Here is a 63,082-nt window from a genome sequence, read left to right as displayed (position 1 = left end):
ATATATATATATATATATGTATGTATGTGTTATTGAAGGTCATTTATTTTAATGTTTATAGATTTTTTTTTTTTATATATTTAATTTTATTTACATTCTCTGGATCAGCTTGCACGATTACTGTACTGTGCATGTGATATTTATTTTTACAAACCACATGCCACAGATGCTGTGGATAAAGCTTGTTTTGAAGATAATCTTGTTTTGAACCCTGAACATTCCTTTGATTAGCACGATTTCACTGAATTAATAAAAATCCCAGATTATTTTTACTCATTTCATCAGCATGTGACGAATGTGATGTCATTTATAGACGGTAACCTTGAGGCTTGTTTTTGCTCATTCGCAGTCACGCCGGCGACATAATGGAGACGGCAGGTTGGAAAGCGATGATTCAGTCCCATCCTCATTTAGTGGCCGAGGCATTCCGGGCTCTCGCTTCAGCCCAGTGCACCCCTTTCGGTCTGCCTAGGAAACGGCTAAAACAGTCCTGACCTTTGCCCTCACAGACTGCTTAGAACAAAACGCATGAGGAGGCAACTACCCCACCGAGCCCTACTTCTACCCCCTCCCTCTTCACTCGCCCGTCGCCCTTACCAGAGACCGGATAGAGGAGCTAGTTCAAACCACAGTGCTCAAGAAGAAATGGACTTCGCCATGCTGTTTACTCCGGGCGTCATTTGAAAAATGGCCTTAAAGGATTTGCCCCTCCGCTCCTTTGTGTCTCTACGTGTAGCTATGTGCCTGCTGCGACTGATCCCAGACCTGTCTGGATTGCACTAGCTCCCACATAATGCAGTAGTTTTAACATGGTGGTGTTTAGGACCTTATATGTTACATGTTCTCGAGGGGGGAGGGTTGCGTTAGCCCTTCTTGTGAACTTGTGATCTGACGTTTCCAAAAAAACACAAATAACCAAGTATACACTCACTAAACGCATACCCACGCACACGCATCGAGTGCAAAGATCGTCTCCACTGACACTTTTAAAGTGACGTTGCTGGCAGAATGTTGCATTGTATGTTTATCATCATTAAAATTGGCGTAAGTATTAACTGAGGTCGTGCTGTAGAATACTTGGTGAAATGTGATGCGGTTCACATTGTGAGTATTACACGAAAGCGGCTCGAGACGTCGATATTTTGCACCGACTTAAACTAATGGTAAATATGAAGATTTGTTTACCGTGTTGTTTACAGAACTTGTTTTCCCCTTTTTCGCACAGAGTTAGTTCTGACTTTAGTTGAAGTTATTTTCCATGGTTTAACGTACTCTATGGATCAGGAGAGTTCTTTGTGTTTGAAAAAATGTATTGTGGTTCAAAAGAACTTTGATTTATTGCTTTGGAAATAAAACTGAAAAAAAATGTACTGGTCTTATTGTGATTTATTTTTTTCTCCTTTATTAATTGTTTTTGGTGACATTTTACAATAAGGTGCAATTATGACTAACATGAACAATGAATAATACATGTATTGCATTATTGCGCTTTGTTAACGTTAGTTAATAAAATACAGTCGTTCATTGTTTATGTTAATTAAGACATTAAAGTAACAATTCGTGATTGAAATACTTCATTAGTAAATCTAGGAATTAAGATTAATAAATGTTGCAGTATTGAATCGGCTTGATTTTTAACATTTTAAATGCATTAATAATATTTGTGTTATTCAGCTAAATGTTTTGAGAAAAATAGTTCGTAATTTGTAATTCTCCCCTGCATTGAAACCTTTGCAAAATGTGAAACTCTTTAAATAATCTTTTTAAAATATGCCTTTTTTGGCACATTTTTAAAGTCAAAAGCGTTTCTCATGTACTTTAATGCTATTTAAAACCTCAGCCTGTTTTTTTCTATTAACTAAAACTGAAACATTCAAACTGTTATAAAGTCTTTGTCCTCAGTTAGCATTAAGTCAGCAGAGGATCATACATAATTTCAGAACTCAGTTACTGTCCACCACAAATAGGACAAAGTATTTTTTACTTCATTATTGAACTTAAGTACAATTTTAAATTATCTGTACTTTACTACTGTATTTTTATTGTGGTAAATGTTTACATTTAACTACATTCCAAATCATAATAATGTACTTGAGAGCAATTTTAAATGATCTGTACTTTACTACTGTATTTTTATTTTGGTAAACTAAAGTAGTATTTTTAATTTGTTACTGTATTTAAGTACAATTTTAAGTTATTTGTACTTTACTGGTGTATTTTTATTTTGATAAACTAAAGTAGTATTTTTTACTTCATTACAGTACTTATGTTAAATTTTTAATTATCTGTACTTTACTGGTGTATTTTTATTTTGGTAAACTAAGGTAATATATTTACTTTGTTACTATACTTAAATACCATTTTAGGTCATCTGTACTTTACCATAGAATTTTAATTTGGTAAACTTTCCCCTAACTACATTCAAAATCATAATAATGTACTTAAGTACAATTTTAAATAATCTGTATGTTACTGGTGTATTTTTATTTTGGTAAATTAAGGTAGTATTTTTACTTCATTACTGTACTTAAGTAAAATTTTTAATTATCTGTACTTTACTGGTGTATTTTTATTTTGGTAAACTAAAGTAGTATTTTTACTTCATTACTGTGCTTAAGTACAATTTTAAATTATGTGTACCTTACTGGTGTATTTTTATTTTGGTAAACTAAATTATTATAATCGTTACTGTACTTAAGTACAATTTTAAATTATTATCTGTACTTTGCTGGTGTATTTATATTTTGTTAAACTAAAGTAGTATTTTTACTTTGTTACTGTATTTAAGTACAATTTTAAATTGTCTGCTCCTTACTGGTAGTATTTTACTGGTGTATATTTATTTTGGTAAACTTCTACTTTTACTTAACTACATTCCAAATCATAATAATATACTTAAGTACAATTTAAATTCTGTACTTTACTGGTGTATTTTTTATTTTGGTAACCTTTTACTTCACTATATTCCAAATCAAAATGTACTTTTTACTCCACTACATTTAATAAAAAACATGTTGTTCTTTCCTCCATTTGAAACTAGAGAAATCTTCACGCACTACAAGACGTGATTCATGAACAAGCCAATTCTTTTCAATCAGGTGATTTAGATGATTCGAATTTCTGTCTCAAAATGAGCCAAGAGCGTAGGATCCTCTGAGCTTAAGCGCGGGCATGACTGATGCCACGAAAAGTAAGTTACTAATGCCAAAGTTTAGCATTTAATATTTCATATTTAGCTCAATTCTGCCATCGGTGGAACAGGAGAGTAGATTAACATCAGTGGACTTGAACTTGAAAAATGGTGTGTATGGACATCTTTCCGCAGTTGAAACAAGATACCTTCTGATGTTCATTCATGTTTATTTCATGCTATAACTAGTAAAGAGAAAGAAATTTAAATGATCTGTACTTTACTGGTGTATTATTTCTTTGAATTTGTATTAATTCACCTGCCATTTGAACAGAGGCGCTACAGTGATCTGTCATGACACATTAAAGAGCCACAAAATGGTACCTGTTGTTTGAATTTGTTTAAAAAAATTTCTTGTCTGTCAGTGCGTCTTGTCAGTTTTCTCTTTGCTCCGCAATATATTTTTCACTGTGTGAGAACATCATGGCTAGTCGGACATTGCAACAGTAACTAATAAGGGCAGATCTTTGCGATGGGTCAATTGCAACATTTGTAGTTTCAAATTTTTTGATGGCAAGTTTACAATCTTGGAAGTTTCAGTTCAGAGAATATTAGTACCTTTAAAAACCCAAGTCGTGTGGAGCTGTATGATCTTTAACATGCCTCACGGTACATCTCCAGTGAACGCTATTGCAAACGCTTAATATACTTTTTGGTCCGTGGCTTCAAAAATCATTTGAATGAACTTTAATAAATCTCTTCTTTTTCAGTCTTTAAACATCTGGAGACGACTTAAGCTGAGATCAAAGCCAGCGTGCTGCAAATCCTCGAACTCCCTGTTCATCAAGCCAGGAGATTACACAGACTCTCACTGACACTACGTGTACATTTTTCACATCAGAGTTTGCACATATGATCACACCTTTTTGAACGAATCTGGTGTGAAACAATGTCATCCTCTGGTTTTCATATGGCTGAATTTACAGAGGTTAAACTGCCGAAATGGCTGTTCCACAATGAGACTCTCCTCCGGTAGTGCCAGAGGGATACAAGGGATTTTAAGAAGATTTTGTAACAAATGCGATGCAGATTTGACTTCTCAAGCTTTGTCTAAGACACTTTTTCTTTGTTTGCAGCATCTGTGCAAGGATTGCCATCCAATCTGTCTTGGGAGTCAAAGAAGAAAATACACAAGGGAGCATTGTGGAAACTTAAATCTCGTCTTTTCTTTAATAGAAACAAAATACAAAAGAACTGAGGAGCACATTATGGCTTCAACATTAATCTTAGTTACTGACAATGTTTCTGTGAACACAAAAATACGTTGGCATGAAAAGGAGGGTTGCAACATCACAAATGGCTGCAATACAAGATGTTTTACTTTTACTTGTTTTCCAAATCCCAGCTTACACTGATTGGGAAATTTGGATGTTTTAAAACGTCACACTGATGACATCACAAGAGCACTGAGAAAGGGTCAAGGGTCACTGTGGAAACCATAGATGTGTTGGTCTTGTTGAAGCTAAGTGTGAACCATATGAATGAGCCTTCAGGCTTAAGCTTGGGTTCATCCAAAAAATAAAATCCTGTCATTTGTTCACCCTCATGTTGTTCCAAATCAATTTAACAGTTTTGAGTTTCTTCTGCGAAAAATGATGACAGAAATAAACTCGTTATTTTTTGGGTGAACTATTCCTGTCATCAACTGCCCTAGTAGGACAAGCACGATAGATTCAAAAGACTGGTTCCTCATCTGACCTTGCTTCCGGTTCTTTGTGGAACAGAACGTGGAAACTACAGGCTAGAGAGGTTGTAACAACAAGATGACACCTTAGTTACCTCAACACATCCCAATCTAGGTTGTGCTATCCCACAGAGGTATAGGGAGTGTCACTGTGGTAGTTGTAGTCTGGGCAGACCTTCTGTACTAGCTTGTAGTCTGCACTGAAGAAGTCAATGTAGATGCAGATGACCTTGAAGGGCTTGGAGCAAAGCCAAGACACATGGCTTTGGGTCTGTTCCTGGAAACATACCCTGTTTGGGAAGTCGCTGCAAACGGACGTCCTCTTGCTGCGGTCCGTCTTCTCATATTCCACTCGACAGTTGAAGGCCTTATTGTCTTTGGGCACCTCTATGGTTTCCTGTTGAGTGATCTCAAAATCGACAGCCTTGGAGGGCGGGACCAGGCTGACGGACACGTTGCCCATGCCGGTGGAATTGTGGCGGAAATAAACGCTGAAGGTGCCGTTGCCGTGGTCCACAATTTTCCCGGTAATGAGAAGGTTTAGCTTGATCGTTTTGATGTTCGAATGGAAGTCGCCCCAGCCGAACATCTTCTTAAACTTGCCCGTTTTCACATAGGGACGACGTTTGGCCCTTGAGAGGGTTACTTCGCTATCAGTGTGGTTGGATAACCAAGCCCACAGATCCAGTGCCCCAGGGTCCTGAGCAGTTTCACGGCTCTGGCTGTTAGATTGGGACGGGTGGGAGAAAAGCCGCAGGGATTTGAGAATCCCCGAACGAGAGCTGTAAGGAGAGACACTTTCCTCCTTATCACTCTCTCCCCAACCCAGAGGAGACACAGCTGCTCTGAGCTCCGCTCCACATGTCACCTTCAAAGAAAAACCAAGAAGACAAAAGTTAACCGAAGAGGTTGTAGAAGCTAGAAAAATAAGCATCCAATCCAGTCTTGTGGACAAAAATAAACGTGTATCCTTAAGTCAACATTAAAAGATATTCAAAAACCACTCTTTACATGAGAATTAACGGTATGCAAATAAAAATAGTTTTTTTGGGAGGGGTTCTCTGACTACTACACTAGTGGAACCTTTTGGAGAACTGCTAGGAAACCTTTTGAAGGTGCTTCAGATATCCTGGTGTGTACTCTAGGAACGTTTTCTTATGATGAGGTTGCTGTAGGCACCATGTTCTTAAAAATAAAAGTTCTTTATTGACATATATAGGGGCTTTCGCACCAAAGAAACCTTTTCATAGTTCCTAGAACTATTGGTGGAAGTTTACGCTTTTTGGCGTGGAACTAGGAACGTATTTAGTTCTAAGAACTTGGTTTGGGGGAACTAAATGAGATCCTACTTCACAGTAGGTTCTAAAACAGTTCTAAAGGAACTTCCATTGACGTACACAGGGTTCGTACAGATACTGTTAAATGAAATTCCATGACTTTCAAAGACTTTTTGACTTTTCAAGTACTACTTTTTTGTTTTTAAGGACTTCAATCAGAGATCTCACTTACTGAACAATGTCTTCTCTTTCAAATTCTAAAAAAGGATAAAAAGATAAATAAAAACATACTAATAAAAAATAGCAAAAATTTGTGAAGCATAAGTATTATTACTGAAGTATTACAAAGTATACTACACTTTTACTATAGTGAATCCACTGATAATTTTCTGATAATTTTCTTACAGAATTTGTATTTGTGTATACGTTTCCTCTTTTTTTGTTTTTATAACTGTACTGCCTTAATGGTTTGATGTTTTCTACTGTTTATGAAAAAAGAAATCATTTCGAAATCCTGATCTGAAACGCAATACATGCTCCGAAGTCCCGAACTGAATCAAATGATTCGTGATCCATGCTCCGAAGTTCCGATCTAAAGCAAATGATTCGCAATCCACACTCTGAAGTCCAGATCTAAATAATAATTCCGATTCAGAGTTTCAAAAAGATTCGTTTCACTCATCACTACACGCTTTTAAAAATCATTACAAGCAATGTCGAAATTCGAAAATGAATGGCTCTTTTAATTTGATCTTGTAATTTGAGATCTTTTAAGTTCTGATCCGAAAAAAAATGATTCATGATACTTGAAAAAAGGTATGATGTTTTTTGAAAAGATATGTGCTTATCAAAAAAAAAAAAAAAAAGAAACTTATTTCATAGATACATTGTCTTTCAATAATTCAAGCACTTTTCAAATACTTTATCAGGAATATTGCAATTTTCAAGGGTTTCAAGCACTTTAAGCACCTCGTACGAACCCTGCGTAAGTGTACGCTGATTGTCCAAACGCATACAAAACACTGGCTACCTGGAACTGTTAAAAAGCTGTGTACAAATATTTACTTCACTGTCTGTATCGATAGCCTTGTGTGCAGCATGCCGACATATAGCGTTGTTGTGCTAAGGGTGTCCCGAGTTCGAATCCCAGATCAAGGACCTTTCCCGATCCCATCGTCTCTCTCTCTCTCTCTCTCTCTCCCACTTCGCTTCCTGTCAGCTATGATCTGTCCTATAATAATAATAAACCCAAAAAGGCCAAAAATAAACCTTTAAAAAAAAAAATGTTTACTTCACCGACATGGAAAAACGGCATTAATAACAACATTTAGCCACCTGTTGTCTACAGGGTTTTGTTCTTTTCTCAGCCTTGATGATATGTAACACTGCAAGTTGTCATACAAGATTTAGTCAGAATTCCATGCTCTTTTAATCACGTAAATTGTGTTTACGTTCTATTTCTGTTATCATGAAACTCACAACACACAACTAAAATTACACAGATCGCGGCGTCCTTCATTCACTAGTGTTTGACGTTTGTAAATGGCACGAATAAAGACGCCGCTGTTGGTAGCTTTAGAGTTCCTGCTGCCGGTGCAAATGCAACCAGGAAAACGGCCTGAGGGGGAAATTGGTTCTCTAGGAAGCACCATGCTGGCTAGTTCATAGAACTGAGTGGTGCAAAAGCACCTTATGATTCCATGAAGAACCTTTAACATCCATGGAATCTTTCCATTCCACAAAAGGTTCTTAATAGTAGAAAAAAGAATCTTTAGATTTTTTAAATGTTCTTCACACTAAGAAAGAATGATACTTTTAGAAAATGGTTCTTCAATGGCATCGCTATGAAAACCCCCTTTTGCAAGCATTTTTAAAAAATACAAAATGAGTTCTTACAGAAACTGATTTACATTTTGAACATTCCTTCCTTTTAAAAAGGGTGCCTAGAGGTTCTCCAGAGGGTTCTGCCAGTGTAGCAATCTATGAAACCCTAAATAATGCCTCAAGCATCTTTACATGAAAAGCGGTCAATCTATACCACACTGTTAAAATGAGAAGATGCTTGAGGCACCATCCTGTCAAAGCAGAAAAACGCTTTAGGAAAATGTAGGAACATTTTTTAGGCTGCATCAATAGACCACAAATGTGTACTAGGAAAGAAATTATTTAATATTTAAATTTAGTGCACATTTATATTTTTTAAGAGCTCCCAAAATACCACAAACACACCTCAGATGCATTATAAATGAATAATCTACTAGTATATCAAGAATAAAATTACAGCTAGCATGTTGAAGAAATCAAAGGAGATGCATCACTACATTAATAATCAAAACATAAAGAGGGGATGGGAAACTGAAAGCTGCATGAGACAGCTTTGTTTTAAATGATGCAAACAGGATGTAACATCTCCAGAGCACTGTAATGCAAGTTTACTACTGACTCAATAAACACCATCTACCTCAAGCCTAAGACTCACACCCAGAAAAACGGGTTCCTAAAACACACCCATTGTAGTCTAGAGATGCATATTAGCACTACAGCCAATCAATGAGATATTCCTTTGTTTTGCACTGCGGGCATGGTGAAATATGAATGAATGGAAAACAGCACAGGAAAGACCAAAGGAGGAAGATCAGGGAGGAGCTGCCCTACTCTCATTCTCTCCATCTTTCAACGAAGCTCAAAAGCCTCTCACATAGGCATAATTTGATAGAATGAAAGCATGTATATGTCCCAAATGGCTGTTTAGTCCCCATCTCGCCAAGTCTATCGTCAGCTTTCTCCATCATTTCTCTTTCATTTTCAGAGATAAAAAAACAGGGTAGATATTTATGAGACACAGATCATTTGTGCCGTACATTTCACAATTCAAACCCCGCGATGGTGAATGAAAACTGAAATCCAATTCCACAGTTTGTTAATTTCAGTACTGTGCAAATTCGTGATCCACAGAACAAAATAAGTACCGAAATCCTCTGAAGGTGAGGAGAGACGAGAGATACGAAATGTGTAAAATGAAGGAGAAAATGTTACCAGAAATCACAAAAAATGAAGCCGAGCAAAAAGTAGTTCATTCTGGTGAATCATAATAACCCTGTGGAAAGAATTAATGGAATGTATGGAATTTAAAAAATAAATAAATAAATAAATAAATAAATAAAAAAGAAAGAAATATCTTAAATATATATATATAATTTTGTACATTTATTTATTTAGAGATTTATTTAGAGATTAGGGACTTGTATTTAATCTTAAGTAAACACATTTTATTACAGTTCAAGGATGGAAAAAAATTAAGCGGGAAAAAATGATAAAAATCTGACTTTGTGATTGAAGTAAAGGAAAAGTCTCTTGAGAGAGGACTTAGGGCTAAACCATCACACAGGTTGTCATTTCATCTTAAACTGGCTTAAAATGGTTTCTGGGATAAAGTCTTAAATTAAAATCTGCATTGGGTTTGTGAAGTCATATGCGTTAAAATTAATCTTTGGAAATAAAAACACAATCACACAAATTTTGTTCTCTGATGAGAAATAAGCAAAACTGATGGATTAAGGGCCTTGCGGAAAGTGGATTATTCAAAGACTTAAAGAGGAAATGAGACAAAAAAGCCACGGCATATACTAAATGCATATTTGGATTACACTAACTATTTTGTCTTCCCCAAAAAAATTAAAAATAAAATAAAATAATACAAATAAAAAAGCAATAAATATATAAAAACAGTAATTATATATTATTAAAAATATTTAGAAAATTATTTGTTTTTGCCTGTTTTGTAAATACTACACTACTTAAAAAAACAACAACAATGAAGATGACAGTTAATTAGTTGCAATAATAATAATAATAAATATATACTGTGTCTTTTTTCATTTTTCATCAGTAATACAACCTGGGAGAAAAAAAGGTTATTTTTGGCAAATGAAATACTGCAGTAGTCACATATTGTTTTAATTAAATTAATGTAAATAAAACTCATACCATGTGTAAGCAGAGCATAAGCAGGGCAGAGTAACACTGGCACATCTTCATGTGTTTTTTTGAGTCCAGATCTGGCTTAGTAAAGATCAGGTCCACTCGTGGCAAGGTCTCGAGTCAGTATTCCTAAAAACACAAAACCTGTCACGCTTCAAGATATGAGGAAATATACAAAATTAGTGTTAAAAACAAACAACAAATAATACAAAATGATCAAACTTTATATTTACTCACGTAACGGTACAATTACGTTAGCGTGTCATTAACAATCGTCTTAAAACGTCAAAACGTAATTAATAAAAGCTATAAAACTGGTCAAGTTTATTGTTTTAATTAACCTTTTACCATTTGATTAACAGTTTAACTTTTTTTGCAGATTCTGTGGTGTGAAAAATAAATGTTAAGAATTACAAACACCATTTGGTCTCTCAAATAAAATAAAAGTCATAAAACCATGTTTAAATGAATTAAAATATTGTATTTAAAATAAATGACACTGAGTGTCAAGTTCACTAACATGTACTGAGCAATATTAAAGGACAAGCAATTATTTTGAGAACAGGTTTGTATTACATAAAATAGATACAACAAACAAATGCAAAAAGTGTTACACAATTAGCAAATTTTGTTTAATATGATTAACAGTAATCTGTTTTAAAAACCTCACCTTTTTACTGTAGAGTTGGACGCATGCATCTCTGTGCGGTGAGCATCCTTATAGTTTAGTTATCGGATGCTGAAAACAAACATTGCTCCTCGACAGTCCGAACTCAAAGTGACCAGCAATAAAAACTTCTCTGCATTTGATTAAAACAATATAATCTTCTTCTTAACTCAGCGTGGCTCGTGTCCAGCTGCATTAAATCCTCTTAGCTCTGCTCATCTGGCTGCGTGCCTTTCCTCTGCAACCCTCACATATCCTAACACGATTATGCGTGGATGTGATTGTCCATCCAAAAGAAAAAAAAAATTATAATACAACTGCTCTCTAAGCAGTCCCCTGGGTAAAAGTCCGGTTTTGCTGCATCCTTGCCCGCTCGCTCTTCCTAAACTGATGTTGTGTGATGGATCAGTGCTCTTTTGGGTTGTGACAGTGGAGTCACTGAGCCCAACCCCTCAACATCAGCACCAATAACAGCACACATCACACTTTAAAGCTTTTTTTTATGTATGTAAAGCCATTTAAAAGCACTGTGTGTTAACTCGGTGCTAGGAAGCACTTTGATGGTTCATAAAACAGCAGACTTGCCTTGTGGGCAGAGTTTAGATTTTTGAGACAAAAGTGCTTTTCAGAAGCATTTTGGATCTTTTGTCATCGTGAGACTCTGCAAAAAAATGAAAACACATTTTATGTAAATGTAACACAACAATTTTTTTAAATAAAATAAAATATGTTTGTCTTACCCTACATAGTGTGCTGCTGGGGCTTCTTGTCACACTTGGGCTAAGTTAAAATTACAACAATTTAAAAACAAGAAAAATTATAAAAAAAAAAAAAAAAAAAAAAATCAAACCATTGTTTTGCCACATTTTATGTAAACATAACACATCAAATGTTTACATTTCCATAGTACTATATTAAGATTTTTTTTTTTTTTAAATATTGGGATAGAATGATTCTGAGGGTGGCTTTTTAAAAAAGCTATTGAAAATTTAACCCAAAATAAAATAAAATAAAATAAAATAAAACACGTTTGTCTTACCCTACATAGTGTGCTGCTGGGGCTTCTTGTCATACTTGGGCTAAGTTAAAATTACAATAAGTTAAAAACAAGAAAAAAAATGAAAGACAAAGACCAAAAATGTAAAGCATAACACCAAAAAGCAAACCTTTTTTTTTTTTTTTTTGGCACATTTTACATAAACATAACACATCAAATCTTTACAAGCACACAGTATTATGTTAAGATTTTTTTTTTTTTAATTGGGATAGTTAATTTGATAGTGTAAGTCTCAGAGATTGTTTCTCAGGGTGGCTTTTTAATAAAAAGCTATTGAAAATGTAACCCAAAATAAAATAAAATAAAATAAAATAATAAAATAAAATAAAATAAAATGTTTGTCTTACCCTACATAGCCTGATGGGGCTTCTTGTCATAAAAATTACAAGAAGTTAAAAACAAAAAAAAAAAATTATGAAACACAAAACACCAAAAATGTAAAACATAACATTCAAAAACCAAACCATTGTTTGGCCACATTTTATGTAAACATAACACATCAAATTTGTACACTTCCATAGTATTATATAAAAATATATAGTTAATTTAGTAGTGTGTACGTCTCAGAAAATGTTTTTCAGGGTGGCTTTTTAATGAAAAGCTACTGGAAATTTAACCCAAAATCAAACAAAACAAAAAACAAAACAAAACACACGTTTGTCTTACCCTACATAATGTGCTGCTGGGACTTTTTGTCACACTTGGGCTAATTCAAAATTACAATAAGTTAAAAACAAGAGAAATTATGAAAGATAAAACACCAAAAATGTAAAACGTAGTATTAAAAGAAAAAAAAATTTAACTGTATCGGCAAATTATAAATTTAGTTTATGACATTTAACGCATGCAACAACTTGCCACTTTTATGAAAAAACACAAATTAAATCCACCTGTCATAACATAGCTGACCCCTAATTTTTTGAAATAATTAAAAAAAAATACAATTCAAATATAAGGTTTTGCAAAAAAATTGAAAAAAAAAAAAAAAAAACTCAAAAAACTTCCACCCTTTTTATATATATATATATGATATTATATTATATTAATATATCAGCTACAGCCTCAATAATTAGTTCTCAGAAAAATGCCAGGAAAGATTTAAAACAATGCCTAACAATCATTAACAACAGAAATTGTTCATTAGAGTCAAATAAATGAATAGTTGTATCTAAACGATTTGCATACACTCTTTACAACATTTTGGGTTCCCCAAATATTTTTATATATATTTGGGTTCCCAAAATATTTTTCTTAGTGTAAAGACTATTTTAACTATCTGAAAAACATTTTTTTCATAAAGAACATTTTCATGAATTTTGAAGGTTCTTCATGGAACCATCAATTCCAATAATTTTAATATTTTTAAGAGTTTCTGTATTGCTGACTCTAAGGTATACTTATCTATTTGAAACTAGTGTGATACAACCATTTTTCCCAACTACTGAAAAACCGGACATCCTGTATTATGCACAGACTCATGTTAGATGTCAAAACATCGTGTTTTGTCAATGTGTTTCACGCGTTTAAGAAGTTGTATGTTGTAATAATTAAAAATGGTTTAAGAAACTACAGACCAGTGAAGATGTGAAAGTTTGTTTGGAAACAGCTCCGCTCTGTGGTTATTTCAGTAACTGCAGTTTAAGCCACTGTGGAGTTCACAGCACAGACAAACAGGTGAGGAAATGCAAGATTTATTTACTCATGCAAATGCAAATGTTAGAAGACAAACAAATGAACACTGCAATAAATAATGGCAGACTTTTTTTTTTTAGAGTTCTAATCTATTAATTTAGTTAACAGAAGCTGCAAAACTTGACAGCAGTGTTGCACGTCTCTTCAATGACTAACAGAATTAATTACAAAACTTCCACAGAGTCATTTGCAGGACTCCTTAATAATCTGGTTCTGATTCTTCACCAGCGTGGCTAACATGGACATGAAGTTGGGCTTCTGCACAGCAGGTTTTGTAACACCAGAGGCAGAGACTTTCTTCTGGTTTCCTCGTTTAATCTTGGGCTTCATGCTGAACAGATCTGTGGGCGTCCTGAACCCATCCAAATCCTCAGAAATCTCTTCCTGCTGCTCATTCTGGGCTTCACGAATCGCTCCACGTTTGTGCTTCTGCCGAGGGCTTTTCCTCCTCTCCACAGTTTCCACAGCAACAGTTTCAGGCATGTCATCAAACTTCAGCACCCGCCGCGTTCCGTCTACGCCATCAGACACTTCCTGCTTGTTCAATTTGCCCCGGACATTAGTCGTCCTCTGTTTGCTGGAGGCATCTGAGGTCTGCTTCAAATCTGCATTTAATCTTGAAATCTTGTCATCTACAAGCAGTTTGTCCTCCTGCGTCACACTGACACTAAGGTCGAGTGGTGAAAGCTGCTGAGATAATGTGTTGTTTAATGAAGGCTTCCTTTTCACTGAAGATTTCCAGCCAGCAAGGGGCGGCCAGACCAGAGATCGCGACCTTTTACGATGCCGTGACTTTGCTTTGGTAATGGACAGGTTGGTCTGAATGGAGAGCAGATGCTTGCAGCGACGCAGATTCCTAAACATGTGTATACAAAAATTATTTTACTAAATACATATACACACAATGCTGGAGTATTTTTCATCTTTCTTTGAACATTAAAATTGTAAGGTACACTATGTTAATACACTTCCAGTTAAAAGTTTTAGAACAGTAAAATTTAATGTTTTTTAAAGTCTCTTCTGGAACTTGGAATGAAATAGTGTTATATTTTTGTATTATATATATATATATATATATATATATATATATATATATATATATGCATAAATTTTAAGGTGGTTTGATTCAATCCTGTAGACTTTATTTGTATCGAACACTGAAGATGCTGCTCATTATACTAGCAAATGTGAAAATCAAGTTAACTCAGAGTGGTTTCCATTATAACCCCATCACTTCAATTGTACTTCAGGCAACAGTTTGTCAGTTTGCTTTAGAATTAGCAAAGTAACTAAAAATGACAATTGTTTTTACACACTATTCAAAGGTTTTTGAACAGTAAGATTTTCAGTATTTTTAAAGAAGTCTCTTTTGCTCACCAAGCCTGCATTTATTTGATCCAAAATACAGCAAAAGCAGTAATATTGTGAAATATGTTTACTATTTAAAATAACTGCTTTCTATTTTAATATATTTTTAAAATGTAATTTATTCCTGTGATTAAAGCTAAATTTTTAGCATCATTACTTCAGTCTTTAGTGTCACATGATGCTTCAAAAGTCATTCTAATATGCTGATGTTCAAGAAACATTTATTTTATTATTATTATTATTATTATTATTATCAATATTTAAAGCAGCTGACTACATTTTCTTCAGGATTCTTTGATGAATAGAAATATCCAAAAAACATTATTTATTTGAAATAAAAATTATTTTTATACACCATACCATTCAAAAGTTTGAAGTCAGTATAATTTTTTTTTAATAACAATAATAATAGTAATAATAATAATAATAATAATAATAATAATAAATGTTTTTTGAGCAGCAAATAAGAATATTAGAATGACTGGAGTAATGATGCTAAAATTCAGCTTTGAAATAACAGGAATAAATTACATTTTAAAATATATTCAAATAGAAAAAAAAAAGTTATTTTAAACAGTAAAAATATTTCAAAATTGTACTGTTTTTGCTGTACTTTGAATCAAATAAATGCAGGCTTGGTGAGCAGAAGAGACTTCTTTAAAAATACTAAAAATCTTACTGTTCAAAAACTTTTGAATAGTAGTGTATAAAAACAGTTATTTGTCATTTTTAATTATTTTCATTTGTATTTCATTCCAAGTTTTTTTTTTTTTTTTTTTTTTTTTTTTTTTTTTAAAGAAAAGTGACAGTACAGACATTTATAATGCTACAAATAATTTCTATTTCAAATTACTCTAAATTATATTCTTTTGAAATTCATCAAATTCATTTTCTGTTCATCAAAGAATCCTGATTTTTTTTTAAAATCAGTTTCCACAACAATGTTAAGCAGTGTTTTCACCACTGATAAAAATAAAAAATGTTACTTAAGCAGAAAATCAACATATTTGGATTTCTGAAGGATCATGTGACACTGAGGACTGGAGTAATGAGTAATGATGCTAAAAATCAAATTACATTTTAAAATATATTAAAATAGAAAACATTTTCTATAAATTGAATAATATTTCACAATATTACTGTTTTTACTGTTTCTGATCAAATAAATGTAGCCTTGGTGAGAATAAGAGTAGAGAATTATACTGTATTAATTGGAAAAAAATTTTTAAATTAAATTGTAGTACAAAAATCTGTCATACTACTAATAATAACCAACAATCATACATAAAAAAATAATATTATATTACAAATATTCATGCTCAAAAACAAAACAAAAAATACAAAATGGAAAACAGACAAAAAAAAAAAAAGACCATCATCGTTGAAGTAGACTGTTTTCAACCCCAAATCGTTATGAATTAATTCTGATAATGAATGATATATTGACTCACCTCTGCTGGAACACATGAGGTCTGGAGCAGTTTGTCTGAGGTCTGTTGACGACTGCACAATCAAAGTCTCCTGCTAACAGCTTCCTGATCCGACTCAGGCTTGCCCACAATAACCTGAGGATCAACATTCACACAATTCACATTCAACCTAATTAACATATGATTATTAAACTGGTAATTCACTAATGGCAAGATGGGCTTTTAATAAACCTTGGCTGCAGTAAAAAGCAGACTTTTTACACCCTCATGTTGTGTTGCAGTCATTTTGAAGCTGAGAGGATGTACTTTTTCCTGAAAATGCTTATGTTATTGCACTGAACTAAAACCTACTGTCTTTGCTGATAATTCTTGTACTTTTTGGGGATCCCTTACCTTGTTATACTAGTGATAATAACTATAAATTGATCATCTTTTTTATGCTATATAATTACCAAATACTGGACTCAATCTTTTTTGGCACTTTGTTTTCTTTTAAATAGCAGTTTATTATTTATTTATTTTTTATTGTTGATTCTAAACTTTTTCAGCTAATTGATCTAAGCTTCTGTTCCTTAGTTTTTTAGTAAATATAGCCAAAATTATTCACTATTTTTTTAATGAGGTGAATAATGAGGCCTAAGACCAATCAGTTCCAAAATAAACCCCTGGACTTTCTATAATAAACATCTCTCTACAGAAAAATCGTATTAATAATAACCGTGTTACATTAATGCAGAACACAACATACCCCTTCTCTCGACGACGGCGTCTGTGCGGACGCCACTTCTTAAGCAGAACCCAAACATCACAAGATAAAGATGCTGGATCTAATATACAAAGGAAAAATATTTTCAGTATCACAATAACATGATTGATATAACACACCAACACACGTCTCATTTTTATAAAAGCACAACTGAAATATTTACTTGTATCTCTGCTTTTCTGTATCGGGATTGGCTGCTTTTTCATCTTGTTAAAAAGTCTCTCGCATTCCCTGCATCTTACAGTATCAACTGAACGACAAGGTGAGCTGGGACCCGATTCCACTGTGAGATCAGTACTGGATTCGTCCAAAATACACTCAAGCTCTTCTTGAGACTCAATCGCAGAAGTATTAGCCCTCTCCCTGAGTTTCTCTAGAGTGTCCTCAGCCATTGAACCAGGAGCCAAGCAGATCTTCTGAACCGCTTCATGTTGGGGTTCCACAACGGAAATCGGCCTCTCATCTTCTTTTCTCCCTCGACGTGATGCATCAACTCTACTCTTCCTTACTGGCCGCTTCACATGTTGAATGACAGACACATGGTCTTTTATTTCTTCCACACTGTCTGACTGGCTAGAGTCAGTAGTGTCACTCAACACCACAGAGATGCTCTCAGTGTCCTTCACATGTTCTCGCTGGCGAAGCCGTCGGCTTCTCAGGACTGTGTTGCGCCGCAGTTTCATAGAGACAGACCTGGTAGTAACCTCACTGAGAACCAAGACATTCACCTGTGACACAGAATCAGAAAAATTGACAAATTATTAAACAACATCATATATAAGTTACTAAGCAAAAAACCTCCTAGGTAATGGTTTTGACTTATTGGAGTAATTTCTACCTCACTGTAGCATCCTGACTCTTGTCTTGGAGGAAAGTTAGTGAAGTACTGGTAATATTCCCTGAAAACAATAGCCATCAGTGACTAATTCTCAGTTTGACTAACTAGTCATCAAAGTTCTGGTCACAAATCCAAACAATATAAATTAAGTAGTAAATTTGATTCACTAATGCACAATAATTGTTTCTTGGTAAGCAGCTTAACGTTACTACATAGTGTAACGTTACTTAGCTCTTTAAAACTTCATTTAAGTAATATTGTTACGTGTAATCTGTTAATAAAGCACTTTAATCCTTAATCACCTCTCAAATAGCATATTTTCGTTGTTTAACTCGAAATATTTGATTTGTACTTTGTTCGTTTTGGTTTGTTTGACTGTCTGATGAAGCAATGGCGCTCTTTAAATAAGGATAACTCATATTTCTTACTCTCTCTCGAAATGTCGACAGTCTGTTTGTTCCAAGAACATGTCCAACACGTCCATCGCTTCAAAACGGAGTCTAAAGGGGATCAATCCGAAACGAAAACGCCGTTTTCTGTTTACCTCAGTATTGCTGGGCTATTCGCGCGCGATCACGTTTGAGCCAGCCTCCTGTCATCAACCGGAAGCTGTAGTTCAACTGAAGCAGCCATAAGGGGGCGCTCCAGTGTGTTTTTAAAATATGTTGGGCTAGAGAAAGCCTACATACTGATATTGTTTAAATGTTGAATTCTCAATAAATTCTGAGCTTTCAAGCTACCACCACTTGAGTCGGTCTGCCTTAAAACCTCGAAATTATAGGTTTTACGTTTCTCTTAAAGATTAAGTTAATTTTCCTGATAATTTACTCATCCCCATGTCATCCAAGATGTTCATGTCTTTCTTAAGTCGAAAAGAATTTTTTTTTTTTTTTTGAGGAAAATATTCCATATTTTTCTCCATAATGTGGAGACAATGGTGGCCAAAAAGTTGAAGGTGAACAGTTTCAGTGAAGGTTCGAATGGATCTACATGATCCCAGCCAAGGAATAAAGGTCTCATCTAATAAAACTATTATTTTCTAAAAAAAAAAAAAATACAAATGTATATACTTTTTAACCACAAATGCTTGTCTTGCACTAATTTAACGTAGGCGGAAGTACAGACCAAGTGTTTACATGCAAAGAAAGTCAAACACCCTTTACAAAAAAAGGTAAAACAACGATGTTGGACGATTTTTAGTTGGAGGAGAAAATAAGATGGAGTTTTTCGACCTACCCTACCTTTTTTAACATAAGTACACAAATGAAGTTGCGTGGAGCATGCACATCGCCAAAGTAGTGCAAGATGAGCATTTGTGGTTAAAAAGTATATACAGTACTGTGCAAAAGTTTTAGGCCACTAGTATTTTCACCAGCTAAAAAATGGTTTAAAGTAAGTTATTTGTATCTTTTGCTGTATTCTGTCAGTGTCATTTCCAAACATTCTGTTTGCCATTAATTGTAATAATCTAGTGAGATTTTTGTTTGCACAGGCAGTCTGACAACAGCCAGTGCTCCACACAGACATCTGATCTCACCATCATCCAGTCTGTCTCTGGACTGACATGAAGAAACAGAATAACTGAAACAGACTAAATCCAGAAGAACTGTTTCAACATCTCCAAGATGTTTCAAGTAACCTACCTGCAAAGCTACCTGAAAAACTCTGCACAAGTGCACCTAGGGCAAAAGCTGCTTTAAATGCAAAGGATGGTCACATCAAATGCTGATTTATTTTAGTTAATAGAAGTTCATTGATAAAGAAAATCTATTTATGACATTGTTTTTGACAGCATCCTCATTTTATGTGCCTAAGTGTCTAAAAATGTTAACAGTACTGTAGCTTTGTAGGTGTAGGTCTCTTAAAGCATCTTGGAGATGTTGCCACAGTTCTTCTGGATTTAGTCTGTCTCCCTTTTTTCTGTTTCTTAAGACAGACTGGATTGAATGATGGAGAGATCAGATCTCTGTTTGCACAAGGAGTCTGACAACAGCCTGTGCTCCATACAAAAATCTCACTGAATTATTATAATTAATGGCAAAATGAATGTTTACACACTACAGCAAAAGACCGACTTTAACTGACTTTAAACCATTTTTTAGCTAATGAAAATACTAGTGGCCTAAGACTTTTGCACAGTACTGTGTATATATATATATATATATATATATATATATATATATATATATATATATATTTTTTTTTTTTTTTTTTTTTTTTAAGAAAATGACTGATTGTTTTGCTTATTTCTAAGACCCTTATTTCTAAGCTGGGACAGTTTGAACCTTCAACCCGTTGGCTCCCATTGAAGTCCACTATATGGAGAAAAATCCTGGAATGTTTTCCTCAAAAAACGTAATTTCTTTTCAACTGAAGAAAGAAAGACATGAACATCCCGGATGACATGGGGGTGAGTAAATCATCAGGAAATTTTCATTCTGTAAGTGAATGAAAATTCACTTTAAGTTTCTTTAAGTTTCTATTGATGAACTTTTTTACCTAGTTCAAAAATGAAATCACAATTCAGTTCTCTGCGGACACACCTAATGCTTAACTTTTTAAGTTATGATTTTTTAAATAATTGTACTTTGTGTCTCACGTCACATTATAACATTATAACAAAAAACACAAAATACGTTGAACTAGATGTAATAATTAGATTTTATTTGTCTGTGGTCATACAAATGCATAATGTAGACTAAAATACAGTACTTCCCTTCAAAAGTAGCAAAACTTCATAAACATAATGAGAAACAACAGGACAAAATGAAATAATAAAGACAGCCAGAACTCACACACACTTGACACATCTTTACTGTAAATATCCATGAAGAAGAAAACTTAAAATGCCATTTTGCTCTTACAACCTACAACAAAATTAAAACATTTTTCTTGACTAAAACAAATGTATTTAGTCAAGCTAAGTTCTCTTTTATATTAATAACTGACCCCTATGAAATGAAATGAAAATTCCAATTCTGACTTTAACCTAAAAAATGATTAAAATGCATGATTTGCCAGGTTACCTGTGCAAAACATCACAATCTATAGAAGTGCACATACTTAGCTTTGTTTGCATGCTAGTAACAGACTATAAGTTCATTTTTACATGATTTTCAGAGGTATTTTGTATTGTATGTTTCATTGAATAAGAAGCACCTGTTAAATAACACATTTTGAGTAATTTTATAATGTAATAAGGTATAGGATACAGTTAAGCCTCAAAGCTTACAATAACATAACAGTGCTGTTTAACTAGAGACACGGTATAACACAGATAAGCCTATAAATGCCCTATAGACATACAATTTAAGCACCAATTTAAATAAAATAAAACAAAACAAAACATTTCTATGAACACGAATGATAAATTATTTAAATTAGTTAGCCAAGTAATTAAAATCACATGTAGAGTTTCTGCTGAAATAATATATTAGATTATTTATAACTAATTATTAGTTATTTCACATTTCTTACATTAGAACTGTATACTTCAAACACTGAACATCATAGTGGTCCACTTCCTGCAGTCTGTTAGCTTCACAACATATCCTGTAGTTTTTAGTGGCTTCCCTGTTGGTGCTTGGCTTTTGCTACTGAACTAAGGTCAACTGATTTTTTTTCCCACTGTTATATTTAATAAAACCAGTCATAGATCCATCCTGAAGGTCACAGGTTTTCTGGGAACTGCAGTCGTTACTGCATTAGACAGCTGCTGCTTGGCAGGAAGTCTTGAACATATGTGACCACAGCTTTGGAAAGATAAGTCATAGTACCATAGCTGCCGCTAGGAGCGCTGTCATAAAAGAAGTTACAGATTCCTGTGGCAGGATCTTTCTCCAAGAAATACTCAATGGCCCCACTGGATCTCTGAAATAAAAATACATAATACAAAACGTCCAGATGTGCAAAGCTGGAATCTGGACAAAACAGGCACACTTCGATGAAGTTAAGATAGTTTTAATATGTTTAACCTTTTTTCGTAAATACATAAATCCCATAAATCAATCACCATTATGCTGAAATGTGGAAAATCGTTATAATAAAGAACAAACAGGAGTGTGTATACCATGCCAAGCTACATATTATAAGCATCATATGACTATATATAGCAGCATATAAAGAAGAATGATGATACCTGATCATGTTGAAAGAGATCGTTAGCCATGTGGACAATGCGGTCGATGTGAATAATTCCCCCAATACTGGAAATCTCCATGTCGGCTACAAGAGTCAACACCATAATGGCCTCCACCAGCAGCTGTCTGTACTCAGGCTGAGGGACATGATTCAGTACAGACTCCACGTGCACTGCGAACTTGATCTCTCCTTCTGTCATCTACAATAATGCACACAGACAACAACGAATGGTTATGGATAACTGAGAAATCAAAATTCCCTTGATCTTTTGACATATAAGAGGTCATTGTGCTATAGCTGATCTGCCAAAACGACATGTAGTGGAATGTACCACTTTATGATGTAATAGTGCTGTTAAACAGACTCCCTGACTGCCTGTTTAGCCCCGCCCACCGATTTGAGCATGTAGTGTAAATAAGAAAGGCAAAGGCACGTCTACACAGAAACCAAATGATAAAGATGGCTCCAAAGATGACAAGACGCTGTGCCAAGTTGATCCCAACAATAGGAAAGAGTGGATGAGCTTTATTTTTAATGAAGTTCCAGAACGTGGTTGTTTGTTCACTTAATTTTACCACTTGTTTACAAACAAGGCACAATTCGACACATTTTTCAGAAATATCCGACAGTAATGTCACACTACACAAGTGTGAGTAATTGTTTTTATTACGTGGTCACTATTGCTTTGTCTGTTTTTACAGATCGTTTAATATGTACTGAGTATTTATACATTTTTAACCTAAATCACAGCAGCGTCCATCTACAGTTGAAGTCAAAAGTTTACATACACCTTGCAGAATCTGCAAAATGCTAATTATTTGACCAAAATAAAGAGGATCATACAAAATGAATGTTTTTTTTTAGTACTGACCTTAATAAGATATTTCACATGAAATATGTTTACATAGTCCACAAGAGAAAATAATAGTTAAATTTATAAAAATGACCCCGTTCAAAAGTTTACATACACTTGATTCTTAATACTGTGCTGTTACTTGAATGATCCACAGCTGTGCTTTTTGTTTAGTGATAGTTGTTCATGAGCCCTTGTTTGTACTGAACAGTTAAACTGCTTGCTGTTCTTTAGAAAAATCCTTCAGGTCCCACATTTTCTTTGGTTTTTCAGCATTTTTGTGTATTTGAACCCTTTCCAACAATGACTGTATCTTTTCACATTGAGGGACTCATATGCAACTATTACAGAAGGTTCAAACACTCACTGATGCTTCAGAAAGAAAACTGATGCATTAAGAGCCAGGGGTGAAAACTTTTGAACAGAAGATTTTTTCATATATATTTTTTTCATTTAGTACTGCCCTTCGGAAGGAACAGAAGATACTTACATGGTTCCCAGAAGACAAAATAAGTTAAATTTATCCTGATATTTAAATTCCAAAAGTTTTCACCCTCCGCTCTTAATGCATTGTGTTTCCTTCTGGAGCATCAGTGAGTGTTTGAACCTTCTGTAATAGTTGCATATGAGTCCCTCAGTTGTCCTCAGTGTGAAAAGATGGATCTCAAAATCATACAGTCATTATTGGAAAGGGTTCAAATACACAAAAATGCTAAAAAATGGTAATTATTTGACCAAAATAAAGAGGATCATACAAAATGAATGGGTTTTTTATTTAGTACTGACCTGAATAAGATATTTCACATGAAATATGTTTACATAGTCCACAAGAAACAATAATAGTTGAGTTTATAAAAATGACCCTGTTCTAAAGTTTACATACACTTGATTCTTAATACTGTGTTGTTACTTGAATGATCCACAGCTGTGTTTTTTTGTTTAGTGATAGTTGTTCATGAGTCTTTGTTTGTCCTGAACAGTTAAACTGCCTGCTGTTCTTCAGAAAAATCCTTTAGGTCCCACATTTTCTTTGGTTTTTCAGCATTTTTGTGTATTTGAACCCTTTCCAACAATGACTGTATCTTTTCACATTGAGGGACTCATATGCAACTATTACAGAAGGTTCAAACACTCACTGATGCTTCAGAAAGAAAACTGATGCATTAAGAGCCAGGGGTGAAAACTTTTGAACAGAAGATTTTTTCATATATTTTTTTTTCATTTAGTACTGCCCTTCGGAAGGAACAGAAGATACTTACATGGTTCCCAGAAGACAAAATAAGTTAAATTTATCCTGATATTTAAATTCCAAAAGTTTTCACCCTCCGCTCTTAATGCATTGTGTTTCCTTCTGGAGCATCAGTGAGTGTTTGAACCTTCTGTAATAGTTGCATATGCGTCCCACAGTTGTCCTCAGTGTGAAAAGATGGATCTCAAAATCATACAGTCATTATTGGAAAGGGTTCAAATACACAAAAATGCTAAAAAAAACAAAGAATTTGTATGAATCAAGTGTATGTAAACTTAAGAACAGGGTCATTTTTATGAATTCAACTATTAATTTCTCTTTTGGACTATATGTAAACATCTTTTATGTGAAATATCTTATTCAGGTCAGTACTGAATAAAAAATATATATATTTTGGTAAAATAATTAGCATTTTACAGATTCTGCAACGTGTATGTAAATTTTTAACCTCAGCTGTATAAAGGATGTAGGCTTTCAAACATACACAACTGTTCGCCAATCATAGCAGTTGGTGTTTACTTCCAAGTCTACAATACGCCACACCTCAAACAGAGCGTTCTGATGAGAGGGGTCAAAACAAAACAGAAAATAGCCTATTACTTCTCTGTAACATTATAAGTGGACCTCAATACAAAATAATAAAAAAAAGAAACAGTTCATGACCCCATCCTTGCTGCTAAAAATATGAAATCATGTGTATGTGTGCAGGTGGATGTACCTCACGGGTGGTGGAGGACGGCAAGACGTATCCAGCAATAGAGAGGCCGTGACATTTCTGTAGAATCTTCCAGACCTTCTGGTAAAAGCCCATGGGCACCCTGTTTATGGCCCCGTCCAGTCTGCGTCTCCTCAGCCATTGGCCCTGGCGCTCTTCCCACTGCAGGTGTGAGTCACCAGTACCTGTCGGAGACAGGATCCCGCTGGGAGTGGACGGGCTGCTGCATCGCTACAGACACGCACACATTTGCATCATTAGCATATCACAGCTTTGTCTAGTGGGATGTCAGCTTTACAGTAACAACACTAATCAGCACATACAACACAATTAAAAGCATGCTTAAGTTTTAGTAAGCGGAAACAAGGACAAACATAGCTAAGACATTACAATGTCATCCCATGCTAACAGAGTGAAATGACCACAACAAGACAAGACTGACTTGTGACATGTTAGAAATGCTAATTGGCTGTTATGGCTGATCTGAGGCACTGAAAAAAAGTATTTACATTTATTGAGAACCAATGAACTGAATTCACCCCTCCAAGTTTTCTTAATAATAATTATTTTGAACTTCTAAACTGACTTTTTAGTGAAATCTAGTAATGTTGGAGAGGGTTTTGGTTGTTTTTCTCCAAGTTACCGTGGAACGAGGGGATGTGAAATTACTGCTGATGGAATGACTGCTGGTGTATATCTATGAGAATAAAAGCAGAACATACAAACATTTAAAATGAACATAAAAATGGAAGTATTTCAGATGAATGAACAGCTGATACACATTAACAACAAACTATCATCCTCACAGTCAAAAAGATGCTTCATATGACTGAAAAAGATGTGTATGATATGTGAAAACTGAATATTACTCAATATTTTCATGCTAATACTGGTTTCATGGGTTCAAACAAATGTGCTGTGACCTATAGACAGAATGGGATCTGAACGAAAAAGCTACTCTAAAGTATTAGCACAGCATGCCGATATTACAAACTCAACCCACACTTATGGGTCTGGAATCATCGAGCTGAAAACAAAATAATATAAATGTCATTTCAAGCGAAATCTGTTTATGACATCTTAAATTGAAGAGTAAATACATCACAACTTAAGAAACACTTCGTATATAATTAACAGACATTTCTCCTCTTTCACTCCACCTGTTTGATTTCAGTCTTGAGTTTTCTGATGCCCGTTCGCTCTGTCTTGGTGGCCCCTGTGTGTCCAAGCTCATGAATGGAGATGGCAGGACTGGTGGCTGAAGACTGAATGGGACGCACTTTTGCACAATACAGAGCGATTATTAAAGAACAGACCACACAAGTCTTGAATTGGTATAGAAATTGTACATGTTTTAAACAGCTGTGTACACATACAGAGATTTAGATTTACTAAAAAATGAAACTATAAAAAAAAACACTTAAAACCCAAAGAAATATTAACTAAAAAAAGATTGATACTCACTGCTTCTCTCTACACCAAACTCTTTCCCGCTCAGGATGTGATGTAACAGATTCTTCATGTCAAAAGGACTGAGGCTCATCAGGCTCTCTGACGCCTCCTCACCTGTAGATGTCATACGGACATTTATTCCACCAAATGTAAGTGAATAAAAAGAGTGGCATTCTAAAACCAAAACTCTGATTGGCTGTACCTGAGCAGTGTAGACTGCGAGCAAGTTCTGTAGCCATCACTTGCATGATGAGACCGATGCGCAGACGCAGCATGTCTCCGAACAGAGACGGCTGAGAGCGGACGTACATGGCCAGATACACCATGATCTCCTGAGTGCAGAAGGTTAATAAGTGGGAAAAAGTTTACCAAATGCTAAGTGGAAAAATAGCAAGATAATTTGAAGACTTAAAATTAGTCTTACCTGTGTGAGGACAGCAATGCTGATGTCTTGTCCACTGGCCTCATAAATCAAGCTGATCAGTTCCTCAGGAGGGAGAGGACTAAAAAGAGAAATGGAGAATATTGAAATTTCTGCATTATAAATGAATGACTTAAAAAAAAATAATCAGAAACTATAGACACTCACACTGTGATGACCTTTTCTCTGGGTTCAGGAGGAAGACCCACTGTCAGCTGTTTATGATGGGAGATCAGATCTGTGCAGGCCTAAGTGCATACAAACAAAAATAAAATAAAATAGTTAAAATTAAAATTATTAAAATATTAGAGGCAAAACACTGAAGGTTAAAGTGATATAAATCATTTTTACTCTGTTTAGATTATTATAGTTTTATAAGTCTAGTAATGTATATTTTATGACAATTTTCTTAATTCAGGATTAAAGTTGGGAAAGTCTAGAAAAGGTGTACGAATAAATTATGAAAAAAGTTGATGAGACTTTCAAAAATTACTGTAAAGACTTATATAAATTTACAAAACATTTTGTATTGTATTATGTATATTTTATGACAATTTTACCAATTGATTTTACGATTAATTTAAAAATAAATGATGCAAAAAAAATTTGCAAAACAATGTTGATGAGACTTTCAAAAATGACTCTAAGCATAATTTTACAAAATATTTATATTTTTAAATAAATGTTATATTATTAAATAAATGTTCTTTTGAACTTTTAATTCATCAAAAAAAATCCTTAAAATAATAATGGTTTCCACAAAAATATTAAGCAGGCCAAATGTTTTCATCACTGATAATAATAAGAAATATTTGTTTTTTTGTGCTGCAAATCAGCCTATTAGAATGATTTATGATGCACCATGTGACTGAAAATTCAGCTTTAATATTACAGGAATAAATTACATTTTTAAATGTTTTAAAATTGAAAGCAGTTATTTTAATTTGCATTTTTTTGTGTATTTTGATCAAATAAATGCAATCTTGGTGAATATATGAGAGATTTAAAAACATTTGCAATTATTACAGACTTCAGACTTTTAAATCATAGTGTAACAAAAAATGTTTACGTTTTAAAATTCTAAAAATATATTTTAATTATTAAAAAATTCAACAATGAAACAATGTGTTTGTTATTGATAAAACAATTATTGATAGATATTTTATAAATGTAATAATGTATATTTTATGCCAATTTTACTAATTGATTTTATGATTAATTTACGATTAAAGTTGGTCTGAAAAAGCTGTAAAATAAATGATGCAAAAATGGTTGCAAAACAGTTTTGACGAGACTTGACTTGAAAATTGACTCTAAGCATAATTTTACAAAAGATTTATATTTTTAAATAAATGTTCTATTGTTAAATAAATGTCCTTTTGTACTTTCAATTATCATTTCTTTTTCTTTTTTTGATCAGCAAATCAGCATATTAGAAGTATTTCCAAAGGATCATGTGACACTGAAGACTGGAGTAATTATGCTGAAAATTCACCTTTAATATGACAGGAATAAAAATACATTTTTAAATATTTTTAAATTGAAAACAAATATTTTAATTTGCACTAATACTTCACAATATTTTTACTGTATTTTCATCAAATAAATGCTACCTTGGTGAGTATATGAGGCACTTAAAAACACTTGCAATTATTACAGACTCCACACTTGTTAATCATTGTCTATCAAAAAATGTTAAAGTTTTTAAATTTACATTTTAATTATTTAAAAAAAAAAAAAAAAAATCAACAATGAAACATTCACTGACAGATATAGGGTCTCACCTCAGCAAGGACTTCCACCCTCTTCTTCAGGATGCCTGAGATGTAGCGGATGAGGCCCCATTCCTTATACGCTCCCGCCCGAACATACAGTTCCTCCAGCAGGGAGCGAACAGTCGCCTCACCTTGTCCTGACAGATTTACTATCCAATCTGGACCCCTAAACACACACAAACACCAGGAGGAGAGTGACTTAATGATTGATTTTGATTAAAAATGGCTTATAAAATAAATTATAATCGATGTGCACAGTCAGTTTGTACAAACGTTCTCACTTCATAGCATAGAGGACATAGAGGATATCTGCCTGGTCCTGAAGGGTTGGACAGTGCTTTAGCTGATTGACCAGAGAGGCAAAATCTGTGTTCCCATGAGAATCACGTGGCAAGTGCAGATCAAAGCTATCAGCCTAGAGTGTGTTTGCAGACAAAAACATACATAAATAAACAACTATAGGCCATTTATTTCATTTATTCACTTCATGTTGGAGTGTATGAACTTGCCTTGGTGTGATGAGAAACAGTGTGCTGAGGAACATCCAGCAGGTTCAGAGACTTTCTGTGTTTGCTCATGATGGGGGCAACAGGCAAATACATGGAAGGCTCTGAAAAACATAAGAGAATGAGCTGGTTAGCCATCAAGCATGAAATCCACCATTAAAGATAAATTCTGAGGGCTTACTGGGCATGTTGTGGCCCTGAACCTGGGCCATGAAAGAAAGGATGTCTCTGGTGGTGTGTTCAGCACTGAAAACGTGGTGCTGCCCCCTCTGGATGGGCGGCAGATGGCATTTTGTAGCAGTGCTGTGCAACAGATCTGTGAGATACTGGTCAAACATGTCTCCAGAGCCTCCTGTGGGAAAACAAACCACCACTTATCATTTTAGTTCATGTGGAATATGGTGCATATGTGCATATGTTGTGTTTTGGATGCTGGTGTCCCCAAAAGACTAGCTTAACGAACAAGATTAAGAATAGAGATGCACAGATATTTCAATCCTGGACAATAATGATTATTAAATTTCTACACTACTTTGAATAAATCAATTCAAAATAAAACACTGAAAACTAATGTTTCAAGTGAATTTAGGTATCACAATACTGTACAATATGAAAAGTGGATATTCACAGTGTTGTTAAATTATATGTTTTCAAACATTAACTTTAGTTCGGTAATTTAAATATAAAAACAAATCTTTAAAATCAGTGGATAACTGATATACATATTTTAAAACTATTATTGTATTTATTTATATTTAGAATTAGCTTTTATATTTTTTATTTTAAATGTGATCATTTGTCATGTAATGTGCTATTCTCATATTTATTAGTTTTGTGTTTTTATATTTACATTTAGCTTTATTTATTTATTTCAGCTTCAGATTTAGTCATTTCATTACTTCAAATTAAACTAATTTTATTTTAATTTATTTGATTCAAAGTACAGCAAAAACAGTAAAATTTTGAAATATTTGTACTATTTAAAATAACTGTTTTCTATTTGAATATATTTTAAAATGTAATTTATTCCTGTGATTTACAGCTGAATTTTTTGCATCATTACTTCAGTCACATGATTCTTCAGAAATCATTCTAATATTCTGATTTGCTGCTCAAACATTTATAATTATTATTACGTTAAAAACAACTGAGTACAATTCAGGTTTCTATGATGAATATAAAGTTCATATAGTATATATATAGTATATATATATATATATATATATATATATATTATATATATATATATATATTCATATAGTAATATAAAGTATAGTGTATAATGTTATAAAAGTTTTTTATTTCAGATAAATGCTTATCTTTGGATATTTCTATTCATCAAAGAATCCTGAAAAAATGTAGTGAACTGTTTTAAATATTTATAGTAATAATAATAATAAATAAATGTGTCTTGAACAGCAAATCAGCCTATTAGAATGAATTCTGAAGGATCATGTGACACTGAAGTCTGGAGTAATGATGCTAAAAAAATTCAGCTTTGAAATCACAGGAATAAATTACATTTTAAAATATATTCAGATAGAAAGCAGTTTTTTTAAATAGTAAAATATTTCACAATATCACTGCTTTCGCTGTATTTTGGATCAAATAAATGCAGGCTTGGTGAGCAGAAGAGACTTCTTTAAAAAAACATTAAAAATCTTACTGTTCAAAACTTTTGACTGGTAGTGTATGTATTTATTTCTGGGGGGAGAGATGCTTCCCAACACAGCTGTATGCAAGTCAGTAGTGACACCTGAGGGCCTGAAACTCTCTTCCTCTTCCTCTTCCTGTTCCTCTTCATATTCCTCTAGCAGATTCTCTTCAGAATCGGCATCTAAAAAGCTAAGCCTGGTGTGGAAGGAGGTAGTGAGGAACGAGGAGAGGTTTGCCAGCTGCACCCTAAAAAGCAAAGGGGGTCCTTGTGTCAAATAAGCATTATCTGTGCCTTAAACACCATACTATAGCTTTTTTAGTTATTACTGTCACTGTTTTTCTGACCTTGCACCTGCAAAGTAGCCATCTTGAAGCTTTCGGAGGGTAGAGAGGATACAGGGGTCAATACTGTCACCATCCTCAACTGGCCCAATAACAGAAACAAAGAAACTGTTAATATTATTTTGTGCATATATATTCAGAGGGTTCAATGGAACAAGAAGTTTTACCCAGCATGCTTTGTGTGATAGGAAATGTGAGGGTAGGTCTTCCAGTCATCCGCCAGCAGGATGAAAGATAAGCAAGCTCTGTACGCAACATCTCCACGATCATCTGGTTATCCAGAGCCAAGTAGAAGTGATGCTGGTCAATGAACTATGGGAAAATATATTGTTATATTGCTTGCATTGGACTACAAACATACTTTTTTGGTAGTCTGAGTGTTTTTATTTACCTGCGGAGTGAATGTGTAAGTACCATTTCTGATCTCGTAAAACTTTGAAGTTCCCAAGACACCGATGTGCCTGTATGGTCGCCCACTCAGATTTAGTTTTTTACAGTTTCCTGTGCAATGAAAAAGCTGGTTTGAATTCGATTTTGTATCCAAGAACCATAAAGATCTTCTAAATGCAATTTTAGTCTTTGTTTACACTGTCTGCTTCTGTTTTGTTAGTCATGGTGGATCTGGACCACTTACCCAGTTTCACATAAATGTGGCTCAGGATGCGAGCTGGCATGACCCGGATGGGCGAAACATCAGAGACGGTCTGAACCTCAATCCCTTGATCCCTCAGCAGCTGCTGGATCTGCACTGATTCAGCTACTACACTGACTAAACAGAACAAATAGAGCTGCTGGTAAAAGGTCAGTCTTCTCTGTTCAGCAAATTACAGTGTCAAGATCAAATTCAAAATTGAGTTTCAAGTAATGAATTGAATCTGCTCCTTAAATGGACTCCAGCCTAAAGCAGTCAGCTGAGTCATTCCTACTATGTGGTAGATTTTCATATCCCCTAATTTAAAATAATAAATTCTAATACAATATTAAACTCACACCTTTTATAGATATAAATCATACGATATTGTTTTCTATGGTATCATAACCATACATCATATAATTTATGGGTCATTCTATGGAAATTTTCTGTTCCTAGCCTTTACAATAATGTTACACTTGAAAAACACTTCAGGGTTACAATTTCTTTATGTCGTAAAATGAAACAATATGTTATTTGAACAATTACACCTTCTTGAAGCATTAATGTGGCAATTTTTGTTTTTAAATTAATAATAAATTCCAAGCACCACAAAACCACTCGTCCCCACAGCCATGTACAGAGGGAAAGTGCTTTATTTTGAGGTTTTTCTACCATTTAAAATACAATAATGTATTATTATAACTATCAAATATATAATGTAAACAGCATAAAAAAAACGAAATGCCGAAAACTTATTATAAATTATATAATAGAAGTAGTGGTCCCTTGGAGTTTTGTCACTGATTTTACGGTTTAACAAAAATCATTTATTTTGAAAAAAAAAAAAAAAAAAAAAAAAAAAAAAAAAAAAAAAAAATCACACTTCACTTGACTTCCTTCTTCCTATTTCCTAAAGATCTATAAAAAATGCTAATGATAGGTCTACTGGTTCTTTTCGGTTATCAGAAATTTTCTCATTTATCTCGTGATTTCATATGAAGCTTTTCATTGAAGTCACTGGTATGACCTACTTTATTGTTAGGGAATTGTAAAAAAAAAAAAAAAATAGAATACAAATGGATTAAACTACTTAATTTAGTGGGTATACAATGATTTACAACGTGTGGTTTGATACCTTGCAGCAGCCATTATGTAAAATGCATTTTTCATGAAAATTGTCACTGGTGAAACTGTCACTGGTGTCACCTTGCTAATGGGTAACAACAGGGAAAAATTAGTATATGAAGAGTTCAGATGCAAAACCAGCGAAATCCATCTGATGTCTTTCTTTAAAAAATGCATTTTTATCAGGCTCAGATGTATAGGTTTCTATGTAAGTACAGGTACTTCTGATTGGGCTGAGGCTGGTATTTTAGCGAGTTTGAAGAAAAAGTATTTGATGAACGTATACTATGTGTCGAGAGCATTCACTCTGTATCATTATCTCATTTTTGAACGAGATGGCTTTTAGCTGGTTTTGCATCTGAACTCTTCATATCAGGTCTTATGTATGTCACTGGTGATTCATTGTGTCACTGGTGTTACTGTGTTTTTTTTCTGTCACATTAAATAAATAAAACATAATCTCCTTATTTCTTGCATTTTCATTATTTTTCTGTAAAATTGAGCAATAATATTTCATAAAAACCTTTAATATTGCCAAAAAAGGTAACACCAGTGACAAAAAAAAAAATGGTACATGTGGTCTTTAAATAATTAAAAAAAATAAACATAATAATATGTATATATATATATATATATATATATATATATATATATATATATATATATATATAATCATTTAAATGTCATTTATATGTAAGTCAAAATGCAATCTAATAATGTGGTCTAAGTTTAAATGTTAGAAAAAGAAATATATTTTAAGACATCTTGCCATACCAAAAGTGGACATTTCTGTAGAATGACGCTTATGCTCTGAAAAATGCAAAAAAAAGTCTATTCAGTTTATTTGTTCTCTATGCAAAATCTTTCAAACAATGCTTTTTTGGCATTATTGTGTTATTGGGAATCAATCTACAGTTTTTTATTTTAATTCTAAACATAATCCTCCAGAAAGTCACATTTTTGGTGGCTAAAAATAAGTATCAGCAATGAATTTTATGATTTTGTTTTAGAGGTTTTGTGGTATTTGTTGTTTATTTATATATTTATTTTTGTCACATTCAAGGATTTTTCTCCATATAGTGGACTTCAATTGGAGCCAACAGGTTGAAGGTCCAAATTGCAGTTTCAATACATCTTTAAAGGGCTCTAAACGATCCCAGTCGAGGAATAAGGGTCTTATCTAGCGAAACAATATGTCATTTTGTAAAAAAAATTAAAATGTATATACTTTTTAACCACAAATGCTCGACTGCACGCATTATGTACTCACATTGGAAAGGTCACATGTTGTTTTCACTGTCACCGTCCCCTCTGTTTACTTCACCATATTACAAATAAATCCTAATCTAATCATGACAAATATTGTCATAGATATTGTTGGGAAGATCTTAGACTCCTAAATAGATATTTTACCACTCTTTTGTGTTACAAATTATGTAGGAAAAGTAATAGATTAAATTATGACAATAGTGCACCTCAAAAATCTACATCATAACAGGAGTTCTGACCTTTGTCACAAAAAGACTTTCTTTGTTGCCTTTTTTCCTATCACGCAAGAGAAATCTTAGGAAATTATATATCAACTGAAAAATTCATCCTTTGAAAACCATTTTAAAATCAGACATTGCATTACCATGGAAATTGTACATCAAAATCATATTACAAAATGTTTTCATTCATGAATTATAAAAATGTAACTTTGGATTTTTATGTCTATATTCAAGATAGGGAGTGATAGTTAAAGGGTAAAAAATATATCAATTTGTATTTTTTTGGAAATGGCCGATCGTTGGCTGAAATTCTGGAATCTTTTCCAGAAAAACCTTAATTTCCTTGCGGCTGAAGAAAAAAAGACATCTTGGATGACATAGGGGTGAGTAAATTATCAGCACATTTTTCCATTCTGGAAGTGAACTAATCTTTTTAAGATAAATAGGTCTGTGTCTAAATACGTACTGTTTGACTGTCTATATTCCTCATAAAAAAGCAAAATTTAAAGCAATAATTTTCACAAACCTTGCACAACAACATCTGGCTTGAATTCTTTAGAAAATCGCCTATTCAGAGGATCGATCTCTCCAGGGGCCAGAAATCCCTAATAAAAAGAATCATTTTTCAAATATCAGTAAAAGGAGCAGAACAGATAAAACACAAAGGATTGCACAAGAAACACTGCGACTACTCTATTTTCACATTGCATGTAATAAAGATAACAAAGGTAGTGTTTTAACATCTAACATCATATCTCATTAATTTGCTGATTACATATAACATTTAATATGAAAGTGGATCTTAAGTACCTCTGCCAGCAGACAGCCCAGGATATACAGAGACTGGCCCCACATATGTGGGAGCTGGCCAGCAGCCACACGCTCCACAGAGTGTGGGTTCCTGTACTCCTCTTCAACCTGAACAAGAAATAAACACACACAGATGAACAACAGATCAAAACAGTTGTCACAGTTACTTAGCAGAGTGCAAACACCCATTCAGCACAGGCATAATTTACACATTTTATGTGAAATAATTGACAAATGTATATGCTAATTCAGAATGATAAATGATCTTTTGTTGCAGATGATAAACAGACAGTGATGAAATGTGCATGGGTTTGATCTGAGTAACAAAATAATATTCACTTTGTCAGCGGGTACAGCGTAGAGTTCAGGCACCAGACGAATCCCGTGTTTGCCCCTGATTAAAACCCCATCAAGAGCTTCTCTGTATTCCTGAACCTGAGGAATGACACAGCCGTCAAACAGTACAACATACCGCCACCATGTGGCCCTAAGTGGGAGTTAGTTCCCCTTCCTAAGATTTACTGTAGCTGCTTTATATTTATAGGATGGCCTGTTCGTACCTGCTCATGGTCTTCATTGAAGATGCCATCGAGTATGAGGTAAGTCCAAAACACTGGCCACTCACATTCAATGTTCTCAAAGAGCTTCAGCTCAGCTGGATCATAATGAAGGCGAGTGGGGTCCTATCACAACCATAAAAACACACAATGCACTAACACTATTAGAGAACTAGCCACAAAATACTTATTACTCAAGTATACTCAAGTGTTGGTTACCTCTTTTGGGGTCCTGTATCCATCTCGGATAAATCGACAACAGCCATAACGTCCCTAAAAAAAAAAAAAAAAACATTCACTCACAAAACTTTTTCATTCTCTCAAAAAAGTATAGCATTTGTGCTCTTTCACAAAATGTTTGCATTCTCTCATAAAACATTTGCATTCTCTCTCTAAAGGGAACCCCGGGTATTAAGACTTGTATGATTTTTACTGAAAAGTGTAGTAGATAACCTATGAAATATTTACGTTATTTAAAAATCAACATAGTTTTATACATATTTTGGATTATGGGAAGAGTTCTACGCTTACTTTTCTTTTTAGGAGCACTTGTGCTCTTAATTTAAAAAATTTAGGAGCACAGTCAAAATTTCAGGAGCACCTTCTAATCAATAATCAAAAAATCTGATCAAAAAGTAGCATTCCTATTACGAGGTGATATTTGACTCCTTAAAGTGATTTACAATAGAATTTTGTTTTTACCTTTATATTGGCATTTTTCTCACTTTATTAAAAGTATGTCATCTTTTATATCAAATTTAAAAAATATATATATTTTATAAGCTTAAAATTTTTAATTAGAACAACAGAATAAGAACAAGCAGAATATGTGGTTTAGAGGTAACATGAGTGCAATCAAATTCATAAATTCATGTTGAGATTAATGTTGTAAATCTAAAATTTTGATATAGAAATATTAAATGATTTAAATAACTGAAAAGATACTTTAAAAATTAAACTAAAACTGCCAGTAGGTGGCGGCAAGTCACTGATTTAATTGCTGAATCATTCATTCATTTGATTCGTTCAAACAGTTGGTTAATTCAGGAATAAAGCAAGTGACTATCTTTATGAAAGGGAAACTGAATCACTGATTCACTAGATTTGTTTAAAAACGCATGTTCATCCATAAACTGTGTTTGAATGGAGATGCACAGTGGCTCGGTTGTGACTGTTTGAAACTATTTTTGATAATGAAACAGCAAAATCAGGTAATAGTGTTATAGTCAGACAATGTAAGTCACTTAATATTAACTTCTTGTTTATTTGACTGTTGTATTAAATCAATAACTCATTTACAAACTCCCTTAAAAGTCATTAAAAGCTGTTACTCATCTTAGTTCATTACAGTCTCACAAAGTTCCATTATAATCACGAAGCTCTCTACACTGCACAATGAATCTCTTATTTACACTCTCTCTACACTTTGTTTATGAAGGAATTCGTGAAATATGTCTTTGATACATTACTCAACATTGCAAAAACATATAGAAACCTTTAAAGCTCCCCTCGGCGCAAAAACACAAATATGCTGATCGGGTCAGTTGCACTGGTGCCCCAAAATATTTTTTCACAGTCGCACGCAGTAGTTTTCAGTCGCAAATATTGATACCATGCCACACTGTGCGCTTTTGGTTGTAATTTTCAGTTGAAGAGCAACAAGTGAAGTGATGTGAGTCTTTACTGCTGTCCTAGTGATAAGATGAGAAGAAAGGCATGGAAAGATGTATGTGGACGAATAAAACTTCCTAAAGACCCATGTCTTTATTCTCTCCACTTTAGCTCTGATGCCTTTGAGGCTTTTAGTAGACCACAGGTACTGAAAGAGCTTACAAACAGCAGAGAAAAGAAACACTACATGCCATCCTGGCAGCCACTAAAGGAGTTTCTAAGTGTGGATTTCACTCAATATCTGGGGCGTTCAGACTCCTTGTGGGGAAAATCGATGGTACTGCATTTGGTTTAAGCCTGTAAGCTCATTCAGTAGCTGTGCTCATTGTATCAGTATTTTGAGCACGGTTTTTTCCTTACTTGCAGCTTGGAGATGATTTCACTCTTGGTGATATTGACCAGATCTGCATCCTCCACTGCAAACGCAGGAAAGGAGATGACAGAGAGCAGACCGGCATCTATCTCTTTAGAGGTGGAAGCTCGAGGAAGCATAGAGCACAAGATAGACTAGAAACACAATGAGAAACAAGATGTTTAACTCACAAATAACTCTTATTGATTGGAAACATTTATTTTTAAATATGAATCACTGACTTCAAAACCTTGCCTGCATCTCTCAAAACCATCATAAGCCTAAATAGATCATATAGACCAGACTAGGAATTGAAGCCCTGGTCTGTAAAATAATAACCAACTAAGAAGCACATTCAAAAGTTTAATTTACCTGACAGTGTTCTACTTCATCTGGGAGAACATGAATCACTGATTTTGGACCTCCATGAGCTCCAAACAAGTCGAGTTCATCAATAGCCTCCAAAGCTGCCTAAAAACATGAACAGCAAACAAAAATCAACTTCTGAATGAGCAGACAGACAAGACAAGACCAGAACTGTTTTACCTTAGCCATTCCGACAGAGCTGCCGTTCAGCTCGGGAATTCCTTGATTGGTTTTGTCTCCTCTCTCCCACATCCCATAATCCTGCAGGAGAGCGTGAACAGGACTGTGATGCCAGTTTGGTAACTCTGTTATCTAAGAACTTGATAAACCAATGAGAACTTACAGCCACTTTGTACGCTGCCTCGATGTAGAACACCAGGTTCTGGATAAACGCCACCTCGTCTGAATTAGATATGATACGTAGACCTGCAATACAATTTTAATGATAACGAAAACGTTTGCTAAAAATAAGAAACCCCACCAGCAGAAGTTTATATTAATACATGTTGGGTTGCTTTGAGGCAACCATACACCTTGCAGAATCTGCAAAATGTTAATTATTTGACCAAAATAAGAGGGGTCATACAAAATGCATGTTATTTTTTATTTAGTAATGAACTGAACAAGATATTTCATGTAAAAAAAGACGTTTACATATAATCTACAAGAGAGTTGAATTAATAAAAATGACCCTGTTCAAAAGTTTACATACACTTGATTCTTAATCCTATGTTGTTACCTGAATGATCCACATCTGTGTTTTTTGTTTAGTGATAGTTGTTCATGAGTCCCTTGTTTGTCCCAAACAGTTTAACTGCCCGGTGTTCTTCATAAATATCTTTCAGGTCCCATATTCTTTGGTTTTTCAGCATTTTTGTGTATTTAAACCCTTTCCAACAGTGACTGTATGACTTTGAGATCCATCTTTTCACACTGAGGACAACTGAAGGACTCATATGCAACTATTACAGAAGGTTCAAACACTCACTGATGCTTCAGAAAGAAACACGACGCATTAAGAGCCGGGGGGGTGAAAACTTTTGGAATTTGAAGTTCAGGGTAAATTTAACTAATTTTGTCTTCCGGGAAACATGTAAGTACTAAATGAACAGTACTAAATGAAAAAAAAAAAAAAGATATTTAGGCAAAATAAGAAAAATGTACACATTTTCGTACTGTTCAAAAGTTTTCACCCCCGGCTCTTAATGCATCATTTTTCCTTCTTGAGAATCAGTGAGTGTTTGAATTTCTGTAATAGTTGCATACAAAAAACAAACAAACAAACAAAAAAACACACAGCTGTGGATCATTCAGGTAACAACACAGTAAGAATCAAGCATATGTAAACTTTTGAATGGGATCATTTTTATTAATTCAACTACTATTTTTTAGTGGATTATATGTAAATGTTTTTTTTATGTGAAATATATTCAGATCAGTACTAAATAAAAAAAAAAAACATGCATTTTATATGATCCTTCTTATCTTGGTAAAATAATTAACATTTTGCAGATTCTGCAAGGATGTATGTAAACTTTTGACCTTAACTGTAGACTATTTTCATGTAGAATGAACTTGTTAAACCGTGCTAATTAGACAGGTTTGGAATAACATAAATGTGACTAAATGAATGAATTAATAAATTGTCGTTTTTGGGTGAACTATCCCTTTAAGGATCAACCCACTCTATAAATTGTTGGTCTCACCTGAGGCGGTCATCTGAGCCAGAGTGAGCAGGTACAGCGAAGTGGCATCAACTTGCAGGTGCCCCCACTGATCATCTCCAACCACTGTGGCGCAGGTAGGCGTATGATATTTGGCATGCAGGCAGTCCTTTGTGCTCTGTGTTTGTTTGAACTTCTCTACCTTTGCCACCTGCAGAAATACGCACATGCTTAGCCAGGTCAGATTGGTGTGTGTTCAGATGTCTGTAGACATGAGCTCAAGAATAAAAGAACTGATGAATAAAAAAGAGGGTCAGATGAGCAAGACCGAGTTAAATGCCATACCTGTCTCATCATACATTGCAGCAGCCCCTGCATTAGTTTAACCACACTCTGAAAGAAAAAAAATGCTGTGAGAAAAAAAAGCCTTAATAATGATATTTGTAGTTTCTTTTTATTTCTTTACAACTTTCTATTCATCAAAGAGTCCTGAAATTCACAGAAATAAATTACATTTTAAAATATATTCAAATAGCAAACAGTTATTTTACACTGACATAACGTTTTACAATATTACTGAGCATAAAATACTTCTTTCAAAAACATTGTGTTGTCTATATGCTTTCATGGCAGCTGTTACAGTCTTTGATATGTGTAGTGGAAGCACTCATTCAATAACCTGTTACAGTACTCAGTGACAATGTACTACTGAACAATGCCACAACAGGTGGTCATGTTTTGAAGTTTCAGTCACCTGTTCAAGCTCGTAGGCTTTGGCTTTGTCCTCATCACGGTCTGCATTCTTGCGGTAAGCCATGCCGAGCCCCCACACTGCCAAGATGCTGTAAACGTTATCTCTAACCCAGGCATCCTTCTGCTGCTTGCTAGCTGGCAGTAAACCAGTCACTGGATTCTATATAGAGAGGTCAAATCCATATTTATTAGTTCAGATATACACCAAATAATTAAACTTGCTTGATCTGATTTTTAATACAAATTCTTAGAGCTTTTATATATTTTATAGGGTTTAGAGATTTTAAATACTAGTTATTGGAAAAATGCTAAATAATTCAAATAATAATAATAAATTTAAAATAAATCATAGCTGCATTACCACTCAGAAGTGTTTGGACAATAAGATTTATAATGCTTTTTAAAAAAGTCACCAAGCCTGCATTTATTTGATCCAAAGTACAGCAAAAACAGTACAATTTTGCTTTTTTTTACTATTAAAAATAACTGTTTTCTATTTGAATATAATTTATTCCTGTGATTTCAAAGCTGAATTTTAGCATCATTACTCCAGTCACATGATCCTTCAGAAATCATTATAATATTCTAATTTGCTGCTCAGAAAACATTTATTATTATTATGTTGAGTAGAATTTTTTTCAGGTTTCCTTTATAAATAGAAAGTTCAGAAGAACAGCATTTATCTGAAACAGAAATCTTTTGTAACATTATAAATGTCTTAATCATCACTTTTGATCAATTTAAAGCATCCTTGCTAAATAAAAGTATTAATTTCTATAATTTCTTTCGAAAAGCTTTACAAAAGCTTTTTATTTCAGATAAATGCTGATCTTTGGATCTTTCTATTCATCAAAGAATAATGAAAAATGTACTCAATGTTTTAAATATTAATGACAATAATAATAATAATAATAATAATAAATGTTTCTTGAACAGCAAATCAGCATATTGGAATGATTTCGAAAATGATCATGTGACACTGAAGACTGGAGTAATGATGCTGAAAATTTAGCTTTGATCACAGGAATAAGTTACATTTTTAAATATATTCAAATAGAAAACAGTTATTTTAAATTAAAAAAAAATATTTCTAAATTTTACTGTACTTTGGATTAAATAAATGCAGGCTTGCTAAGTAGAAGTGACTTCTTTAAAAAAAAAAACATTAAAAATGTTACTGTTCAAAAACTTTTGACTGGTAGTGTACGTTTATCATTTATTAGTACATATACAGTTTCTTGTATTGTGCATAAAGCATTAGCTCTGCTTTAAAGGAATTCACATGCTGCAGATAATACAAATATTTTCCTCACTCACAGGTTATTTAAAGGTGACCTTTGTTCAAGCCTTATTTATTTTTAGATTCCTCCTGTCAGAATGGCCCCTATGGTGCAGAAGAATCTCAACCACAAGAAACTAAACAGGCCTATGTTGTTATTTGAGATTTAAAATTTAGATTTTTTTAATTGATTTTTTTCTTTTTTTACATTAAAGTGGTTTACCAGCATCTTTAATCATCTTTTAATGTTTAGAACTGAGTACTGCAGAACAGATTAGAATAGATTAGCATATAGACTATAGAATTATTAGAATAAATCAAAACATATAAAATATAGTATAATACAGACTAATGCTGTAATACAGCAAAAACCAAACAGAACAGAATAATAGAACTGAACAGAAGAATAGAGAATATGATATATAATGCACTAGAATAGAATAGAATAGAATAGAATAGAATAGAATAGAATAGAATTCTCAATCATATTGTGAACAAACCTGGTGGCATAATATTGTTTCATGGACAAGTCTGGCAAATCCATCCAACCTCACTCCTGAATTACTGCGGCTCCTCATGCTGTCATCTATTTATGATCTTGAAATGGAATGTGATAAGACACGAAAGAAAAAAAACTTGTTTCCCGGTCGATTAGAAGAGGAGAAGAGCATGCAACCAGATCTGTACTGTAGCCTATTAGTGATTCAAGATGACTAACGTTAGCCAAGTAATGTCCGCAATGTTGTTCATTCATTTAGTCCATTATAAAAACGATAAAATAAACAGGTCCACCACACAAACAACGTCTTTCTATTTTAAGAATCTGTATTAAAGCTCTGTATGTTAATTAGATATTGCACATCCCGTATGAATTCCGATGTTGACAAGAAACGGGAGCCCGCCCACATGATGACGTACGGCTGTTTGAGTGACAGGAAACCCCGGAAGTTCAGTAATCCATTCGCCAGCATCCAGGGACGGAAGATTTATAGCTGTTTTAAACAAGCTTTTCCTTTCATAAAAGCTGGTTTAGGTTGTGAATGTATTTTCTAATCGTTTAAACCTACTTCTCGTGCTAAGCGCTAGCAAAACCTTAATTAGAAGGGACTGTTTTGAGGTTTGAAAGAGAAAAGTCCGTTTAGGTTATCCGTTTGTCATTGGAGTCTGACTACGGTGTGCACTCTGGACCAAACGCGATTTGTTTTTATGAAGAAGCTCACCTTTTGATTGGTTCACGATGAGTGCTTTACAGTACAGCGAGGGCATTGACACTGAAAGCCAAAAGTAAAGTTTTTCTGGTTTTACGAGGCCAGTGTGACGTTAGCCTGGGTCTTGTGCGTTTATAGAAAGAGTTTCATTAACACTGTTCAACTAGATATACTTACATAACTTGACAGCGAAAGCGCTTCATATTTTTGGTCAGTATATTTTCTTCAATGAAGCTTAAACCAATGACCTTTAAAGTGAATTATTTCTACTTCTACTCATGGACCAATCCAAAGTCCAAAAAAAAATCCATGTGGATTTAGTGACAATAGTTCCTCAGCCTCCATTTCCTCAGTATGTTTTTCTGTAAAAACAAATACCACAGGCTGCTTATTGAAAGATATTTTACATAAAAGACTTTTACATATAGTCCACAAGAGAAAATAACCCTGGTGAAAAAACCAGCATATGCTGGTAGGTATGTTTTGATGCTGGAATGCTGGTTAGGTAGGTTTTGATGCTGGTTTAAGCTGGTCCTTTGCTGGTTTATGCTGGTCCTTAGCTGGTTTTTGCTGGTCATGTTGCTGGTCAAGGACCAGCATAAACCAGCATCAAAACCTACCTAACCAGCATTCCAGCATCAAAACATACCTACCAGCATATGCTGGTTTTTTCACCAGGGAATAGTTGAAGTTTAGATACACCTGTTTCTTAATACTATGTTGTTACCTGAATGATCCACAGTTGTTTTTTTGTTTGGTGATAGAACAGTTAAACTGCCTGCTGTTCTTTAGTAAAATCCTTCATATCCCACAAGTTTTTTCGTTTTTTCAGCATTTTTGTGTGTTTGAACCCTTTCCAACAGTGACTGTATGATTTTGAGATCTATCTTTTCACACTGAGGACAACTGAGGGACTCATATGCAACTATTACAGAAGGTTCAAACACTCACTGATGCTTCAGAAAGAAACACGACACATTAAGAGCCAGGGGGTGAAAACTTTTGGAATTTGAAGATCAGGGTAAATTTAACTTATTTTGTCTTCTGGGAAACATGTAAGTATCTTCTGTGGCTTCTGAAGGGCAGTACTAAATGAAAAAATATATGATATTTAGGTAAAATAAGAATAAGAATAATGTACACATCTTCATTCTGTTCAAAAGTTTTCACCCCCTGGCTCTTAATCCGCGAATTTCCGTCTGAAGCATCAGTGAGCGTTTGCACCTTCTGTAATAGTTGTGTATGAGTCCCTCAGTTGTCCTGTGTGAAAATATGGATCTCAAAATCATGCAGTCACTGTTGGAAAGAGTTCAAATACACAAAAATTCTAAGTACAGCGGGCAGTTTAACTCTTCAAGACAAACAAGGAACTCAGAAAAACACCTGTGGATCATTCAGGTAACAACACAGCATTAAAACTTTTGAACGGTATCATTTCATCATTATAAATGTAACTATTATTTTCTCTTGTGGACTATATGTAAACGTATTTTATGTGAAATATCTTATTCAGGTCAGTACTTAATAAAAAACAAACATGCATTTTGTATGATCCCTTTGGTAAAATAATTAACATTTTTTAAACAAACTAGTGACATAATATTGTTTCTTAAAGAAAAACCACAGACACCTCAGTTGTGTTACCACAGCTTGGTTTATTGTACTAAAATTTCAGTTTGACAGCAACTATGGAAATGATCATTCAAGTGTCCAATAGCATGTCAAATATTCATGTCTTTTTGGTTTTTAGAATTAAGTCACTGATTGTGGTGCTTATAATTATCCTTTACACTAAAATATAGGTGAAGCAACTTGTCTATATTTTACTATAAGTAAATGTTTATTCTGAATCACTGGACTTCTAAGCATGTGTTGGCTCAAGAGTAGAAGTACTGTGGAAGGTGGCATAGATTTTAGCTACTGCAGGCCTTTTTTAAGTCAGTTGCAAGTTAGATTTAACAATGTTTTTAGACAATTTTATCCTAAGTGACTAATGTGGCAAGTGTTATTCTTTCGAATTCTTGTACCCCTGAATTAGTGCACTTTTTAACCAATGTGCATCTGATAATGATATACAGGAAAAATCCAGTCTTGCTCTGGTTTAGCACCTTGTGTAGAGGAATACATATTTGTAAAGCAAAAATCAGCTAGGCCTTTCAGCATAAAAATACAGAAAAGAAAAAAAAAAAACTACAATTGCAACTTTGTCAAAATACACATTCAGTACATATTCTTTGGAGTGTTACTATTAACTTGACCCTTTGGTTTACTGCAGTGTGTTCTTGTACCCAAAACCCATCTCCACTGGTGCATCATTGAGTTGAAGCCAATGAAAGAGTTGCAGGTTATCCTAAGCTGGTATAACAAACCATTTTTACCTTAATATAAGTGCCTAAATTGCATAGATTTTGTGTAAATAAAATGCATCTGTTCTACTCTAACCATTGTGCTGAACCCTATGACACACCAATCCCCCCATTTACTAAAAAAAACCACCCACCCCTCAGCAAATCCACCGAACGAATCGCTCAAAAAAGCTGGCTTTGATTAGACTTGCAAAATCCTGACGCCTAAAAATGGACGTCTGGTCTCCCAGCGAAAGCTTTGCTAGGATCTCCTCGTCAACGTCGCTGCCGATGGCAATCACAGTGGGAACGCCCTCTGCTCTGCGCATGGCGCTGATGCCTTCCTCCAGGTTCTGGTTGCTGGTGACGCCATCGGTGATGAAGACGAATGACAGCTCTGCATTTCGTCTAGCCAGTCGGGTGCCTCTGCTCGTGACGATGTTGTTGACGGCGTAGATAATGCCACTTCCCACGTTTGAAGTAGAATCTAGGTACCTCATGTTAGCCAGGCCATCAGCGATGGTGGTGAAGTTGCTGGTAAGTTTGAAAGCCAACTGATGCTGGTTTTCATTGCCATATTGCAGAACAGCCACCCTGGCATTACGGTCGTCGTTGTCTCCCCGGGCGAGGATCAGGCGGTTAGCGACATTCTCCACAAACTCACGTGCGTAGCGGAAATTCTCCTGACCCATGCGCTCCGAGCCATCCAGCATGAAGATGATATCAACCGGCCGCTGGATGCAGTTGGCTACGGCTGGCTCTATAAAATACAAAAACAGCAATATTTGTCTTGGTTGATGTGCTTTGCCTTGCAAAGAAAATTTCTGAATTAAAATAATGAATTGTGCAAATTAATACAGAGATAAAGTTGATTTGTGACCCTAGACCACAAAACCAGTCTTAAGTAGCACGGGTATATTGGTAGCAATAGCCAACAATACATTGTATGGGTCAAAATGGGTCTTTTATGCCAAAAATCATTAGGATGTTAAGTAAAAATCATGTTTCATGAGGTGATTTTTCAATATTTAGATTTTTTTGCAACCTCATATTCAAGATTTTCAAATAGTTGTATCTCAGACAATATTGTCCTATCCTAACCACCCCGTACATCAATGGAAAGCTCATATTTATATAAGCTCATAACAGAATTGACCCCTATGACTGGTTTTGTGGTCCAAGGTCACATTTAATAGTAAATAAATCTAACAAAAATAAGCATTTTAATGCTAAAGATATTTATTACAAATAATTCAAGTTGCATTTCTTGCAGTCCAAGAGCTTGCTATTTTTTCATTGCACATTTCTGATATACAGTGTCATATATATATATATAATACTTGCTACTAAATATACATAATTTTGTATTACCAAGAAAAATATTATTGACCATAACGGCAGACTGAAAAAAAAAATCGGAATTGTACTCAGTCCATTTTTCTTTCACTCACAGATCATGACGTACATAGCTAATTCACGCTGATATGTATTTCCATTTACAAACATTCACTGCGATAATCAAACATGCAATATATGCCACATAAATGGCCATTAACACTTATGTAAAGAGGCTACAAAAAGTATTACTGAATTGCCATTGTAGTACATGAATGCTATTGGAATTATGTCAGGGACTCTCTAAAGCTTACTGTTGCCGAAACAGCAGATTAACTCTTGGGGGCAATTTAGAAAACATCCTAATATATCTTTAAGAATATGACTGTATGCTGTAGCATTGGTAAAGCAGTTTATAAAAAATCCTCAAGCCATCCTATTGTAGGTGTTTATTACTGTCTTCTTTCACATGGATATAATCGGAGTTATATTAAAAAATGTCCTGGTTCTTCCAAGCTTTATAATGGCAGTGAATGGGTGGTGAGATTTTGAAGTTCAATAAAGTGCATCCATCCATTATAAAAAGCGCTCCACACAAATCCAGGGGGTTAATAAAGGCCTTCTGAAGCTGATGCGTTTGTGTAAAAACATCCATATTTAACACTTTATAAACTGTAATCTCTAGTTTTTGCTAATCTGCTAGTCTTGCGAGAACCAAGATTTATTTACAGTTTATTTCAGAATCCTCCATCATTTTCTTTACAAATCCTTGTTTTGTACTTCTAATTCATGACCTAATTTGTCACTTCTCACTGTCGCTTTACGCTACGCCTACGTCCTACATCATCCGCTGGAACGCCACTCTCTTGTGAACATTCATAGACAGTTAGTGGAAGATAGAGGTTACAGTTTATAAAGTTTTAAATATATATATATTTTTCTTACGCAAACTCATTGATTCCAGTCTAAAGGTCTTTATTAACCCCTAGGAGCTGTGTGGAGTACATTTTATGATGGATTTACACACTTTATTGGACTTCAAAATCTCAACACCCATTCACTGCCATTATAAAGTTTAAAAGAGCCAAGACATTTTTTAATATAACTCTAATTGTATTTGTCTAAAAGAAGAAAGTCATATACATCTAGGATGGCTTGAGAGTGAGTAAATCATGGGGTGATTTTCATTTTTGGGAGAACTATCTCTTTAACTGATCATCACACAAATTATATAGTGGGTCTTTGTGGGTCAAAAATGGTAAAGCAGCACTAAAAAGCTCCATAGATATATTCACCAACCGATGAGAAGCTACAGGCTTGTGAATTCAGCCTTAATGTGCAAAGTGCAAAACTGATATGAATATAGTATCAAAATGAACGCTTCAGTAATGTACAGATGCTTTAAAGGAGTAGATCAAGCAAAAATGTAAATTCTGTCATCACTACCTGATTTTGTTATTTAAAACCTTGCTTTCTGGAGTTTGACAGCCCCTGGTCACTATATGTGACCCTGGACCACAAAACCAGTCTTAAGTCGTTGGGGTATATTTGTAGAAATAGCCAAAAATACATTGTGTGGGTCAAAATTATTGATTTTTATTTTATGCCAAAAATCATTAGGAAATTAAGTAAAGATCATGTTCCATGAAGATATTTTGCAAATTTCCTACTGTAAATATATGAAAACGTAATTTTTGATTAGTAATATGCATTGTTAAGAACTTCATTTGGACAACTTTAAAGGTGATTTTCTCAATATTTAGATTTTTTTGCACCATCAGATTCCAGATATTTAAATAGTTGTATCTCGGCCAAATATTGTCCTATCCTAGCTTTCAGATGATGTATTAATCTCAATTTTGAAAAACTGATCCTTATTACTGGTTTTGTGGTCCAGGGTCACAAACGTTTTCATTGTATGGAAAGAAATATTTCCTTTCGTGTTCCATGAAAGAAACACAGGTTTGCAACAATGTGAGTGAGTAAATGATGACAGAATCTTTATTTTTTAGTGTAAACTAACCCTTCAAGTATCAATTACCACTATCTTTTACATTCACAACATCAAAGCATCCCCGGCCATGTTTATAAAAGATCAAAATGCCTTCAAATCCTAGAGGCCATGAGGATTCAAGCAAAACAGGATAAGCTAGTGAGAGCATGCTATGAAAGCAAAGTGCTGAAAATCTGTTCATCTATTCAAAATGTGTCCATTTTGCATATTTAAATGCAAAAAAAGATTGCAGAGCAGCAGGCAATGAGGTCAAGAGGCAAAGGTTGCCATTTCACATTTTCATAGCAGGGAATTGCTTTTAGCAGAGGTTAGCAAACAAATGTAAGTTGTCATGATGTTAACTATTTTACATGCTATTTCTTGGAAATTAAATGTTATATCTTTAAGAGAAGTTTTAGCAACTGCATTCAATTCTTTTTAACACAAATACTACATTCATGCATAGACCAGCTAGCGTTTTACTTAACAACTCTACCGTGAGGCCAAATGTATTTTTTCAGTCAAGCTATTAGTTTGAATTTTTGGAAAAGCCCAATTCTAACACAAGCCAAGAACTTTGTTTGGGTCTCCCATCATATCAGAATAGATCACTCTAAACGAGTCAATGAACAGATCGGTCCATCTCTGTTTGTCAGGTTCAGAGGACAGTTTAGCCATCTGGGCTGCGTAAGCCAATGTAGCTACAGCCTTGGTGTAGGTATCAGGGTGTTTGGCCTCTTGTAGATTGCTGATTAAGTTTGGGACGCTTAGTACAGTGGTTGGGATGGGACTGTCCTTCCACTCCTCTGCGAGGGCGTCATCTGCAAGTGAGTGTTAAAACAATAGTTTTAGGGGGCCTCCTAGCAACTGGCTCTGCCTAGTTGCTGTTTTGATTGATTTTAGTTTTTGATTTGATATCTTTTGCGTTGAACATTGTGCGTTTAGCTGACACACTCACAAGGGAATGTCACTAAACAACTGTTTACACACCTTGTGACATTTCCCTTGTGAGACTTGGATGGTTATCACACATAACAAGTGTATGATTAATATGCATAACATATACATTTGAGATGTATAACCGAACAAATGTATAACATTTGTTATGTGTACTGAACAATGAATGTATAAAAAAATGGCAACATATTTATTCATTATAAATATGTTGATCGTTTACTCCACAGATTTAATAGGCCAAATATATATATTTTTAATTATTTAATATAATAAATTAATTATATATACATACATATATATTTAATTAGCATGCTACAGTAGCTGTTATGGCTGACACAGAAGCTATTAGTTTCATCCAATAATTGTCTGTGTGTGCATTGTTGTTATTGGTAACTAAAAATTAAAACTCATCTTCATTAATTGAAATAAAGCTAAAATAATATAAAATATAAAAAATAGATGAAAAACTCGGCAACTAATTAAAATAAATGTTTGTTAGTAAAACAAAAACTTAAATAAAAAATAAATTAAAGCTAAATAGACATGATAACAAATAAAAATAAAACAAAAACTAAAATGACAAAATGACATCATCACAAAAACTTAAATTTAATTAAAAACTTAAAACTCAAAATTAAATTCTATAATAACATTAATTGTACAGTAATTGTATTGTACTTTGCCCTATTTAAACCCATTTAAGCCCTGTGAAAAAAAGGCAATTTAAAAACAATAAAATAATAAAAAGATTATAGTTATGTAAAGAAAATAATACATAAAAATGATAAAATGTACACTACCAGTCAAAAGTTTTTTTTAATGTTTTTAAAGAAGTCTCTTCTGCTCACCAAGCCTACATTTATTTGATTCGAGGTACAGCAAAAACAGTAAAATTTTAAAATATTTTTCTACTTAAAATAACTGTTTTCTATTTGAATATATTTTAAAATGTAATTTATTCCTTTGATCAAAGCAAAATTACAGTCTTCATTATCACATGATCCTTCAGAAATCATTCTAATATGTTGATTTATTAAGAAACATGTTATTATTACTATTATTATTTTATCAATATTTAAAACAGTTGAGTACATTTTAATCTGGATACTTCGATGAATAAAAAGATCCAAAGATCAGCATTTATCTAAAATAATATAAAATATTTTTTTTTAATAGAAATGATAGAAATTAATACTTTCATTTAGCAAGGATGCTTTAAATTGGTCAAAAGTGATGATAAAGACATTTATAATGTTACGAAAGATTTTTATTTCACATAAATGCTGTTCTTCTGAACTTTCTGTTCATTAAAGAAACCTGCTTTCAACATGTTTTTTTAAGCAGCAAATCAGAATATTAGAATGGTTTCTGAAGGATCATGTGACTGGAGTAATGATGCTAAAAATCACAGCAATAAATTACATTTTAAAATATATTTAAATAGAAAATATTTCACAATTGTACTGTTTTTGCTGCATTTTGAATCAAATAAATGCAGGCTTGGTGAGCAGAGGAGACTTCTTTAAAACATTAAAAATCTTACCGTTCAAAAACTTTTGACTGGTAGTGTATGTATGTTGTAGTATACATTGACTGAAAGAAAAATATTTAGAATGTCTTTTCAGCCATTTGGAGAGCTCATCACACACATCTTTTTGTGACAACACTTACCACTTTTACATGGAAGATCAGGGCAAACAATCACTGGATCTGAAAAACAAAAAAATATAAAAGCAATGAAAAGAAAACTCAATTTCTGGATTTCAAGACAAACATAAAGTCAGAGCGGGACTCACCTGGGCAGAGTACAGTCTCGATCCTATCGATGAAATCCTCTGCAACCAGATCAGCGAATCGCCTCATTCCCATGACTCTTCCATCCTTTCTGCAAGCGATGGACTTCAGGCTTTCGTTCTCCTCCGGCTGGTCAAACATGTCACCAATACCGATGGCATTCACATCAATGCTTTTGTCCGTGCACAGGTAGGTGAGGAGTTTGTCGTCATCACGGGGGTCGTACCGGCCGTCTGTGATCACAACCACTGTCACGTTAGCCTTCGCACGACGGCTATCGCGAATCAGGTTATCGTAGGCGAATTTCAAGGCAGATGGCGTCCATGTTCCTCCAGCGATCCACTCGAGCTTCTTCACGGCGTCTTTGAAGGCGGACATAGAGTCGATCTTGGAGTCGTTGAGGCGAATAGCCTGGAATGTTCCATTGTGACTGTACTGGACAACACCGACTCGAGTTCCTGAGAAATTTACCACAAATTTTGCCAGATTAGACTAGAATTTGACATTTTCTGAAGTAAATATGAATGGTGCTCACCATGCAAATCTTGAGTCCACAATGCTGGCTATAAATGAAAAATTATAGGTCTTTTTACCTGTTTCAGAACTAGGATCTTTTGCCATCGAGCCCAGTCTGTTAATGGTGTTGATGACGAAGTTCTTCTCCAGGGTGAAGTTGGTCAACCCCACACTTTCAGAGCTGTCAATCACAAACACAATATCCAGGGCACCACATCTCTTTTCACAATCTGAAACAGACAAGAACATTTCCTAAATATACTATAGAAATCCATTTATTTTTACAACAAATGTACAGTATGACAATCTTACCACAGCATCCACAGGTCTCTCTGATGTAGTTCATCACATCACATTCCTGAGAAAATATATAGTATACTTATACTATATTATTTGTTCCACAAAGTAGTTATGAGCAATTTAATTACAAAATGTGCATTTTAATGCTTACAGTAAGGCCAGGATCTCCCTCTGTTCCAGGGTCACCCTGTTAAGGACACAATTTGAAATTATTTTTATAAAACTTCACTTAAATTGCCCTGACCTTGGTTTAATGTTACCATTTATTGCCTTTCAAGCACTTTTCTATGACGCAAAAATATATTTTCTATATCAACTATATCAATACTTATTTTCACATCATACGATATCACAATATTCATTTAAAATTAAAGGCAAAGGAAATGCTTTCCACGTTTGTTAGATTTGAGAATGAATGTAAACATAACTTGTTTGTTCATCTTAATTTAGGGCCACATGAAAACTATTTTAACTATTTATTCCCTTTCCATTTATTTTTTTCTGGATTCTATGTTTTATGATTTAATATACATTCAATACATAAATTATGTGTAATAAAATGAATTCATAAAAAAAATCTCTTAATAACATTTAAAACCTAATCAAATTAAAATATAACAATTAATATGCAACAAAACATTACATTTAAATTTTTTGTCAAATAAGATGCTGCTCAACAGAACTGAATACATTAAAACAAGGATTTAAAAAATACATCCACTACCAGTCAAAAGTTTTTGAACAGTTACAGAACATAAAAGTTTGTTAATGTTTTTTAAAAAAGTCTCTTCTGCTCACCAAGCCTGCATTTGTTTGATCCAAAGTACAGCAAAAACACAACTGTTTTCTATTTGAATATTTTTAAATGTCATTTATTCCTGTGATTAAAGCTAAAGCATCATAGCAGCATATACAATAGTAATCTTTCGAGTTTCAGCTTCAGTGTGTATTCAACCATATTTTTTCTCAAATGAAATGGTGCAATGGTGGTGAAGAGAGTTTTGGAGCAGCTCTGGAGATGAAGTATTGTAATGTGTTCATGTCTTCATATATTGAGACGGCAGACACTAAAAACGCTGTGAGCATCACATGCTTGATTTTATGTAGTTGACAAAAGAGAATATGCAGACTTATTAGTGACATGCACTGACTGGCTGTTGTTGCATTTATTTCTGCTTTGTGACAAACAGATTAATCTATATTGAGACCTTATCATCATTATATCATCAAATTTCTACTGCAATCTCGATATGATATTGTTTATCACCCAGCCCAAGCCAAACATCCTTTAAACATTAATATGCACTAAAAATTAAACTTACATCTCTTCCTGGTCCTCCTCTAGGACCCCTTGGTCCAGGTTCTCCTGGGGGCCCGGGCTCTCCCTGAACCACAATGAAATATATTAGCACATTATGAAAGTAAAACTGGTTGTAAATGCCATTTTTAAAAGAATTTTTGAACAGCAAACATGCAACAAAAATGGGTCAATTTGCACACCGGCTCTCCAGGAGTTCCCTTTGCACCTGGGTCACCCTTTGGTCCGCAGTCTCCTCTACTTCCCCTGGGTCCAGGTGAACCTTTATCACCCCTGTCACCCTGTAGAACAAATATTTTGTGTATTAAAAGATTTCATTAGTATAATATAACCTTGGACCACAAAACCAGTCTTAAGTAGCACGGGTATATTTGTAGCAGTAGCCAAAAATACATTGTCTGGGTCAAAATTTTTGTTGTTTCTTTTATGCCAAAAATCATTAGGATATTAAGTAAATATCATGTTCCAGGAAGATATTTTGTAAATTTTCTTCCATAAATATATCAAAACTTAATTTTTGAGCAATAATATGCTTTACTAAGAACTTTATTTGGACAACTTTAAAGGTGATTTTCTCAGTATTTAGATTTTTTGCACCCTCAGATTCCAGATTTAGAAACAGCATGTATCTCGGCCAAACAGTGTCCTGTCCTATGCTTTTTGATTATGCAAAAATCTCAATTTTGAAAAACGGACCCTTATGACTGGTTTTGTGGTCCAGGGTTACTAATACAATGTGATCTAAAGCTTTGTAAATTGAAATTTCTTTCAATACAAGTACAAATTTAACTCATTACAGTACCGTAGGTCCTCTTGGTCCAGGATAGCTGAATCCAGGTCTGCCAGAGTCACCCTACGGCAAAAGAATCAACATCTTGTATTTACAACAGACATGTTGCATTGATTTTAAAACCATCTGATCATCTTTTTTGTGTCTCATGTACACTACCTTTGGTCCGGGAGGCCCAGGATCACCTCTAGGGCCAGCATCACCTGGGTCACCTTGGGTACCCTATAATGAGATAACATGTTTTTTACTACTTTTTCATCCAGCAAAATAAGTTAATCATCGGACATAAGCAGCGAGACAAAAAGACAGCTGTTTTTGATTTTGAGTTGAGTTTTTGATTTGTGTACTGTGAAATGGCTGGCAAATACAAAATTTACATTTCTGCCTGGTTCTCCAGAAGCTCCTGGTGGGCCTCTTGGTCCTGGAAGTCCATTATCACCCTAGAAGTTAATAACAAGAAAAATGTGTCCAATAATGTCCACCTTAAAACCAATAAAGATTCATTTTTAAGAAGCCAAATCAATAACTCTTACCTTGGATCCTTTGTTGCCAACTTCGCCTGGAAGACCCCTAGGTCCCTCAGAACCGGGTTCACCCTGTCAAACATTATAAATATTTCAATTAATCATCCAGGATATTGTTAAAACAATTGTTAAATTAAATAACATTGTCTACTCTCATGCAATCTGAGTTTACAGTACAATAAAAGCTACTTGCTAACTGATAACTTTGTAAAGTTCTGATTTTTAGTTAACACTGACCTTTTCTCCTTTTGGCCCATTAGGCCCGGTGCCACCTTTAGGTCCAAAGTCTCCTCGTCTTCCCTAAAACACAATGATAAATATCACCAAAAGTCAACTTACTGCAGATTTACAATGGGAACATGACAAAATAATTAATTCCTCACAGGGTCGCCTTTAGGTCCAGGTCCTCCGGCTGTTCCCTGTAAAACAAAACAAAGTTTGCATTAACATCATCTCTAATGTACAATGTCAAAATAACAATAATGGGCTCAATTAAAACAAATACATACAGCAGATCCCTTCTGACCAGGAATTCCAGGCGATCCGGGACTTCCTCTCTCTCCCTGTAGGGGGTGTCAGAGAGCAAATTACAATATGATTGATAACCAATATTAAATGTTTTCTCTCTGTGGTTATGAAATCTTACTTTGGGTCCAGGATCTCCACCTGGCCCGGGTGGACCTGCTCTTCCTGGACGACCTGGATCACCCTGAGCAGAAAGTGAGAATTAATGGCTAATTAATAATTAATTAAGGCTTTAAAATGTCATTTTTTCTGTAATTTATCAGGTACATTTTCTCCCGGAGTCCCCGGAGGACCAGGTTCTCCAACATCTCCAGGATAGCCATCAGGACCCTGTGAAAGCCACATTCACCTGTTAATGGACTTGCATAACACAGGTATCTGACACCCAAAGGAAACGACTCACGCACCTTGTCACCAGGGTCACCTTTGCAGCCGGGAGCGCCAATCCTTCCAATTTTTCCCTGTCAAAAAATAGTCATTTTTAGTTTATTTTTATTTTATTTGTTTTTCACTACCTTACTTTTACCATAACTCACCTTCTGCCCATCTGTTCCATTTCGGCCAGCTAGTCCCGCAACACCCTGTTAGACAAAGAACGTAAATGCTTTAGAAATATTTCAAAATCATGCAGCATGGATGATTCTGCATACAGAGAATATAAAAAATAATAAATAACTGGTCTAAGGAACGTACCTTTTTCCCTTGTGCTCCAATTTCTCCCTAAAAACAGATAATTTGCATGTCAGTTTTTTGGTGAATCATCAATACGTCAACCATATTTATTAGATCTTGCAAACAACTGAGAGGAAATCATACCTTTTCACCTTTGAGACCAGGCTCTCCCTAAACGAGAAAAAAGCAGCGGTTACAAATCAAGTGCAAGAATTCCGATATATACATAATAGAGTTTAATCACAGCTAATTAGATGTACACAAAATTTGAAATGAAATTCTTGAAGCAAACTGAGCACTTAACACTATATTTATTAAAAAAATCACAAAATATATTGTCAGAGCTGTCTGATGCTCTCGTGTGAAAATCAGCCATGCAAAAACACTTATCAGTCAATGCTGATAATCTTAAAATAACCAATTATATGCAGATTGATTGGTTTGACCGATACAAATTGGTCTGTAAATTTAATTTAATTGCGTCTTAGAGATGTGAAGAACTTACTTTAGGTCCAGGATGTCCGATGGGTCCCTCAATACCTGGATCTCCCTGTAGGTTTTGACATGAGTTAATACAAATAGTACTGCCTCACTGAATACAAACTAGATATAGAATAATCTTTGGTTGAAATGCAGTATTTTACCAAATGCATTTATGAGAACTGGTTTGTACTCACAGGACGTCCTCTTTCTCCTTTAGGACCTGGGATGCCATTATCTCCTTTAGCTCCCTGTAAGAATCAAGGCGTTAGATCAAGTGTTAAGCAAAAAGAAAAACAGAGCGAAGATTTGCTGTCTTTTTTAATCCAGTTTAGTTTTTTAAGATACTCACTTTCTGTCCCCTGTGTCCTGGTGGACCCGGAGGTCCTGGAGTCTCCAGACATTTCACAGAGTAGCACTGGAAAATAATGATTAAAATTGATTTAGAAATCAGATTAAAAAAAAAATAATAATAATTGCTGAAGCCATAAGGAGGAGTGTCCAAACATATATATGGACAACAAAGTTCAGCAGGTAGAACCTAAAGGTTTTTATTGACATCAATGGTTTTTATTGGAACATCAAAAATGGAAAAGGTTCCATTAAAAAAAAAAAAATGTTCTTTAGAGAACTATTCACTGAAAGGTTCTTTGAGAAACTTTCTGATTCACTGTTGCGAAAACTTCCTTTTGGACCCTCCTTTTATTTTGGGGAGTATATAGTGACAGCTCTGAGGAAAAGTGATGCAACATGTAGGCACCCAGTGAAAAAAAATCATTGAAATCAATAGCAGATGGATATGGATCTCACCTCTTGATAAGCCAGATGAAGCTGTAAGAGAGAACAAGATCAAAGGAAGATTATTATAATAATAGTCCTTATCTCACAACAAACACGAATTAAATACTAAATCATGTTAAATTAGGGCTGTCATGATTCCTCGATTCAATTCAAGTACTCAATTTAACACGCAAGATACCGGAATGTTTTGAATTCCACGGACGAGAATCCATGAAACGCATTATTTGCTTGTTTCCCAAGGTTGCATGATATATTGAACCCATCATAGTAGAGAATAATGCTATTTTGAATTCACAAAGCTACGATTCAATTAAACAAAATATATGAAATGCAAATATATGAAATAACATTTATATGTTATATATTATATATTTACATGCGTGTAGGTTACGTATGCACGTCTCAGAGTGGCTCCATTCATAGTAAATGCTGCTCCACACAAACATTTATCTTCTACGTGTGTGGAGCATCTCAAACTCCATCTCTACATACTGCTGTGAGTTTGGGTTTATTATAAGGTTCATCTGGAAACAATGTGCACCATTTTATCAGATTTACAAGGTAAATCATTTACAAACCTACACAAACACAGGAAAATACATCAATATCTTTCACAGTATGCTAACTGTTCATCGTGATTTCAAAATAAAACCACAAACCATAGCTCTGTTTACATGTTTTGTTGTCCACATGTGACCCTGGACCACAAAACAAGTCATAAGGGTCAATTTTTAGAAATTTGGTGTATTGTTTGTTAGAATAGGACAATATTTGGCCGAGATACAACTATTTGAAAATCTGGAATCTGAGGGTGCAAGAAAATCGCCTTTAAAGTTGTCCAAATGAAGTTCTTAGCAAAGCATATTACCAATCAAAAGTTACGTTTTGATGTATTTATGGTAGGAAATTTACAAAATATCTTTCTGAAGCATGATCTTTACTTAATATCCTAATGATTTTTGGCATAAAAGAAAAATTGATCATTTTGACCCATACAGTGTATTGTTGGCTATTGCTACAAATATACCCATACTACTTACGACTGATTTTGTGGTCCAGGGTCACATATACAAGAAATGACAGTGGCTGTAGCATTTCTGTCGTAAAGAAAAGGCCAATTAAAGATTAAGTGGACAATTGAATTAAATGTTGTTTCATCAATATAAAAACAAGGATTAGATTGCGCAGTAAAGTGTAAAAACAATAATCGGGCTGTCGGTGCCCTCTGCAGTCATTCGTTATAACGTATGTACATTAGCTATATTATTTATAATACAATGTGTATTTTAACAGTTTTGTTCAATAAAACCATATGATTACTTGCTTTTGATACTTTAATTGAGCTAATTATTATTGCCTAATTGCTATTATATATGTATTTTAAGTAATTTTAAAGGTTCCATTAGGTCTTTATCCGATTACTCGATTAATTGTCAGAATAATCGTTCAACTACTTGATTACTAAAATAATCGTAGGTGACAGCCCTATCTTAATTTCAGAGAATTAATCCTGTATACTCAAAAGAAAAGTATGAAAGGCATTGCATTACCATTGTTTCATAAATGCGATTAATTGTTGAATTCACTATGACTGGCCCCAATCCCGTGAGATCAACCGCCATGTATTTGTTACGAAAAAGTTCAGCAGGTGAGTTAGCGATCTCCCTTAGTCCCGTCTCCTCTAGGTTCCTGGATGATGCGACAGAGAACATCTTAATAGATTTATCACGCGCTCGCTCCGCCGCCACTTTGATGCCTCCACATGGGTTTCCTGTCACGTGACCATCAGTGATGATCACCGCGAAGCGTATGAGCTTGGGGTTGGGTTTGGTTGGTGAACTGAGTAGTTGCTGGGTCATGTTGGTAATGGCGCAGTCAGTGTACGTGCCCTTGCCCAGGTACTTGATTTGTCTAAGCCTGTCGGTGAACTTCTTTTTAGTGGTGATGGGGCTGATGATCTCCTGCAGCTGGGAGAAGTGCAGGCCTCCTACAGACCAGGTGATATGAACTAAACCTTTGTGGGTAACGTCTTCTAGTTTGTCAGCAAATTTGAAAGTGAAATCTTTGACGCTTTCTACCAAGCTGCCAGGTGGATTCTCCTGCAGAGCTATGGTCTCAGATGTGTCGATGACAAAGTACAAGTCAACTGGGCATTCGATTACTTCTGGAGAGGTAGAACACAACATCACTGCACAACAAGTCACTAAAACAACATAATACAATTAAAGATTATTATTATTATTATTATACCACCATTTAGAAGTATGGGGTTAGCCAGATTTGTTCTCACGAGATCTTGTAATTCCGACTTTTTTTCTCAGAATTGCGTGTTAAAAAATCAGAATTGTAAGACATAAACATCCAATTGCAAAAAAAACCCCACCCTCCCAATTGTGAGATTTAAACGTTCATGCATTTTCACGCAATTCTGAATTTATAGGTTAATTATTAGGTCAGAATTGTAAGATATAAGCTCATAATTGTGAATTTTTTTTTTCCATTTTCTTTGCAATTCTGAGTTTTTTTCTCGCGATTGTGAGTTTATATCTCACCATTCTGATTTTATAACTTGAAATTATGAATTTATGTCTTGCAATTTTTAATTATTTTTTTTCAATTGTGAGTTTATTCTGACTTTATAACTCACAATTACGAGTTTATATCTTGCAATTTAGACTTTTTGTTCTGGCAATAGCGAGTTTGTATCTCAATTCTGACTTTTTTCTCAGAATTGTGAGATATAAACTCCCAAGTGCGAGTTAAAAAGCCATGATTGAGAGATATATACTCGTCCTTACGGGAAAACCAAAAATTTTGTGCATTTTCATGCAATTCTGAATTTATAACACACAATTGTGAATTATTAGGCCAGAATTGTGAGATAACAAACTCGTAATGGTGAGGGTTTTTTTCCCTTAGAATTGGACATTATAAATTTAAATTGCAAGAGTTTATATATTCATAATTCAAAGTAAAATTTTGCAATTCTGAACTTTTTTTTTCTCACAATTGCGAGTTTATATCCTGTAATTTTGACTTTATAACTCACAATTACGAGTTTATATTGCACAATTTAGATTAATTGAATTCGTAATTGTTCGAAAAAATATTTTTTACCCTTAGAATTAGACATTATAACTCAAAATTCCGAAAGTTTCTGTCTTTTTATTTGGAGAAAACCTTTTTTTCTCACAATTGTGAGTTTATAGTTCGCAATTCTGATTTTATAACTCACAATTATGAATTTATATCTCGCGATTCAAAGTTTTTTCTTGCCATTGCAAGTTTATATCTCGTATTTCTGACTTTAACTCACAATTTTTGTTATTAGGTCAGAATTGTGAGATATAAACTCGTAATTGTGAGAAAATATCTGTCTTTTAGAATTGGATATTATAACTCGAAATTGCGAGTTTATATCTCATAATTTGGTGAAAAATAAAATCTGAGTTTATTGCGAGTTTCTATCTTGTAATTCTGACTTTATAACTGGCAATTACGAGTTTATATTGCGCAATCTTGACTTTTTTTCTAGCAACTGCGAGTAATTCTGAGAAAAAAAGCCAGAACTGTGAGATAAAAAGTCGCAATACCTTTTTATTTATTTAGAATTTTTTATTCAGTGGCAGAATCCACCCATATTTTTAAATAAAAAATACTAGGGCTGTCAAACGAATAATCGCGATTAATCTCACACAAACTAAAAGTTTGAGTTTGCCTAATATATGTGTGTGTACTGTGTGTAATTATTATGTATTTATAAATTCAAACCCATTCACTTATATATTTAAAAGTATATGTATTTATTACATTTTGTATATAATTTAAATTCTATATAAATACAAATATTTTGTACATAACATATTTCTCTGAAGTATATACATTAATTTGTGTGTATTTATATATACATAATAATTACACACAGTACATACACATATATTAGTCAGACACAAACTTTTATTTTGTATGCGATTAATCACGATTAATCGTTTGACAGCCCTAAAAAATACATGTAACAAATAACCTTTCACAGAATAATGCATATTAACTGGTTACTGAAGTAAGCGTTTACTCACTTGAGCAAGAAGTAGGGCTGGCCGGAACCTGGGCCTGTGTGTGAACCACAGACAACAGGAGGAGGATCGACAGTCTCATCATCCTCATTCTCCTTCCTAAACAGACACGTAAACAGCTTGTGTTGACCATGATCACAACACAGCATGCTTTTCATCTGTGTGCATCTGTTATATTCTAGCAGGCTATTTATAAAGCATGAAGACATTTGCCAGAAAGCAAAGCAGCACCACAATTTGAGGAATGTGACTATTTACCACTTTAAATTAAAGTACTCTGAGTCTAAATTACTCTCTAAAGTTTCACAAAATCTTCTGCATGAGTCCAGATGCATTATACATCTAACAAGGAACATACAAACTGCTGAACAGGTGAAAAGATAGTTAGATAATTAGACAGTATTTCATTCATTAAGATTATTGTCATTGAATTTGTGTCAGATGTATTATAGAAATGCCCTTAAAGAGATATATGTCTAAACGAAGTGTAGTTGGAATCTGAAATGAATTGGCCACACCCTTTAGCAGTTAAAAGGTGTGTCGACTTCACCTATGGCTACAGACGGCGATCAACGAGAGTAGCCGAGAACAGTCGGGGGCGGAGTTAAAAACAGAGGCGTCAAGACGGTCACTTTTTACTCTTGTTAGTGAAGATCTCACGGTGTTTGCATGCTCTATCACAATTAAATGCAATATTTATCAAATACAGCCACTTTTTAAAAGCATATATACTGCTTAATTCAGCCCCATCTGAACAAGAAAAATGATAAACATAAACATATACTATTTAAATACTAATAAAGTGGGGTTATATATGCCTTTATCAGTGTTTTATGATAGATCTGACTCAATATAACATTGCGACTACAGTAAAAACACTTTTATTGTTCTAAAAACACAGATTTGTCAGCATTATCGGACTAGAGGATGTTAGAATAAACCCAAAACACACGTGATCGTTGTCATGCGGCCAATCGGGAAACAGCCATGTGGTCATCAGAGCTCCTGCAGACGCTCTGAAGAAACTGCTCTCGAATCGCTATCGCGGTACTTTGATGCCACACGTGACAGTCACGAGGCGTCAGCGCCACTTAAAGTCGGACAAAATTTCTAACCAGCATGCACTTCTTCAAGTCAGAATTTGACCGAGCTGTGCAGCGCTGAGTTAAGTCGAACACACCTAAATTGAACATAGAAAGACTGGAATTCCAGAGGCAATGGAATTCTGGGAAATGAAGTCCATAAATGGTCCATAAATCTGTCTGTAGGGCCTATAAAACCTTTTTCATTTTTTTAAAACATCACTGTCAAACAACATTCAAAGTCGGTCTCTACAAACATTCTTCGTGTTAAAAATTACATGTATCAAGGTTATATGAAATCCTTAATATTTTTCACTTCTTAAATTCAAATTCGAATTTCAGTTCTATTTTCACTATTTTAAAATATTCTCAATTTAATTTTGACAAAACCTTACATACATCATGCAAAACTAATTCCATGATTTTTAGGCCTGTCTGTAATACATTCTTTTCATTTTAGGTCAATTTGTAAATTCGCTATCCATCAAATCATTTGTTTATAATAATATTGAAGCCAGAGATTCATCAACTGTCTGTAGAACAAGAGATTGTACATTATTCTAAATGCTGTTGAATGCCAACAGAGCTGTTTAGTTTGTACTTCTAAAA

General features: G+C 34.2%; 5 protein-coding genes across 14 annotated transcripts in view; 1 reads left to right on the top strand and 4 right to left on the bottom strand.

Moving 5' to 3' along the window:
* Positions 1 to 1,355, top strand: part of spoplb (speckle type BTB/POZ protein like b) — a 14,933-nt gene extending 13,578 nt beyond the window's left edge. The window contains exon 13 of the mRNA XM_051123367.1: positions 350 to 1,355. Coding sequence (XP_050979324.1) covers positions 350 to 494 — 145 coding nt within the window. The 3' untranslated portion in view covers positions 495 to 1,355. The remainder of the gene's footprint in view (positions 1 to 349) is intronic.
* A 2,998-nt stretch (positions 1,356 to 4,353) lies between these two features.
* nxph2b (neurexophilin 2b) lies at positions 4,354 to 11,192 on the bottom strand. 2 transcript variants are annotated; one of them, XM_051122172.1, is made up of 3 exons: positions 10,803 to 11,192; positions 10,139 to 10,284; positions 4,354 to 5,742 (listed from the first exon to the last, which is right to left on the bottom strand). In XM_051122172.1, exons 2-3 carry the CDS (start codon positions 10,187 to 10,189, stop codon positions 4,996 to 4,998), a joined length of 798 nt encoding a protein of 265 aa, XP_050978129.1. In that variant the 5' UTR covers positions 10,190 to 10,284; positions 10,803 to 11,192; the 3' UTR covers positions 4,354 to 4,995. The 2 variants fall into 2 exon arrangements, with proteins under 2 accessions (XP_050978129.1, XP_050978127.1); XM_051122170.1 differs by having other exon boundaries at positions 10,139 to 10,261.
* Positions 11,193 to 13,531: 2,339 nt separating this feature from the next.
* On the bottom strand, positions 13,532 to 18,569 carry si:ch211-227n13.3 (uncharacterized). 3 transcript variants are annotated; one of them, XM_051122088.1, is made up of 6 exons: positions 18,379 to 18,558; positions 17,951 to 18,011; positions 17,276 to 17,840; positions 17,095 to 17,173; positions 16,368 to 16,481; positions 13,532 to 14,404 (listed from the first exon to the last, which is right to left on the bottom strand). In XM_051122088.1, the coding sequence occupies exons 1-6, from the start codon at positions 18,432 to 18,434 to the stop codon at positions 13,732 to 13,734; spliced, it is 1,548 nt and encodes a 515-aa protein (XP_050978045.1). In that variant the 5' UTR covers positions 18,435 to 18,558; the 3' UTR covers positions 13,532 to 13,731. The 3 variants fall into 3 exon arrangements, with proteins under 3 accessions (XP_050978045.1, XP_050978047.1, XP_050978046.1); XM_051122090.1 differs by lacking the exon at positions 17,951 to 18,011 and having other exon boundaries at positions 18,495 to 18,569; XM_051122089.1 differs by lacking the exon at positions 17,951 to 18,011 and having other exon boundaries at positions 18,379 to 18,537.
* Positions 18,570 to 20,593: 2,024 nt separating this feature from the next.
* On the bottom strand, positions 20,594 to 42,923 carry phka2 (phosphorylase kinase, alpha 2 (liver)). Of its 5 annotated transcripts, none has more exons than XM_051123155.1 (31): positions 42,261 to 42,923; positions 40,483 to 40,641; positions 40,074 to 40,121; positions 39,771 to 39,939; positions 38,408 to 38,490; positions 38,245 to 38,325; positions 38,071 to 38,169; positions 37,707 to 37,853; positions 35,895 to 35,948; positions 35,679 to 35,801; positions 35,458 to 35,553; positions 35,119 to 35,226; positions 34,835 to 34,913; positions 31,694 to 31,828; positions 31,451 to 31,560; positions 31,227 to 31,371; positions 31,063 to 31,141; positions 30,728 to 30,963; positions 29,243 to 29,413; positions 29,065 to 29,165; positions 28,837 to 28,970; positions 28,565 to 28,721; positions 26,949 to 27,028; positions 26,784 to 26,862; positions 26,562 to 26,691; positions 26,372 to 26,473; positions 26,068 to 26,186; positions 25,911 to 25,934; positions 24,911 to 25,138; positions 22,089 to 22,289; positions 20,594 to 21,820 (listed from the first exon to the last, which is right to left on the bottom strand). In XM_051123155.1, exons 1-31 carry the CDS (start codon positions 42,336 to 42,338, stop codon positions 21,647 to 21,649), a joined length of 3,729 nt encoding a protein of 1,242 aa, XP_050979112.1. In that variant the 5' UTR covers positions 42,339 to 42,923; the 3' UTR covers positions 20,594 to 21,646. The 5 variants fall into 5 exon arrangements, 4 of the variants coding, with proteins under 4 accessions (XP_050979112.1, XP_050979111.1, XP_050979113.1 ...); XM_051123154.1 differs by lacking the exon at positions 25,911 to 25,934 and adding an exon at positions 25,551 to 25,604; XM_051123156.1 differs by lacking the exon at positions 25,911 to 25,934 and adding an exon at positions 25,551 to 25,604 and having other exon boundaries at positions 30,818 to 30,963.
* Positions 42,924 to 45,146: 2,223 nt separating this feature from the next.
* col6a2 (collagen, type VI, alpha 2) overlaps positions 45,147 to 63,082 on the bottom strand; it is a 19,822-nt gene continuing 1,886 nt past the window's right edge. The window contains exons 2-28 of one of the 3 annotated variants that reach the window (XM_051122551.1): positions 61,395 to 61,490; positions 58,869 to 59,479; positions 57,328 to 57,348; positions 56,870 to 56,935; positions 56,715 to 56,768; positions 56,543 to 56,587; positions 56,182 to 56,208; positions 56,059 to 56,085; positions 55,902 to 55,946; positions 55,773 to 55,826; positions 55,633 to 55,695; positions 55,487 to 55,549; positions 55,350 to 55,403; positions 55,224 to 55,259; positions 55,078 to 55,140; positions 54,850 to 54,912; positions 54,694 to 54,756; positions 54,476 to 54,538; positions 54,329 to 54,379; positions 53,709 to 53,807; positions 53,531 to 53,593; positions 52,360 to 52,395; positions 52,221 to 52,266; positions 51,986 to 52,138; positions 51,395 to 51,850; positions 51,270 to 51,308; positions 45,147 to 46,073 (exon numbers count right to left, since the gene is read on the bottom strand). In XM_051122551.1, the coding sequence (XP_050978508.1) occupies positions 45,472 to 46,073; positions 51,270 to 51,308; positions 51,395 to 51,850; positions 51,986 to 52,138; positions 52,221 to 52,266; positions 52,360 to 52,395; positions 53,531 to 53,593; positions 53,709 to 53,807; positions 54,329 to 54,379; positions 54,476 to 54,538; positions 54,694 to 54,756; positions 54,850 to 54,912; positions 55,078 to 55,140; positions 55,224 to 55,259; positions 55,350 to 55,403; positions 55,487 to 55,549; positions 55,633 to 55,695; positions 55,773 to 55,826; positions 55,902 to 55,946; positions 56,059 to 56,085; positions 56,182 to 56,208; positions 56,543 to 56,587; positions 56,715 to 56,768; positions 56,870 to 56,935; positions 57,328 to 57,348; positions 58,869 to 59,479; positions 61,395 to 61,482 (3,051 nt within the window). In that variant the 5' untranslated portion in view covers positions 61,483 to 61,490 and the 3' untranslated portion in view covers positions 45,147 to 45,471. Of the gene's footprint in view, positions 46,074 to 47,751; positions 49,463 to 51,269; positions 51,309 to 51,394; positions 51,851 to 51,985; positions 52,139 to 52,220; positions 52,267 to 52,359; positions 52,396 to 53,530; positions 53,594 to 53,708; positions 53,808 to 54,328; positions 54,380 to 54,475; positions 54,539 to 54,693; positions 54,757 to 54,849; positions 54,913 to 55,077; positions 55,141 to 55,223; positions 55,260 to 55,349; positions 55,404 to 55,486; positions 55,550 to 55,632; positions 55,696 to 55,772; positions 55,827 to 55,901; positions 55,947 to 56,058; positions 56,086 to 56,181; positions 56,209 to 56,542; positions 56,588 to 56,714; positions 56,769 to 56,869; positions 56,936 to 57,327; positions 57,349 to 58,868; positions 59,483 to 61,394; positions 61,491 to 63,082 lie in introns of those variants that run through there. The other 2 variants (XM_051122550.1, XM_051122552.1) reach the window with 2 other exon arrangements.

The sequence above is a fragment of the Labeo rohita genome, chromosome 11 (genome assembly GCF_022985175.1).
Source record: "Labeo rohita strain BAU-BD-2019 chromosome 11, IGBB_LRoh.1.0, whole genome shotgun sequence".
Taxonomy (NCBI): Eukaryota; Metazoa; Chordata; class Actinopteri; order Cypriniformes; family Cyprinidae; genus Labeo; species Labeo rohita.
This window is presented reverse-complemented; position numbering and strand designations above follow the sequence as displayed.

Excerpts from the sequence above, each read along its gene's own strand:
- nxph2b (XM_051122172.1), bottom strand. The coding sequence starts at position 10,189 with ATGAAGATGTGCCAGTGTTACTCTGCCCTGCTTATGCTCTGCTTACAC. Across the intron at positions 5,743-10,138 it reads TTATGCTCTGCTTACACATG|GTGACATGTGGAGCGGAGCT; the intron begins GTATGAGTTTTA and ends TTTTCTTTGAAG.
- si:ch211-227n13.3 (XM_051122088.1), bottom strand. The coding sequence starts at position 18,434 with ATGGACGTGTTGGACATGTTCTTGGAACAAACAGACTGTCGACATTTC. Across the intron at positions 16,482-17,094 it reads CGCCGTCGTCGAGAGAAGGG|GTTATTGTGGGCAAGCCTGA; the intron begins GTATGTTGTGTT and ends GTTGATCCTCAG. Across the intron at positions 14,405-16,367 it reads CCTCATGTGTTCCAGCAGAG|GAATCTGCGTCGCTGCAAGC; the intron begins GTGAGTCAATAT and ends ACACATGTTTAG.
- phka2 (XM_051123154.1), bottom strand. The coding sequence starts at position 42,338 with ATGAGGAGCCGCAGTAATTCAGGAGTGAGGTTGGATGGATTTGCCAGA. Across the intron at positions 38,491-39,770 it reads GGCTCAGATGACCGCCTCAG|GTCTACGTATCATATCTAAT; the intron begins GTGAGACCAACA and ends ATTGTATTGCAG. Across the intron at positions 35,949-37,706 it reads AAATCATCTCCAAGCTGCAA|GGACGTTATGGCTGTTGTCG; the intron begins GTAAGGAAAAAA and ends TTTTTTTTTTAG.